We start from the raw sequence: 72,089 nt of genomic DNA, 5'->3' as shown, positions 1-72,089 counted from the left end.
TTCATTAAAGCAGGGCCGTCCAAGCCCATTCCCGCTGGAGAAAAGTAAGTAAAAGTATATTTCTCTTTTTTATTTACATACATACACACAGGTGGCGCGCATGACTTTTTGTTTTTTCAAGAGTGGCCTTCAGACTAAACAACTTGGACGGCCCTGCGTTAAAGTATTAGACGTACAGTATGATAAAAATAAGTTGAGTACCGACGTGTAATGATGTAATGCATTATTTTCAAGAGACAGAATGAAAGTGTTGATGGTTTCCTTCGTTAACTCAAAGCATTCGACGATGTCGAAGGACAGAAATACCAGTCTCTCTCTCTCTCTCTCTCTCTCTCTCTCTCTCTCTCTCTCTCTCTCTCTGAGTAACAAGTAACTTCTATAACAAAGTTGGGGGAGGAAGGCAGTCTCTTCACCCCATTTGGGAGGTGCTGGTGGCTGTTTTCTGGACTTTTATTTCATTTAGTTAGTTGACTGTTTCATTTCTGCTTTTATGTGACGTAATCATGCCCCTTTCTGTTCATGGTCTATACATGTACTGATGTTTAGTCCATGGGTGTTCTAGTTTTGCTTTTCATAAGTGTTATATGTACTTTTTTCCGTTCACACACACATGTACATTATGTATATTTATATATGTATATATATATTGTTTATATATATATATATATATATATATATATATATATATATATATATATATATATATATATATGTAGAATCTATACTTTTCTAATAGCCACAATATATAGTTAGATTTGCCGGTCGCGGGGAGACAGATGCTGATATACATAATGCATTTAGTTAAATTCTCTTTGTTTTGTCGATATGTATCCTTTCCTTTCCTACCTTTGCTTCATGTTTTTTTGTTTTTATGTTTTCCGTTTGCCTTTTGATAAATGTTGCCTTTATATTTTCTCTATAATATTATATGTATTTTATATACTTTTCATATGTTAATGCTTTTATATTCCTGACAAAGGACTCCCTTGTTAAACTAATGTTATTTGCCAACCGCTTGATCGAACGGGACCAAAGGAAGATAACTATAAAGTTTAGTTTTCTTCACAAAAGGCCGAACTTTTATTATTGACAGACAAAAGAATGCTCAGTATTTCATGCCCGTTTTGTCAGTCCTCAACAAGAGATTACAAAGTCCCATAACATGTTTGTTTCTCTAGAACTTTAGGCTATTGTTTGCTTGGAATCAATCGAACCTAATTATGCAAGTTGAATAGTTTCTACTCGATGAGAAGCGTTTGTTCATAAAATTGAACGCTATTTATTAAATATTCTTCGTTTATCGGATCCAAAGTTATCAGTTATAAAGTTTGGGCTAAGATTATGTCTGCAGAAGGTGCCACAAATATATCATAATTATTATGCATAATATATATACATATATATTTAATTATATATACTGTATATGTATGTATATATATATTTATATATATATATATATGATTTATATTATTAATACACAATATTATCTATCTACCTATCTGTATATATATATATATATATATATATATATATATATATATATATATATATATATATATATATATATATATATATATATATATATATATATAAGTTTAACCAGATCACTGAGCTGATTAACAGCTCTCCTAGGGCTGGCCCGAAGGATTAGACTTATTTTGCGTGGCTAAGAACCAGTTGGTTACCTAGCAACAGGACCTACAGCTTATAGTGGAATCCGAACCACATTATACCGAGAAATGAATTTCTATCACCAGAAGTAAATTCCTCTAATTGTTCATTGGCCGGCCGGAGACTCAAACGCGGGCCCAGCAGAGTGCTAGCCGAGAACTATACCGACTCTTCCAATGAGGAACTATGTATATATATTGTTACGAAGTGATCAAGCTCCTGGTTATTACACAAATAGGCCAACAAATCTTTTGTGCAAATGATAATACCAAAAGTTACCTCACATTGACCAGATACTTGACACCTCATAACAAAGAGTGACTGAATCACTAAAGGTATAATGATCCCATAAACTTACTTATCACTTGAGAAAATCAATGTAACTTTATCAAGTTATGGATGAAGTAACAATTATTAAGTTATATCCAGATTAGTGGAATATGGGTTATCTTCAACCAGCACTGTAACTATCTCTCTGGTTCTATTTTACCTAGATAAGTCTCAGGTGAACAAACAGATACATCACTTACCTTGTACACACTCATTAATGTCTCTAATTAATGGTGATCAAAATGAAATGCTATGTTTTAAAAACTTTAAACAAATAGATTTATTTCTAAGTTCAAAAGTTATATGTAAAGTTCAAAAGATTTACCATTAATTGACAACAGTAAGATTTAAGTATTTCTTAATTGAGCTTAATTCACAAAACTTTAATTTATCAAGAAAACAATTTGGTTAGGTAAGAATCAAACTATTAACTATCACTTAAGTGCCAAGTATTTACCTGATTTAACCATTACAAACAGTCACCAAAATATTACTGACTGGAATCCACATAACATTCTCCAAAATCTCAATAACAGGTAGGCACTAACAAAATGTTAAGAAATCACCAGCAAAACACAGTAATAATAACATTATAATAATGTGATAGCACAGACGCATAAGAATGCAATAGGCAAAAATGGAAATAAACCAATCACCAAAAAATGTGCCTAAAAATTATATTAATCTTTCACAACAACTTTTCCCTATAAAAAGAAAAGTTAAACTCACGTCTTTCTAAGACTTATTCAAAAACAACAATTCTCTTTTACCAAGAATATCACTTTACAAAACTCAGTAGTCACCACATTACCTTTTGTATACAACCAGATATCCTTTCAATTATTTCCTGTATATGTAATGGGACTATCGAGGAGAGAGAGAGAGAGAGAGGGATGTTTCTCTGAGGACTCTTTCTAGCAGACTACTGGTGTCTTTAGAAAACACTGCACTTTTAACTCTCGTAGGCCCTCTCAGAATACTCGAGAATACACATAGGTATTCACACATGAATATGAATACACATATATACACGTATACAAATACACAGGGGTGAGCTTTGAGGGCCATACCACCCTTATCTTACAAGATGGACATTTCCTGTTCAGGGCTTACCAAACCTTTTGTCAGCCTAACGCAGCTGGGTAAACAATGAATGACGCTTTTAAACCCAAAGCGACTCCACTTATCTGCTGTTCCTCTTTCTGTCTTTCTCAGATTACGAACAGAATAAGCATAGACAGAGTTAATAACGACATGTTAAGCACAGAAGACAAATATATAACAGGAAACTCGCCGATTGGGTGACAGCTCGTCACGATAAGATAAGAGAATTCTTTTTTCCTTAAGTGTGAGTTACAGACACCTGGGTAAACATGGAAGCTACCCTTTATTCTCTCTCTCGGCAAACAGGATGTGGTGACCTGATAAGAATTTCACAAGACACTTCAAACACTGAACAAAGGGAAAAAATATTCTATAGAATTATAAGTCTACATAATGTATAACTTATCTGTAAGAAAAAGACATTTTAAAATCATGTCTTCACAATAAATGATGAATCTTGTAAACAAAAAATCAAAATTTTCAGACTTAAAAAATGGTTATACATATTACAACACCTTATGATAATATATATATAAATATACATACATACATACAGTACATATACATATGTATATATATTTATATATATTTGTGTGTGTGAGTGTGTACAGTAGTAGCATTCTGAGCTCGCAACAGTAAGATCCGGGGTTCGAACGAGTCCACTGCTGTCAGTCGACCAAGCTTTGAACGGCTCCTATAGGCAGCTGGAAGTCAAAGGAGAGGCAAAAGAGCTGGAAACTTCATCTCTCAGGAAAGTGCAATTTTTCTTAGCTCACCTTCTGGTGCTCTGTCTCACTTCAAAGGGGAAAAAAGCTCTTGGCAAACATGATAGGTAGATATTTTCATATTTCTTTTTACAATTTGGAGGATTATTTTTATATTTGTATTTAGGATGAAATAGACCCCTGGCCCAGGTTCATGAATGCTGAGCTGTTAATCAGCTCAGTGGTCTGGTAAAACTAAGGTATATTTAACTTTAAGGTTCTAGATTTTCTTGGTGTTCATTTGTCCAAGTATTAACAAGGCCCAACATACAGATGCATATATATATATCTATATATATATATATATATATATATATATATATATATATATATATATATATATATATATATATATATATATATATATATATATATATATATATATATATATATATATATATATCTACATACACACACATATATATATAAATATATATATATATATATATATATATAATATATATATATATATATATATATTTATAAACATATTGACTGTTGATGCATACGAGTATAACGCATCTATTTCAGCTATTAGCTTAAGGGTATCAGCATGGCTACCATAGATCTACAATGGAACTACACTCCAATATCTAGTAGAGTACAGTAAAAAAATTACATATCAGGATAGGAATTTGAATGAAAATGAAAAATAACAGAGAAATTTCAAAGATCGGGATGAGTCTCCTTGGATCTTCACAAGACTGGCTCCCAGCATCTGTGGGAGTCCTAGTGGTTTACAGTGGAATTTTCTTCTGCTGGAGAGCAAACGGAGTCTGCTCACGCCAGAGTATTCAATGTAGGCGGCAGCAGTGTTGTGTCTCACTGCTTCTGTGAAACACGTGCTCCTGTGATTATAAGTTCCATCATATTCATGCTGAAGAGGTCATTGGAATTAAACGCTACCCATTGCCTCCCTGGTGGGTTGGGAAGTGGATAAAATTCGTTGGTATGTTAGGCAGCATCCTGCCCAGGAAAAGTCTCAGGTATACAGAAGTATTTGGGTTACAACATCTTTTATGACTTGTGTTGGTCAATTGGTAGCACCCTGGCTATTCATTTGAAAGACCGGTTTCGATCTCGGTACGAGTCAGAAATTTATTATTTCTGTGACGCACGTGGTCATGTGTTGACTGGTTCCTGTGTATATATATGTATATATATACACACACGCACACACGAAGCAGGTGACTTATCCACGTGAGATGTGAAAGGCTCCACAGATGGCCGGAGAAACAGAAGGGGGATCTGGCGATCGGTCGAGTGTGAGCATTAGGCCTCTGAGTTCTCCCGAGCATCTTAAAGGCCGCTGAAGATTTACCTCATTCGAACTCTCCAACTTTGGGAATGTGGAGAGAGAGAGAGAGAGAGAGAGAGAGAGAGAGCGAAAGGGTTGGAGGGTGAGACGCCTTCTTGATCCTTTGGAAGAGGAGATTGTTTATGTTTAGCGGCGTGAAATGGAAGGGATAATGAAAGGCCTGGAAAGGAGGGATTTTTCCTCCCTTTCCCCTCCGTTTCCCTCCTTTTCCCACTTTTCCCCTCTCTTTTCCCATCACTTTCCCTCCATTTGCTCTCCCTTTTCCTTCATTTCCCCTCATTTCTCCCTCCTTTTCTCTCCATTTCCCATCTTTTTCCCTCCTTTTTCTCTCCTTTTTCCTTCCCTTTTCCCGCCTTTTCCCCTCCTTTTTCCCATCCTTTTCCATCCTTTTTCTCCCCTTTTCCCTCCCTTTTTCCCCTCCTTTTTCCCCTTTTCCATCCTTTTCTCCCCTTTTCCCCCTCCTTTCCCAACCTTTTTCCCATCCTTTTCCCTCCTTTTCCCTTTTTCTCTTTTTCCCATCCTTTTCCATCCTTTTTCTCCCCTTTTCCTACCTTTCCTTTTTCCCTACTTTTCCCATCCTTTTTAGCTCTTTTCCCTTTTTTTCCTTCCCCTCCTTTTTCCTCTTTTCTCCTCCTGGAAAAGGAGACGGCTTACATATGGCCTTAATATATTGCCGTAGCTGCTGCGTCTGTCAGATCATTTTTATGGAAGGCATGAAAAAACTGGAAGGCGTTTGTTGATAGAGTTATGGTGCTAGGAGGAGCTTATTCCAGTTATTAAAGTTATGAAAGTGAGTGACAACTTTCCTTCGTTTTCAACGGGAAAACGAAGACATGGGCAATTTGTGTTACAACGACTTTTTTAATGTTTTATTTGTTGCTCTTTTTATGGGTAATTTCGGCGTTATTACCATACAATTTAACAGTCAACTTTCTCTTCCACCACGCACGTGAGAGCACACAAACTCATATGCACATACACGCACAGATATATATATGTATATATATACATATATATGTATATATATATATGCATATATATGCATACTTATATATATATATTATATATATATATTACATATTATATATATGCATATATATATATATATATATATATATATATATATATATATATATATATATATATATATATATATATATATATATATATACATATATACGCATTAATGAAGAACAAGTAAACTAGAAAACCTGCGGATTGTACATAAAGGCCGAACATGTCAATTCCGCTCTCAAGATAACATTTAGTTGACATGCTAAGTTTCACCGAGAAAAATCGTGAAGAAAGTGACAAAAAAATGTCTCCTTTCGTAATGTCCACAAAATCATCTGTCAGGCAGTTGGCATTGAATAAAACTATTAGATTTGTATATTTCCGTTTTAGTCGCGTTTCTCTTGGTTGGACAGAACCCATATGTCCACACTAGGCCTCTTGTGCCCTCCAACCTTTTACCACATTCACAGGCCGCCTTGAAGTGTCGGCTGATGCTGACATAATTCAGCCTAATCTAAACCAACCAACCTTTTTGATGAGATATTCGCTTATTTATGTTGTTAGATATCGATTAATAAACAGCATTGAGTAACTGCATTTTTAGTTTTCTGTAAATGAAATCTATTGAAAAGGCTTTGTCTGTCCGTCCGCACTTTTTCTGTCCGCCCTCAAGTCGTAAAAAATACTGAGGCACTTAAAAACTACTGAGAGCAGAGGGCTGCAAATTGGTACGTTAATCATCCACCCTCCAATCATCAAACATACCAAATTGCAGCCCTCTAGCCTCAGTAGTTTTTATTTTATTCAAGGTTAAATTTAGCCGTGATCGTGTGTATGGCAACGCAACAACACAGGCCGCATCGGCCGGCTGAGAGTTTCATACAGCATTATACGCTGTACAGAAAACTCGATTGCGCCGAAGTTTCTTCGGTGCATGTTTCACGTCTTCCTAGCGTAAGGTACACCTCTGCATCTTATATTTCTTAGTATCAGCCTCGATTGAAGAAATGGATGGAAAAATCTGAGCTCTGCATCACTCCGACCCTTAGCGCTCTCTCATTTGAATAACGAGGGACATTCCACATGTTAATCTTGATTCCGGAGAATTCATTAAAAGCCTTGAAAATGTAGAGAAAAGGGGACGCATCTCTCTCTCTCTCTCTCTCTCTCTCTCTCTCTCTCTCTCTCTCTCTCTCTCTCTCTTTATCTGTTCGTTTATCAAGGGAAAAAGTAAATTTAATTTTTTCTTATCTTTTTCACTTAAAAACGTTTTGTTTTTTGTAAAGGAGTATTTTTTTTATTTTCTTTTCTATATGAACGTTTTCGTGTTATATAATAATAATAATAATAATAATAATAATAATAATAATAATAATAATAATAATAACAACACTTGGATATTCCTCCCATCAGCCATCTGTCGTTAAAACAGTGTCAAGTATTTGCTACCATAGATTTTATGTTATTTTCCTAATGTTTTGTCGCGTATTCGAGTTCCTTTTCGTAATACGAGTATAAGCACTGGCAAGTCTTCATTTCGTTTTGTCGCGTATTCGAGTTCCTTTTGGTAATATAAGCACTGGCAAGTCTTCATTTCACCTTCGTTTTCAGCACAAGCTCTAGAATTCTATTAAGGCTTTCGTTCTCCCTGACTCCTACAATTTTCTATCCATAAGAGGTTGACTATTCTCTTCCTTTGGAATTAGCCATGATTTTCCAATTGAAGTAAACCAATAATAAGTTAACCCTTTCTCTTATGACACTCATGACACTTACGTCTGTGGGCAATGGCAGTGACTCGAGCGGTAAGGCTAAGAATGTTTATACCTTTGTTTGTTCAGAGACGCATAGCTCCGACAGATTTCAAGGTAGACAGCTCAATTTTGCTTCATTTTGCAGCTGATTACATATTCTATAATTAATCTTTTTTCTGACTTTGGATACGTCATCAATAAGCGAAAGTCTTACATTTGGATGATGTTCATATAATTCATCAGTAAGCGAAAGGGTTAAGGTGTTCAGAGTTGATAGGTTGCTCAGAATTGATATCAGTGGGTTCATGGTGAATTTTTTTCCCCTTTTTCTGTTAAATAACGTGACTCCTACCGAGCTGAAATCAGAAACTTTAGTAAAACGATGCTTTGGGTAGGGGTGGCTAGAGCTCTCGGCTAGCACGCTGTTGGCCCCGCGTTCGAGTCTCCGGCTGGCCAATGAAGAATTGGAGGAATTTATTTTTGGTGATTGAAATTCATTTCTCGTCATAAAGTGGTTCGGATTCCACAATAAGCTGTAGGTCCCGTTGTTAGGTAACCAATTGGTTCTTAGCCACGTAAAATAAGTCTAATCCTCCGGGCCAGCCTTAGGAGAGCTGTTAATCAGCTCAATGGTCTGGTTAAACTAAGATACACTTTTTTTTTTTTTGAGTGTTAACGCAAATGATCATATTATGTGACTGTGATTATAGTCAAGGAAATTCCATTTTCTATAAAAAAAAGTAACATCCTACATAGCTTAAATCGGTAAAATGTAATTGAAGATGTTTTGTAGTATTAATGCAAGTGGTCATATAATTCATGAGATGTGGAGGACTTGGGTAGCTCTCTTTAAGGTGTTTTGATATGAAAAAGATTATAGTGAAATACGTTCATTTTTCTAAAGATAACATAACATCCGGCATAGCTGAAATCGGTCAAAGGTAACTGATGATATTTTGTAGTATTAATGCAGGTGGTCATATAATTTGTAAGATGTGGAGGTCTTGGGTAACTCTGTTGAATAAAGTTGAGAAGAAATGGACAATGGAGATTTATAGTTTGCAGAAGAACATGATAATACTACATAGCTCTTACCAAACAAAACTTACGACCATTAGATGTAACACGAACTTGAGAATTATAGCTTGTTAAAGGTCAGAATTACGGTGCACAGGTCTTACTAAAGAAAATATATGACTATTAGAGAAGCAAGAAACATGCCATCTTGTGTAATTCCTTCAGTAGATTTTTTCTTCGGTTAATGGTTTTCCAAGATACAGCACATATTGTTTTTTATAAATCAGTTTCCCTTGTTAGGATATACTTTGTAAGGCTGACTTTATAACGCACATTTTATTGTCTCCTGAAGAGGCATAAGAAAATTAGGTGCAATTTTTCTCAGATAGTAGTGAAAATACATGTATTTGCTTTGGTGTCTTTCCAGCAAATCCATTAATTAAAAAGAAGTATATTTTGTAATTATAACTGAAAGCAGAGGGAGTTTCTTTCCAAGATTAAAGACTTGAACAATGGAAGACCCTCCCTTTTGAGATCGCTGACCCCCCTCCCCAAAATAAATAAAATAATTGAATAAAATCCCATCTACACGTCCGAGAGCCCAAGGAAATTTTCCACTTGGGATAAACAGCCAAAAATTCCTCGCTCTTTTGTATTTTAGCATTGGAGATGAAAAACTCGTATTTCTCTTAACTTCGCAAGGAAGACAAAGGATATTTTTTTTTTATTCTTCCGTAACCTATCCAGAGAACAAAGGAGATTCCCCTTCTTTTTTATTTCTCTCCATTCTTCACCACCATTGCGTCTTGGTAACGAGAGAGAAATGGGTTTGCCTTACGCAACTTCCTCAGAGCCGACGATTTTTAAAGATTATTTATTTATTTATTTATTTATTTACTTATTTATCTGTGAACACCTGATCAAAATCCTTTCCTTTGGGTTAGCTTAGGTTGTTGGGACGAGGTTGTTGGGAGGGTCCTGAGTTTATATATATATATATATATATATATATATATATATATATATATATATATATATATATATATATATATATATATATATATATATATATATATATATATATATATATTTCAACAAGATATAAACTGACAATGATTTTAGGTGTGCCTTCAGTGAATGCTTTTTCATTATTTTTAGATTTTACATTGTGAGGCTTTTTATTTTATTTTACTGTGTATTTTATTTATTGTGATGTAACTGAAACTCATTTGTTCCATTTTGTTAAGAAATCGCTTAGTTCCCCTCATAGTTTCTACTTGTGTGCTTCATTTTCCTCCGATTTTATACCACATGCAAAGTTTTTTTTTTATTGAAAATTTAGATATGATTTCACCTGAGCCTTTTAACATTCCGGAGTTTGACGATCAACAATTTTTCAGATTTCTGTTTCTAAGCTTTTTCTTTTGGTATAGATAAATCTATATTCTCTGCTTTCGTCTCCTTCACAAGAAATTAGCCTTTCGGGCTTGTTTTATATGCATCTGGTCAGTTTGATTATTATAACATGGGTATATTTATATGCATTTGGTCATTTTGTTATTATAACATGAGTGTATTTATATGCATTTGGTCATTTTGATTATTATAACATGAGTATATTTGTATGCATTTGGTCATTTTGATTATTATAACATGAGTATATTTATATGCATTTGGTCATTTTGATTATTATAACATGAGTCATTTTCATTTGATTATTATAACATGAGTATATTTATATGCATTTGGTCATTTTGATTAATATAACATTAGTATATTTGTATGCATTTGGTCATTTTGATTATTATAACATTAGTATATTTATATGCATTTGGTCGTTTTGATTATCATAGCATGTATTGATATATTTTAGTCATAATAACATGAGTATATTTATATGCATTTGGTCATTTTGATTAATATAACATTAGTATATTTATATGCATTCATGATTATTATAACATTAGTATCGTTTTGATTATCATATGCATTTGGTCATTTTGTATTATTGATATATTTATATGCATTTGGTCGTTTTGATTATTATAATTATAACATAATTATATTTGGTCTTTTGATTAATATAACATTAGTATATTTACATTTTATCATAGCATGAGTATATTGATATGCCAGATTTTGGAAAATTATATTCTTTTAGTTCCTTGCAGATTTTGGAAAGACATCTGTCCTGCCTAGGAGGGCATCTGCCCCTGACTGACAGGCTGCTAAGCATTTCTTTGAAAAATACCGATCGTCTCCTCACAGAGACAGACTCCGGTCTGAAATATACCGCTTATCATGACCGCTGGTGAACCAAGATAGGACGAGAACCGCTGTCTCAATTAGTGAATAGCTGATAAATAGACAGACTGCCTGTTTTCTCTCCTGCTCCGTTTCATTCTTCTGTCCCCCCTTGATCTATATAGCATTATCGGAAGACGCGAAACGTCGTCCCCATTGCCTATTCATTTATTCCGGAGTCAAAGACAACAGCATCTGAATTCATGAATAACTTCCATTTTACCTTTCGCCTTGTGTGTTCTTTGCCTCTCTCTCTCTCTCTCTCTCTCTCTCTCTCTCTCTCTCTCTCTCTCTCTTCTCTCTCTCATCTTCCTTTCCTCGTCTTCCCTTGTCTGCCGTTTCCTCCAGTTTTCCTGTCGTTCCCTTCCTTTTTTGTTTAATGTTCTTATTTATTTATTCCGTCTTCCTACTTCGGTTGTTATTTTGGTGGGTTCGTTGTAGAGTTTTGGAAGAAATTAGGTCTGTTTACTTAGATTAGCCAATTATATTTTCTTGGATATTGTTAATGCTAAGGTTGTAGCGGCAGTCTTATAAATAGCAGATTATGAGAACCAGCAGAGTTGTGGTTAGTAGTAGTAGTTTAGTAGTAGTAGTAGTAGTAGTAGTAGTAGTAGTAGCAAAGTTAGAGGTAATTGAAATAAAATAAAACCTAAAATGAGTCCAAAGGAACCCGGTGATGCCTTGGAGAAAGTCGTAAGCAGTCTGCCTGCTAAGAAGGTGACACTCGGCCTCTTTAAAAAAGAAAATAAAAAAAGAATAAAAATTAATAAATCCAAACGTTCTGGGACGACAAAATAATAAAAAAAGTTTAATGAAATTCTCAGATCAGAATTATTTTTTCATACTCCTTTTATGACTAATTTGCATTCCTTGCTCATTTTCTTCTATCAAGTTGCGTTTTCTGTCCACTTAATGCCTCATTATTATGCGTAACGCATGCTTCAATATGATGCGTAAAAACACACGCAAACACACACACCATCTATCTGATCATGTCTGTCTGGAGAACTGTATGTCTGTCTGTCTGTCTGGTATCTTGGTGATACCCACTTACTTTTTTTTCGTTTTTGTGATTATTTTTTTTTTTTTTTTTTTAGATAAACAGATTCCCTTATCCATACCAGTACGTCTCTTTCGTCTTCCCTTTCCATAAGGGAAAAGACCCATGCTACTGGCTCTCTGATGTTACTATGGCAACGAAGGAAGGCGTGTTATTTCAAGGATTCTCGAAGCTGGAAAGACGGATTTCCTAAATCGGCATTTTATATATATATATATATATATATATATATATATATATTTCCTCTATCTCTCTCTCTCTATCTCTCTCTCTCTCTCTCTCTCTCTCTCTCTCTCTCTCTCTATATATATATATATATATATATATATATATATATATATATATATACATATATATATATGTGTATGTATGTATGTGTGTGCGTGTATAAACTCTTGCACGTATTCTTTTTTATCGCCAAATATTCAATAAAACAAAATAGTTACAGTAAATAATACCCAAAGACCTATTTATCAACTAACAACCAAACCAAACCTTAAGAGGCTTTCTTTTCACTCCTGGATGCCTTATCATCAGTATTTTGTTTGATCTTTGTATTCTCCGTCAAACATACCGCGCCTTTCACAATATTCTCGGCACCCTCACACCTGCATGAGCCCAAATTCTCTTAGCAGTCTGTTTGTTCTGTTCGTCCGTCATATGCTCACAAAGACGCCAGTCTCATACACCAACATTTTCCTCCCGTCAAGCAAGAAACGTGAAATTGAAATCTCTCTTCTCCCGAGAGCAGTTTTACCTCCCTCCCCTAACTCAATTCCCGTACGGCATCCTTATAGCTCTGCAGTCTCTCTCAGCGCTCAAAGTTTGTATTACCTTTTTATTTCTTTGTGCTGCGTCTCCTGCAATTTCACTTTTGCTTTCCTTGGTTCTTCTCTTTTCGTGATCATCATTATATTCAGCATTTTTCGCGTGGTGTTTACTGGACTGGCAAGGTGGTGTCTTTGTCTAGCCCAGGACAAGAGAGAGTATACCTTAGTTTAACCAGACCACTGAGCTGATTAACAGCTCTCCTAGAGAGGGCTGGCCCGAAGGATCAGATTTATTTTACGTGGCTAAGAACCAGTTGGTTACCTAGCAACGGGACCTACAGCTTATTGTGGAATCCGAACCCCATTATAGCGAGAAATGAATTTCTATCACCAGAAATAAATTCCTCTAATTCTTCATTGGCCGGTCGTAGAATCGAACGCGGGGCCAGCAGATTGCTGAAATGTTTATTTGATTTAGCATCTACCTCTTGTTTCCCCATCATGCTAATTTTCCTACTCCAGTGTAAGCTTAATTTAACATTCTGTCTCCGTTAGCTCATTTCCCTTCCAAAGGCATTCTTTTTCAGATACTGACAAACATCTAGCTGTTTAAATCCGTTAATATTCTCTTCAACTAACATATCTCTTTGCACGTGTATCTTTTGCCTTTTCGTTAACGCTCTTTCTTTGAACAGTTGTGATATAATGCATTACTTAATAAAACTGAATTCACCAGGCAGTGAGATTTTTGTTTTGTTCATGTTGCAATTTTAACGTTTTTAGAATAATGCGCACACACACATATATATATATATATATATATATATATATATATATATATATATATATATATATATATATATATATATATACATAGAAACTGTCCTCTTTACTTTCAGATTCCTTTCACGGGATTGCCATTGTATATATATATATATATATATATATATATATATATATATATATATATATATATATATATATATATATATATATATATATATATATATATATATATATATATATATATATATATATATATATATATATATATATATATATATATATATATATATATATATATATATATATGATTTTTTTCCATACTACCTGAATCCTTACCTGTCCCCTATCATCCTCCGTTCATCACTCACTCTTTCCAATCAGCAATTTTTCTTTAGGTATGGTCTCGTACATCACCTGCCAGCATTTATGGAATGGAATGGAATATAGAGTTTAGGCCAAAGGCCAAGCACTGGGACCTATGAGGTAATTCAGCGCTGGAAAGGAAACTGAGAGTAGGTAGGCTTGAAAGGTTTAACAAAACTACAAAACAGTTGTTAGGAGAGTGTTGATAGCAAGATAGAAGAAAGACAATATGGATGGGGGTACAGTAAAACCAATGAAAGGGGTAGCAGCTAGGGGCCGAAGGGACGCTGCAAAGAACCTTTAGTAATGCCTACAGTGCACCCCGTGAGGTGCACTGACGGCACTAACCCTCCTACGGGGGCCAGCAAGGATGGTTAATCTCTTCAGTCATATATGAATGACAGTTCAGCGCCAGCCACTTAAATATACTTATATTTATTTCTCTACACATACTTTACTGGTATTTCTTTGTCTGTTTTTAATGATATTTCTACCGAAACAGACCTACCATTTGGTCCTACTTTTGACTCATGCATAATATTCATACACACACACACATACACACACACACACACACACACACACACACACACACACACACACACACACACACACACACACACATATATATATATATATATATATATATATATATATATATATATATATATATATATATATATATTGATATGTATTGTATGTATATATATACATGTGTGTGTATAAGCATAATGCGAGAGTGTGGTTGGCAGGCTGATGAGATTTATATATATTTATAATTATATATGTGTGCACACGCACACACGCACACATACATATTACCGTGTTAGCTACTACTTTATAATAGGAATGTACAGGATTTAATTACACCCAACTTTACGTTGTAGAGAAATGTTTCATGACTATAGAACCACTTTGTACTGACACGTTAATAATTCCAGTCGCTGATTGAGTTTTTATTAACTAATGCGTTATTATGAGGTCACGAAGGTCCCAGTGCCTAATTATAACAGCGATTGATATCATGTCACAAGAAGCAAGTCCATAATGCAAACTGACGTCCTTAAATGGACGTCCAGAAACAATGATCCGTTTACCATGATACTTCTTATAATTGGTGCGAACCTTTACGAAAGATTTATTTTTACGAAGAATTAATCACTTTGGCATCAGGTATTTTGGACGATACACGTAATAAAGCCCTGTTCGTCTTAACCGCGAAAGCTTATTTGAGTGTCCAGGAATAGCTGCCCTTTCTCTCTCTCTCTCTCTCTCTCTCTCTCTCTCTCTCTCTCTCTCTCTCTCTCTCTCTCTCTCTCTCTCATTTCACTGGGATACTGGTTTTTCGTATTATAAAATCACGAGTCTTTCCTTATAGTGTATATATATATATATATATATATATATATATATATATATATATATATATATATATATATATATATATATATATGTATATATATATATATATATATATATATATATATATATATATATATATATGTATATATGCGTGTGTATATATATATATATATATATATATATATATATATATATATATATATATATATATATATATATATAAATATGCGTATATATATATATATATATATATATATATATTCATATTCTCTCTCTCTCTCTCTCTCTCTCTCTCTCTCTCTCTCTCTCTCTCTCTCTTCTCTTTAATGGGGTTCTGACTATTACGTTCTGCATGGAAGTTGTTCAGTCTAGTGTGGTCTCATATTTGTTGTAGATCACCATCGTACATTTATTGCTTACACTTCATACATTTTCTGCCGTTTATTTCTATTTTTACGTCACTCTTAATCGGCTTTTCATGGCCCAGATTCGAGGAAATTCACGCTCTAATAACTAAAAGTGGCGCAATTAATATTCATATGTCTTTTGTGTCATTATTTTTAATTACCCACAACACATTTATTTTGAACATTTGCTCGTTTTTCCAACTGTTTCTTATAAACATTAAATTCATCTCTCTCGTTTACTTCTGTCCTTATTTTTTTATTATTTTGCAAACGTACAACTCTCTCGTGGAATCTGGTTATATCCCTCACTTTCAATAGACTCTAATATCTATATGAAGCCTTATGCATCTGAGAGATTATTACGGTACGATTGCCAAGTTTGCCGCTCTGAAGGAGGTTCTCATAAACATGAAATCGTATATATATATATATATTATATATATATATATATAAAATATATAGTATATATATAAATATATTATATTTTATATTTTATATATATATATAAATAAAAATACAGTATATATATAAAGTAATTATATTTTATATTTTATATATATATAAAATATACAATATATATACAAGTAATTATATTTTATATTTTATATATAAATACAGATGTATATATAATTTATATATATATATATATATATATATATATATATATATAATATAAAAATATATACACACATACATACATATATAAGTACACATGCACACAAGAGTAAATTAAAAACTGAGTACGGAGTACACTCAATAAATTACGCAAGAAAATTTATTTAACGGAAATCATGTAAACATAAAACAGCTGTTAAAACAAAATAAAAAAAAAAACGACAGCCGTACAAGCCTATTCTTACCCCAAACAAGGGAAAATTGTAAAGAGAAAAAATACATTCCAGTGAGGTATTGCGTCATAAAACAGCATTATAATTCTTAATTGCCTCTCTGCAGCCACCAGACTGTGCCACAGATTTGCAGTAAATGGGTTTTGCGAGATTAGTGAATTAATTAGATAATTGGCGCTCCTCAACAGAATGCTGATGTGTATGTGTGTATGTATATATATATATATATATATATATATATATATATATATATATATATACATATATATATACAGTATATATATATATATATATATATATATATATATATATATATATATATATATATATATATATATATATATATATATATACATATATATATATATATATATATATGTGAATTTATATATACATATATATATACACATATATATGTGTGTGTGTGTGCGCGTGCGTGCGTATGTGTCTGCATGTGTAGGTGTGTATGTATACGTGTATACATATAGCTGATGCCTTGTAAGAGAAGTAGCATGCGCTATAATTGCACAGATGACAAAGGAATATTCCTGCTGAATTCATTTCTGGAAAAATACCAGAACAGAATATCTTCAAACGGTCGTGTAAATTATGGATAACTTTGGTGAGAAAAATTAATTACAGATTCAGAAGGGAGAATGATATTCTAAAAATGACAAAACACAAGATTCGAAGCGTGTGAAATTAAGACCTATATCACTGACGAACAATAATTCTTAGCTTTCTATCAGTATGAGATTTATTTTTAAACGCCCCAAGTGTTGATGGCACGGTATCGTCAAGTACTACGTTACCTTGCAAAGTAAATCGTGGAATTCGGGAATTTTATTTTGCTGGAATTCATTCTCGTATGATGTTTACTGATCAGTTTCAAATCTATGCTAAGGCTAGCGGTTTTAAAGGGACTTAGCTGCCATTATACCAAACTTTTCCATAATGAAAATGACCCAGACATTTAAGAGGACATTAATGTTGCTACCGTAGCCATTTCAGCACTGACGGTCTTTTGTTTGAATGTAAATACGAACGTTTGCAGGTTCTTCACTTCACTTAGGAAGAGAGATCAGTGGACTCCGACTGCTTTAATAAGTTAACCCGTTAGGGCTTCTTGTAGTGGATTGAAGAAATGTCCCACTACTTTCATCATGAACTGGTAGATGTCTGATTAGGATTAACTTGTAATATTATTATTATTATTATTCAGAAAATGAGCCCTCTTAATATGGAACTAGCCCACAGGGACAATTACCTTGAAATACAAACTTCCACAGAATATGGTATTCATTTGGAAGAAGTTACAGACGGTAACAGGAAATACAGAAATAGGAGATCATTGTTATAGAAAAAGATAAATTAACACATGAATAAATAAATAAATAGATAAATAAAAATGTAGGTAAATTTTTTTAAATACAAGGAAGGAGAATTGTATTAGGATAGTAATGCATTGCATTGTCGCTTGATCTCCTGAAGTAGCAGTAGCTCGTAATAATTAATGTATTAATAAGAATTAACATACTCAATAATGTTATTCTCCAGTAACTCCTTCAGTCACTTCTATCACGTTTCCCTGTGTACAGAACAAGTATTCCTTTCACCGATTGCTTTGGGATCTTTCCTTTGTCCAGAGAAACTTACACACCCTGGCCATCAGCACAATTACACTATCTCCACATAATATTAGGATCTTAATTGAAATGCCATCAGTTTTAGGTACCTTTGCATTCTTTAACCTTCTAATGGCCAGCTTTTCACACTCAACATACTTGTTACCTTTCTTGCTTCACTTATTCTTCAATTAACCTCTTCTTTTACCCCATCATCATCCGTTTTGATTGCTCACTAATACCTATACGAATCAGATACTTCAATTCTTCCATCATCCATTTGTTACTAATATATATATATTACTTTAACTCTCTTGTTTCCACCCAAAGTGTGATATACAGAGAGAGAGAGAGAGAGAGAGAGAGAGAGAGAGAGAGAGAGAGAGAGAGAGAGCGCACTCCCATCCTTTTAAAATAATAAAATGAAAAAAGAAATCACCTCTTGCTATACTTAAACACGAACTACAACAAAGTAGCGTCCAGCATTTCTCGTGCCTCAGAGTCTTTGCGAGATGTGGAGGAAGAAGAAGAAGAAGAAGAAGATGATGATGATGAAGTCTTCTCTGCCGTGAACAGTTCTGGAATGAAACGGCGTGCGTTGCGTGCAATTACTGAGCACTGCCGGCCGCGTTTTGCAATATCCCCGAAATTTATATCACTCTTTCTGTCTTGGAGTTCTCTCGGAGTCTTCTTGAAACTGCTGGGGTGAACCGAGAGGACTTGCTTTATTGCAGCAACAATATTAAGAAAATTTCTGAATGTTCTGGATTTGTGTTATATATATATATATATATATATATATATATATATATATATATATATATATATATATATATATATATATGTATATATATACACACACAATTTTTGCACAAGTCTCTCTGTGTATTAATTTCTTGAAATCAATCTCTGATGTAATTTTTCAAGTCACTTTGTGGTTTTCGACTATAAACTTTGTCCTTGAGTACTCCTCAAAAGAAAAAATCCATTGGGGTAAAGTCAGTTGAAAGTGCTGGCCAATCATTTCCACCTATTGTCCACCTACTTCTGGTTCACCCTATGTATATATATATATATATATATATATATATATATATATATATATATATATATATATATGTATATATATATATATATATATATATATATATATATATATATATATATATATATATATATATATATATATATATATATATATATATATATATATATATATATATATATATATATATATATATATATAATTTTTACGATTCAACCTGGGGAAATGCTTACCATGAGCCAGTTATATACTCTAAATGATTGAGTTCGTTACTTACGTCTGTTTTTTGTATGAAATCTGACTGCTGTTGATTCAGGAAATCGTAAAAACAAGGAAAAAAGGGGGAATTTATATGAACTGAGGGCTCTACTCACAAGGTGTTTGTAAGTAAACACGTTAGGGTAAGTTTGAAATTACGTGTATTTACATGAAATGAAATATCAGAAGATGAATTGGACTAATCAGGCATGCAAGGCCTGAGAGGTTAATTATAACTGGGAAACTTGAAAGTATATCCGTTGGTGTGACGATGCTGTCACAAGGCACAGTCAAGAGAGATTTCCACGGCTGACAACCCTCTGTAAAGAGAGAGGTTCACGAATTAAAAGCCAATAAGGACGCAGGGAAACATACACAGGACAAGGCGAGCACAGAGGGTGCCAAGCCTTGGACACACGATTTTATGTAATTATTTAAACAGGCATTTACGTAACACTGCCCTAACAAGACAAGATTGATGTGGAAATACTGGCACTTAGAAATGGAAATAGGAAGTTTAGTTAAAACAATGTGACTGATGGGAAGAACCTTTACAACAGATCACTTTACCTTGTAGAAGAGGTGCCTTCAGCGAGAAATGGCTGCGGAGGAAGGGCTGGGCTTCACTGGTAAGAAGACTAAAGGTCCTGCAAGATAGGACCACGTGGAGGGGCCTGGCTCTCTGAAGATGTGTCTTGCTCATGTCCAGCAGTGTCTCTCTCGATGTTCCTTCGGTAAGACCCTTATATGACGTTGGTTAAGGGGCAGGAGGATACCTACAGGTAGACTGGGGTTGGTTGTCATCTGTGACTCAGTCCCAGTTGTGCCTGCGAGCTGTCCTCTCTTAATCCAGGCTTAGGATTCTGAAAACAAAGTCTCCCACAATCATATGTTCAAGAAGAGAAAGTTGAAAGGGATATAAAGCAATTAAAAGATTAAAGAAGGGGCCTATATTCCTTTCGCCCTTCCTTGTCAGGCAGTGCCCAAAATGCACTGTTGTATTTTCAAGCTTTAAATGAAGCATTTGATAGCTGGGATTCTTGGGAAATTATAATAACTCCCCACCCAAGTTGACATCTCGCATCTTCAGTCGGGTGCGAATGTCTGCCAAACCAAGGATTCAGCAGACAAATTACTCTAATTTTCTCGTTAACAGCACTCATGTATATTTAGTAACCTAAATCTCTCTGCATCATATGAGATATATGAAAATTTACTGAATAAAGAATTCAATATTTTACGTTAATCGCAGAGTAAGAAAAAGGAATAAAGGTTTTAACCTTAAATTACTGTTGCTTGTAAAACATGTACATTTACAACTATAAGAAAGTTACTGTAAGTATTGAAATACACTAATTTTAATTGACCTCCTAAAGGTAAGTCTCAAAAGAAATATGAGTAGATGATCATAAGTATTTAAGCACGATAAATCATAAGTTACTGTTATTTTGAAACAGAAACAATTACAAATACAAGAAAGTTACTGGAAATATTAAACACAATAACTGTAAGTGATTTCCTCAATGCAAGTCTTAAAATAATCATGCACTTAACTTTTAATAGTTGTTATAGTCAAAGACATGCAGTTAGTTTGCCTTGAGGAGGCATTACAATGAAATATACATGGTCTTCGTTAGGTGTCGCCATGTTACTTAAGTTGACGGCACAGTGCCAGACGTGGCACTGCAGTCAATGGTGCTTATAACCATGAAGCTAAGTACAAGGAAGGACAGACGGTCTTTTCAGTTCATAGACTCAGGGTTTAAGTTACGAGGGAATAACAAAGAAGGCAAATGATAACTTTAAAGAAAAATGATGAGTAATATCTCGAAATTATATTCCTTAGCCAATGAAAATGGCTTAGGTTTATTCTTTTGCTCAAGGGGCTTCGAAAGGAAGTCATAAGACAATACAAAATTGGGATGTCTGTCAGTTGCAATCTGCACTGGCAGAGTGGGAACAAGGTAAACTATAAGCCTTTGTAAGGCGTAAAATAATATGATTAATTGGATCAAATAATGAAAGGAAAAATGTTAAAGGAAAAGAATAAATCACAGTTATAAGAAAAATAAATAGGCGAGGAAACCTGATACCCTCTTCTGGATAGAGTGCCATGGTCCTCGTAGGATAAAAGGATGGCACTGTGCCAAATTTGCACTGGTGCCAGGAGAGTTCATCAGCTCTCTTTAAGCTACCTGACATTGCCTACGCCCGTGATTTCTGCCACAGATCTCTTTAGGTTGATGGGTTCTCATTGGTAGGGGAATCGGTCGAACCAAGTCTGAGGACATTGGAGTGCCACCTGTGTTGGCTTCTTTGGCTGCCGAAGCAGGGGCATTCATTGCAGGCTCTGTCCCAAGTCACCGCAGTTCCGTGAGTTCATTTGAGACGCAGCAGAATCCTTACCCATGGTCATGTTTGCGGGGGACCGGGAAAGAGAGGAGGAAGTCGCTGTGGGTGTGATAGGCTCGCAGGTTACCATGACCAACTCAAGCAAGGCTTGCGAGGCCACACCTTCGAGTGAGCTTCCACTGTGGTCAGAAGGATCTGTCTCTCTTACCGACACTGGTAGCGGAGCCAGGCCGGGAGAAGAGAGGGGATCCTGATTGGGATCTCTTGAATGGAGATCAGGGGCGTGCTCTGGCGCTGGTACTAAGGCAGGTCAGGCACTATTATTTGATTTGCTTGTGGTTCGGGACGGACGAAGCTTGGCACTGCTCAGTACATGCAAGTGGCACTGGCAGTGATTGGGAATTGAGTTCTGAATCTCTTGGCAGGAGATCTATTTGGGGCCCTGGCACTGGCACTGGGGCAGGGCCCAGCACCGGAATGGTATCTGGGATCAATCGTGATGGAGGGGGCCACTGCACATCGTACTCAGGTGGCACTGGCAGTGTAATGAGTGTAGGTGGTTGAGGCTCACTCGTGCCTAATGAATGATTTTGGGGATTTGGACCCCGGGATTGCTGTAACGTAATTGGGGACTGGAAGTCTTGCCCCAGGCGGATGTTATAACCTCCAGGAATATAGCTTGCTACTGCGAGATTGCAAATTTTGGATCTATGAGGTCTTGTGACTCTCAATTGAACAGTAAGGAGTATCATTTTAAATTGATTGATACCCTCAATTGTGACGAGTTTACGTCAGTTAATGATAGCTCCAAAGGGAACTTTGTCTTTCCTTTTAAGGGAAATTTGCGCGCCAGAGTCATCAAATGCCTTGACCTGGCATGCGGGGTAGCTACCTCGAGGAGGTGCCACATATATGGGACCCTTGGCTGGAGGGCCTAAGGACTTGAGATTCGTAACTGCCAAGGCAATGGTGGGAGTACTTAATTTATTATTAGGGCATTTTGCCCATGTGGGAGAGTGGCCATAAATTTTGCAAGCTGTGCAATAGCTCTGGCTATAATCCCTTCATGGCACTGCCCCTGTAGAGGGCGCAGGCTTGTTGGGGGATTCCCGGGTGAGGGTTTGTGTTGGCACTGCTCGGTGGAATGCCCGGCTTTCTTGCAGAACCCACACACAACGGGCTTCTGCAAGTGCCCATTCTTGGGCGTAGGGTTGCCGGAGGTGAAAGAAGGAGGGCATATTTTACATCCCAAGGAGCTTGCATGGGCGTGATGGGTGTCCCATGTGTTGGCGACGCGACAGCACTCCACTAGAGTCTTGGGCGCTTTTTCATATACATGGGTACTGGCTAGGGCAGAAGGGGCGTAATATAAAAAACTTTCAATCTTGAACCGCTCGAGGATGTCCTCGGCGGTGGAGACTCCTAGGGACTCTAGCCATTTAGAGAGGGCCCTATCTGACTGATACGGCCAGTCAGACCAGGTCTGTCCTGCTTCTTTTATCTGGCCTCTCCAGCGTTGTCTCCAGCGTTCAGGGGTGATTTCATACGCCTTTGAGATCGCCTGGCACACTTCCACCCATTTCCCTTGATCCGCCTCAGGGAGGGCGTTGGAAGCAATTAGAACCTTTCCTCCGAGGAATTTTCCCAAGAGTAGGGAGACTTTGGCGGGAGTGAGTGGGTAGGTGCTAAGGACCCTTTCCGCCCAATCAAGCCACACCTTGGGCTCGGCCTCGGTCCACTTGGGCATAAAACTATGAGCCTGAGTGAGGTGGATGCCCCAGGGGCTGGAGAGGAACTGGCAGTGCCAATTTGGGCCATCTGTAGCTCATGGGCCCCTAACTTTCCTCCCTTACGAGCCTATCCTTTCGTTCTTGTTCTTTCTCCTGTCTTGCATGTTCTTGTGTTGCAAGTCTATCTAGCCTATCTTGTTCTTCCTTCTTCTCCTTTCTCTCTTGCTCTTCCTTCTCCTCCTCTCTCTCTTGTTCTTCCTTTGCTAGCTTATCTAGCCCAGGGGTTCTCAACCTTTTTAATCTTTCAGTATCGGTCATGTACCCCTTTCCCACAATGCAGCGTCAGGAAGGGTAAAAAGAAATGCATGGTTTTTTACTTAGTTTATCAAGTTTAAATAAATTGTGTAGTCCAAGAGAGCTTTCTCTCAAGTGACATAACTCCAAGAGTTTCCTTGTTAATGATGTCACTTAGTGTCCTGGTTCAAGTGGAGCACACATCTAGCCTAGCACATGTAGGCCACTTTCTACAAACAGGTTTGCTGTTATTCAAAACTGAAGTATTTTGAGAAACCTGTCATGTACCCCCAAAATTCCTCTCATGTACCCCTGGGGGTCCAGGTTGATAACCCCTGATCTAGCCTATCTTGTTCTTCCTTCTTCTCCTTTCTCTCTTGTTCTTCCTTTGCTAGTTTATCTAGCCTATCTTGCTCTTCCTTCTTCGCCTGTCTTTCGACCTCTCACTCCACCTTGGCATCATCTATTCTCTCTTGGACCCACTCCCTCAGGGCTTGTCCTGACAGTCCCATTTCCTTTCCAGCGGACATATAGAACTTAGAGTCCTCGTTTTGTTGGGTTCTGGATGTCGTAGACATCTTGAGATAACGTTTATATGGGTGTGACCCTTTAGAAAGTCAATATGTCTGAAAAGTCTAAAATTTCAGGGTTTCTGAAAAACCCAAGGTTGTTCGTGATGAACTGGTTTTAATATGTCTGAATAAGACTTAGTTTGTTCTTGATCAACGAATTTTAATATGTCTGAATAAGACTTGGGGTGTTCTTGATGAACGAATTTTAACATGTCTGAATAAGACTTGGTGTGTTCTTGATGTGATGTTTAATATGTCTGAATAAGACTTGATGCATTCTTGATGAACGAATTTTAATGTCTTGAAAGACGTAAATTGTAAGTTCTAGATCTCAGATCTCTTTTCAAGGTCCATAAAGGCCATGATTCGTTGGTCATGTTTAGTGCCAGATGTTTTGATGCTACGAGGGATTTTTGAAGAAATTGAGAAATTCTGGTTGGGTAAATGGAGGCTCTGTTACGATAGAGAACCTTGAGAAACTATTGCAATATGCTTGGATCCTGAATGACTTCCCTGATGCTATTGTAAATAGTTTTGACAAGGAAATAGAAAGGGGGGTCGGATGAGAATTTACTGTTCTCTCAAGTTCGTAAGCACTCGTCGAAGTGTCCTACAGTAGATAGCTCCTTTTTGGATGGGATGCTGAAATCTTCCAGGGCTATTCTGAAGCATCATACACAGAGTGATTCTGACTCCACAGTTGTGAGGTTATGTGCCAAGACAGAGGATGATAAGACTTCTGTGAGTGCAGAATCCCAAGGACATTGTTATAATTGTAATAGGAAGGGCCATACTAAGAAGTTTTGTAGGGTGAAATATTGTGGCGCTTGCAAATCTGTATATCACAGTTGGCAGGTTGCCCGCTTCTTAGACAGAATGAGTCTAGAAGCACACCTCAGAGCGCTGGTCTGGCAGGTAGGAGAACTCCTCGAGAGGGTTTTTCGGGAGCCTCTAGGGGCTGGCAAAATTTTTTGGCAGACCAAGCAGCAAAAAGGGATGAGATAAAAGGGGTTATTTCTTGTGATATGGGGAACCCTCAGAGGCGAAGCCAGTGGTGAAAGGGTCTGTGTATGGGGTTGATGTGGGTATTTTTATAGATACAGGCACTTCTATTAATTTGATGAATTATGAGTTGTTCCGATCGATGTTTTCCGATCGTTCTTTGTGACCTGCTAAAGAGACAGTATGTGATGTTCAAGCAAATGGGTTATGGGCTTTGGATTAGGTAGATGTGATTTTATCTCTTGGGGGTAGAACTTTTACAGAACCATTTTTAGTTATACGAGGGGCTGCTTTGGGGAATACTTTGTTACTGGGTCATCCAGCATGTCAGAGACACAAAATCTCGGTTCATACAGGGGTATGTGGTAAACTGTTGGAGTACCTGGTGTTTTTGTGCCTTACGAGGGAATGGATGTGAATAGAGTTGATGATGATGATAATGGATCGGGTATGCATGAGAATTTGCTGGTGGATTCTGAACAAATTTCGGTGGGTATGAGGTGTTATAAAAGGGTTTTGTTGGATGATGTGGTTCTTGGCCTTGGTATGGTTGCTATGGTGAAAGTTCAAGTGAAAGGTGTGCATAAATCCAGAGAGGTGTGTGTGGATGAGTGTAGCGAAAAGCTGAAGGGGGTAGTGTGTATGGGTTCTGTAAGCAGTGTATCGAGTTCAGGGAATACTTGTGTGGAATTGCTAAACTGTAATGATTCAGTTTGGAATTATCAGAAGGATACTTATGCAATCAATTTTGTTGACTGGGTCGATGATAATTCAGTTGCTATTGTCGGGGACGTGTAGATTTTCAGAATCAGATTTATAGGCTAGGAGGCAGTTTTTAAGGATCATTTAGCCAATGCTGATTTTAAAGAATATGTTGAGGGTATGGAAGATGTTTTGGCTGAGTTTGCAGACACATTCACACTCAAAGAGGATAAGTTAGGGTTAACAAATGTGTTAGAACACAAGGTTCATTTAGGGAATAAGACTAAGCCTATTTTTGTTCCTTCATATTGGATTCCTTTTAAGATTAGAGAACAGGTATAGCAAGAGGTTAATAAGTGGGAGGAGGAAGGCATTGTTAGGCCCAGTTCCTCGCCTTTTAATTTTCCGTTATTAGCAGTGCCTAAGAAGGATGGTTCAGCCCAAGTTTGTGTGGACTTTAGGAAGTTGAACGAGAAAACCATTCCTGATTGTTACCCTGTGGCGTTTTTGCCAGATATATTTGTTGAGGTTGGGGGCAAGAATATTTATTCTCCGATTGATCTGATGCAAGGGTACTTGCAAGTACCACTTAGCGAGAAGAGTCAAAAGTATGTGGCTTTCTCTTTGCCAAAGGGACATTACGAGTTCACGCGGATGTCATTTGGTTTATCAGGTGGTCCTGTGACATTTACTAGGCTAATGAATACAGTTTTGCATGGCTTGTTAGGGAAATCTATATTTCTCTACATGGACGACATATTAGTTGCCGTTGATTCAGTAGGGGAACATTCAGAGGTTTTTAGGAGGCTTAGGTTAGCAGGTTTGAAGTGGAACTTTCTGAAGAAGCAGATAGTATATTTAGGTCATGTCATTTCTAAGGAGGGTGTTAAAGTGAATGAGGATAAAGTTAGGGCAATTGTAGATTTTGCTAATCCCAAGAATAAGAAACAGATCCGGTCTTTCTTAGGCATGGCTGGATTTTTTCATAGGTTTGTGAAAGGTTTTTCTACTTTAGCGTCTCCTTTAACAGATGTCCTGAGGGATGATGTATAGTTTGTATGGGGAGATGGACAGCAATCAGCTTTTCAGAATATTAAGGATGCCTTAGTTAATCCCCCAGTGTTGAAATTTCCTGATTTTGAATGTCCTTTCACGTTGGTGTCAGATGCCAGTCACGATTGTACTGGGGCCTGCCTTATGCAGAAGTTCAATGGAAGACTCCATCCGATTGCATTTTACAGCAGAAAGTTTAAGACACAGGGTAGTAACGAACGGTTATGGTCGGTAGTGGACAAAGAGGCCTTTGCCGTTGTGTCTAGTTTGGTTCATTTTAAAATGTTATTGATGGGCAGTCAAGTAGAGGTTCTTACAGATCATAACCCATTGCTGGATCTTTTCAATAAGCAGATCTTTCCCCTAAATGAGCTAGGTGGTATCTAACGATCAGGGATTTTGATGCCAAGCTTAAGTATATAGAGGGTAGACATAATGTTGTAGCAGACACCCTTCTTAGAAGTTTTTTTGATGCAGATGGTACTCATGTATGTTATGTATCTGGAGATTGCATAGACTGAGATATTAGTTTAGTAGAATTTAAACAGGATGAGGATGAGATTTTGGCAGGCACAAAAGCATTTCTTAGAGGGGAATTAGTTAGGAAGGGTTATAAGTTACCTTTGCAGGGCTTGAGTTAGAGGGTAATTTGTTAATTAGGAAAATTAGATACAGACTGAGAAATAGTGAGGACAAGGGTGATACAAGGCAAATAGTTGTTCCTAGGATTTTAGTACCTATGGTTCTGGATATTGTTCTCTGTAGGTCTGGCATTCCATATTTGGCTATTGAAGGTGTATCAGAATATACGGAGACAATTCTTTTGGAAGAATAAGCCATTGAGGGTCGTTTCTTGTAAATTGGGATCATTTCCTATTCTCAGCAGACTGTTTTCTAGAGTCCATATGGACCTGTTATCCAATTTCTGTGAATCTAGTTATGGCCATAGGCACCTGTTGGTGGTTGTTGACGAATTAACTAGGTTTGTAGAGATTTTTACTTTGAGGCATAAAACAGCAGAGGAGGTGGCAGTTCTAATGTGAACAGGCAAGTAAGAAGGTAATTGAAGCTCGCAGAATGATTGTAGGGGGCAATGATGTAAATTGGGATCGATATATTCCGCAGGTGCAGCATAGCATCAATTCTGTGGTTAGTGATACCATTGGAATGTCTCCCAACGAAGCACTGTTTGGCTACCCAGTGCAGGGTTTGTTTGATTTATTACCTATTCCATCGGGTGATGATACATTGAAACCGCTAGTCTCTACAACTAAAGAGAGATATGTGTGTCTTGCTAAGAATCTTGAGGTGGAAACTCAGGATATGGTTGATAGGAGCAATGCAAAGCCGGATAAAATTAAAGTTGCTGTGGGAGATAGCGTTTTTTGTGAAAATAAATGTTAGGAATCAATTGAACTATAAGCTAGGTCCTAAATTTGAGGGTCCTTTTCGGGTTGTAGAAGTAAAGAAGGGGAATAGATTTGTGGTTTAGGATGAAAATACGGAGTGTCTCGGTTGACACATATATCTAAAATTAAAAAGACAGGTTAATGGGAATCTTATGGGTTAACTCCTGTGATGTACTGTTGTTTCTGATAATTTTTTTCCTCTGTTTTTTTTTAATGGATTTTATAGGGGTGTGACTTGTTTTTTTTTAACTGGGGAGGAATCGGTCCGTAGAGTTATACAAATCTTTAATTGTCCGAGTTCAGTTTTTTTGTGTTGCAATACTTAGTTAAATTAGGTGCAAAATACCGTAGGGTTTTATAGATATATGGGTTTCTTTTTTTTTATTCTTTTCTTTCTTGTTTCGAGATCTGGTAACTTACAGGTCTCTTCTAGAAGGAGTAAGAGGGCTGCGCTATTGGTAATTGGAGCTGTATGATCATAGGATTGATTGCTATCATATCAATTGCTAATTTGGTGAGAACTGAACAGGTATCGGCAGAATTAGCTATCCAGGGTAAAGCTTGGATGACTTTACGAGATAGTAATGAGAAATTACGGGAGGATTTTGAGACACTGAGGTCATCTTTAAATGGGTTATTGGTCACAGTCAATAGGGTGGGGGGAGACTTAGATGTTACGATAGCTTTGTCGTCCTGTCAAACTTCTTCTTCTTCTTCTTCGTTTTTAACGTGCTTTTATACCCATTTTTATATGGGGTAAGCACGGTGCCTTCTTTGAAGGACTTTGATTTGGCGGTGGGGTAGGCCGTAACCTCGACCGGCTGCCCTGCCTGACATCGCTTAGACCCCGGTAGCGAATGTGTACATGTATTACCAAATTCCCCGCTCCCTTTCTCCCAGCAGCACGAGGAGAACTGGGCGGGTAGGCCGACAGTTCGAGACATGTGAGGTGTCTGTTATGTTTTTTTTTTTTTTTTTTTTTTTTTAGAAGATGTTGGAGTGGCTTTGTTTATGTGTGTATTAGTCTGTAACACCCATTTGCTTTCAGCAAACCTATCCATTGATTACATACGTAATCCCGGGGTGTCTACACGGATAGCAAAGTTTCCGCCTCTGACTGGTCGGCTGTGGGGATTGAACCCTCGCCACAGGCTTCTATGAAGTCTGTGGTTGCCACTCTACCAACCAAGCCATCGAGGCTCCTCGTCCTGTCAAACTACCTTGTTGAATATTGAGAAAGAAGCGGAATCCGTGTTGTCGGAAATTCAAACACAGGTTAAGACAGTGGTTCCCGCTTCTAAGGGACGAATTTTTGAAGATAATCTTCCTCTCGACCCTTTAGAATCAACTTTAATGAATGCAGCATATCTGTATGGGTCTCAGGTAATTTTTACTGGGGAGAATTTGTATTGGTATTATACTATCTTAAAAGTTAGTTTATCTGATAGGGGGTTGCTTGTGGAAACTCCAGTTAGTAACTTGAAATCATTTCATAGTTTATCATACGACCTTTCCCCAGTGGTTTTAATGGTTCAGTAATAGTATGGGATAGTCAGGAGACTATGTACCTTTTGGGGGACCAGTTTCAATCCTCAGCTGTCAACTATAAGTCAGGATGTGTTTTAGTTCATGATAGATATATTTGCGACAGTAGTATCTTTATGCTCATAAACGCTGACTGGTTAGGATGTGAGAAGGTGTTAGTACATAACCAGACTCCTTCTGACTGTGACTTTTGAACGTTCCAACATGAGTACAAGGTGGACTCTACGAAGACTCTCAACGCAGTGTTCTGTAGGAACTGCGAGGTCCCCATTCGGTGCCACCTTTAAGGGAAGTGATCACCATAATTCCACCACATCCTCCAATGACGGAAGACGAACTTTTCCCTATCCCAAGTCAGTATCTCCTCATCGCTATTTTATCAGTGATCGGGGCCTTTGTCGTCATACTCTGCGTGAAGTGGAGTATGTGTTGTGCACAAAAAAGTGTGCGAGTAAACCCTCACGGGAAGATCTGCCTGCTGGAGGTGTGGCTGTCCATTTGGTGCACGAATCTGGAAATGATCAATTGCTGTTTCCCTAGTGCTGGGGGCAGCACTTCTTTGGGTGGCCAAGCATCTGAAAAGCCTATAGGTCACAAGCATGTTATGAATTACAATACACAGTGAATATTTAATTAACATGTGTGGAAGAAAACTCTACCAAAATCTTGGAGAGAATGTTTAGGCATTATCTGAAGCATTTCCTAATTAAGTAAAATTGCGCCGTCAGGTTTCTCGAGACGTGGGAACAGGTCACAAGACTTCGTAGCTGCGTTCGCCAGAAATGTCCAGGTTCCAGTGGAAACGTGTGTATGTGCTTTCCTTTTGGGCGGAGTCCCAGGGTGTGAAGGATTTAGATATTATGTAGATTGTGTTTCTCCATTTTTATAATTATTTTCTTTCAAACATTTATTGTATGACGTATACTTTATGAGTAACATGGGAGGAATTCCCATATCTTTATCTTTATGCTTTTTGGGTTAATAAGGAATTTATTTGACTTCTTCAGATGTTTCGCTGAGAAAGAGGCTGAAGATGTACTCATTGGGAATGTATTGGACTTTGACTTATTTTGACCTATTGCAAGTTACAGTGTAAGACTATAATGTGAATGATCTTTTGGGAACTTTAATATTCCATTTTATTCCATCTCTTATTTCTTGCAGTTTAGTTATATTAGATTTTGTCAAATGAATTATTTTGGGTAGAGCTTGTTTTGCTGTAGACCTGAGAGAGAGAGAGAGAGAGAGAGAGAGAGAGAGAGAGAGAGAGAGAGAGAGAGAGAGAGAGAGAGAGAGAGAGAGAGAGAGGACTGAGATGCACTACCAGCAGCCTTTGATGGGGTCACTACCAATACTACCAATAGATGGGACATCTTGACTTTCTAGTAACATATATATATATATATATAATATATATATACACATATACATATAAATATACATTGTACATACATACACACACACATATATATGTGTATATACATATATATAAATCACATATCACCACAGGTGAAAAAATAAGAAACTGGTTGCAGGTCCTGACTGGTTTCGACTTTATTTCCAAGTCATTAACGAAGGACTGATCTTATAAATTGTGGTGACATCAATATATATACAGTATATATAAAGCGACGGTACGGACAAATATACAAAACCATTAAAGACTGCAAATCCACACCTGACAAGTTTTAAAAGGAGGGGACAATATACATATATATATATATATATATATATATATATATATATATATATATATATATATATATTATATAATATATATTTAATATATTTATAATGTTTAGAAATGTTTTATTAAGAACTCATGAGATACATTAAACATTCGTATGCCATGTAGCAGAATTTGATAAATCGGTCGCTCGTTAGCTGGAGAGAATAGCGCACGTTTATCCAAACATTACTGAAAACAAATCTTTCCTTTATTCTTCCTTCACCCACACCACTTGGCCCAAGCATTCAATGGAAGCGCGGTAAGCAATAAGTAATTGCCTTTACAATCCCGCCAATTATTTGTTGAATCTGTTCATTTGTGCAAACTGGAGTAATAGTTTATTTTTTGACATCATTAAATCGAATGAAAGCTGTCAAGAGTTTATTTTTTGCGATCATTAAATCGATTGAAAGCAGTTAATTTGAGGTTATTAAATCTAATGAAAACTGTCAAGAGTTTATTTTTTGCGATCATTAAATCGATTGAAATCTGTTAATTTAAGGTTATGAAATCTAATGAAAGCTGTCAAGAGTTTATTTTTTGAGATCATTAAATCGATTGAAAGCTGTTAATTTAAGCTCAATAAATCTAATGAAAGGTGTTAAGAGTTTATATTTTGAGATTATTAAATCGAATGAAAGGTGTTAAGAGTTTATTTTTTGAGATTATTAAATCGAATGAAAGCTGTTAAGAGTTTATTTTTTGAGATCATTAAATCGAATGGAAGCTGTTAAGAATTTATTTTTTGAGATCACTAAATCGAATGAAAGCTGTTAAGAGTTAGTTTTTGAGATCATTAAATCGAATGAAAGCTGTTAGGAGTTTATTTTTGAGATCATTAAATCGAATGAAAGCTGTTAACAGTTTATTTTTTGAGATCATTAAATCGAATGAAAGCTGTTAAGAGTATTTTTTGAGATCATTAAATCGAATGAAAGCTGTTAAGAGTTTATTTTTTGAGATCATTAAATCGAATGAAAGCTGTTTTGCTTGTGTTTTAGGAATTGTTTTCTTATATTATATTTGCTCGATGTTGCCGTAACATTACATATGAGAAAGAACCAGGTGTCACTCAGTAGTGATATCAGATAAAATTTGGTTGTTAGCAGATTAAGATAAGATATCGTAAGCTGCCTTTGCTTGGAGGGCTGGCGTGAATTTCAGTTCACATGTTCTTTTTTTTATATTGAGTATTTCACTTTCCTATTTGCCACATTTCTTTTTCTTTGTTGTTCTCCTTTTAAGATTTATTCTTTACTTCTCAATTTCTTATGGCTCTTTTTCTCATAAAGGACTTTAGGCTAGTGACTTCCTGCTTTTATAAACAAGGTTGATAAAATTATTTGATATACAATAATGATAAACAAAAGCCCGGTTAGTAACAAGTACCAGTAATCCGTTGGTTTCTCAGAAAGAACAGAAACTGAGCATTGTAACACGTTGCTTGGTCCCCAGGGTCGTTTGGCTGTTTCCCGTCATTACTTAAAGCTGTCCAGATATAGAAAACGCATAGATGTGCGACCAAAGTTGTAGCTGAGTCAATTTCTAGTTGTCTGGCTTAAAAATTATTATGATTCATTATACCTCTAAGTCCATTCTTGCCTTCTTTCTAGAGATGAATTGTTAGTAGTGAGTAAAACTGGCATTGCTCCAGCTTCAGGTAAAGAATATTCTCTTGTTGATAAAATCCTCTTTTTGATAAATGGAACGGCATTTGAAACACATTTCGAAAGATATGTCATGTAAGAATATTGGTTGTTTGGAGAACATTTCAGTTAAAAAATAAAATTGATTTTAGGGACGTATTTAAGATTCCTTAACCACAACGCAGTGTAGATTTCTCTTATATATATATATATATATATATATATATATATATATATATTATATATATATATATATATATATATATATATATATATGTATATGTATATATATATGTATATATATATATATATATATATATATATATATATATATATGTATATATATATATATATATATATATATATATATATATATATATATATATATATATATATATATCTTAAGATGTATCGTATAACTTGGTAATTGTACTCGATACCTTACAAATATTTTATAGCATGAAATCTGAATAATGTAATGGAAGCAGTTATTTTTCTTTGATATTTTATGATTTAGTTAAAACACAGCAGTTTTTATTTTTATAAGTTTGATTCATTGCAGTTACTTCGTGAAGTGTTATGTCATAGACATACAGTAAGTTTGATTGTTAAAGGGTTATTCTGCTACAGTAAATGGGACGATTATTTTTGATATCGAGAAGGAGTATTCGAGATGCAAATTAAATTTGTTACGTGTTTCAAAGTTTATGCCAGCCACGAAAACTAGATAAGCAGTATAAGAAGGATTCTTGTAGAAAATAACGTGACCAAAAAAGGAAATAATAGTTGAGTGGAGTTAAGGCTCAAAGGAGAAAGCTAAAAGTGAAAGGAAAAGGACAGATAGTGTATAATGCTGTATGAGTCGTGACCCATGAAGCTTTCAGCCACGGCCCGGTGGTGGCCTGTCCTATAGCGTTGCCAAAGCACGATCATGGCTAACTTTAACCTTAAATAAATTCAAAACTATTGAAGCTAGAGGGCTGTAATTCGGTATGTTTGAAGATTAAAGGGTGTATGATCAACATACCAATTTGCAGCCCTCTAGCCTCAGTAGTTTTTAAGATCTGAGGGCGGACAGAAAAAGTGCGGACTGACAGACAAATAGCCATCTCAATAGTTTTCCTTTACAGAAAACTAAAACTAAAAGCGAACGTAACTACATCTTGAACGTAGATGCGTAAAAAGTTTAAAACAAGATATCTGCCTGTCCTTATACCAACATCTAAGACCCTTCCGTTCTTCGACCTCATCTTGCTTTCCACCTTCTCTAACAGTTGTTTCATAGCGGAACTGCGAGGTTATCCTCCTGTTACACCTTTCAAACCTCCCAATACTCTCGGTTTTCCTTTCGGCGCTGAATGACCTCACAGGTCCCAGTGCTTCGCATCAGGCCTAAATCTAATATTCCAATGCGATCTCGTCAGACGTACAATTCCCAAAATTGTACACAATTTGCCGTGAAGGTCAGAGGGAACTATTTTCCCTCAGCTGCTGAGCGATCTCGCAACTGCGCTCCAGCGTAGGATACAAGTGGAATACATCAGGAGAAAATTGCCTTTCGAGATCCTCCCCTTCCTACGTCGTTAACCGTTATTCTTTGACCCAGATATTACCCAGAGGATGGAGATGTTTCGTTTAATGCAAAAGTAGGGAGGTAGAGAGAAAGAGAGGTTTATGCTGCCATTTCATTTGCGTTGTCTTAAAGACGAGAGGCGGCGTCATTCTCTTGAAGAATGAGAGCCTAGGAAAATGTATATATATATATATATATATATATATATATATATATATATATATATATATATATATATATATATATATATATATATATATATAAAAAGATCACAAAAATATACACGTGATTTGTTTATCAATGGGCCCGAAGATTGTATGAATGTGCAACGCACTCTGTTGTTTCATTTCAAGCTTTTCCCGTGGCTTCGGCTGTTAAACACACGCACACATAGACACACGCACATATATATACATATATATATATATATATATATATATATATATATATATATATATATATATATATATTATATATATATAATTTTTTTTTTTGATAGGTGGTTGAGTAGTGATACGCTCAGTTCACTTGTATTAGGTCCGTAGCTCGCTCTCGCCTTGATGCCCACCTGTTCACCCAGCTGCAATTATTTCATGTTCCAAGACCTAATAATAGAAGGAAAATCAGCTGGAACAGTGTGATATATATTTACATAAGCAGCGTCCCAAAAGCACAGTTATAAATGCATTCGGTGAATATTACTTACCCAGCCCGTGGTGCACATCAGTCAAAAAAAAAAAAAAAGCCATCACAACCCCTGTAACGCTCTCTCTCTCTCTCTCTCTCTCTCTCTCTCTCTCTCTCTCTCTCTCTCTCTCTCTCTCTCTCTCAGATTGGAACGTGGGGTCGTCGGGGTTGTGTTTCAAGGGAAAGATAGAGAAACATATAACACCGTCTTGGCAGTCTGCCATCAGTGATGCACGCGGAAATGGCGCGCACGCACGCACGCACGCACGCACTCCGCTGCTCCTGCTGCCTGTGTGCGACTGCATTCTGTCATCATACCTGACCTACTTTTTAAAAAAGTGAACAGTTCCGTGGCAGTTGCTTACGACCCTGCGCCTATTTATGGTCGGGAGTACCGAAATAGAATTCTAGATTTTGATCTGAACTGAGAGCAGAATGTTACTTCGCCTACTTCATATAGCTGAAGAAATTTGCAGGTCTGTGCAAATGACACGTTCACATACACACACACGCATATATATAGTATATATGTATATATGTTTGAATATATCTTCTTCTTCTTCTTCTTCTTTTAACGTGCTTTTTTCCCCATTTTTGTATGGGGTAAGCACGATGCCTTCTTTTGAAGGACTTTTGATTTGGCTTTGGGGTAGACCGTAGTCTCGATCGGCTGCCCTGCCTGACATCGCTTAGACCCGGGTAGCGTATGTTACATGTATCATACCAGACCCAACGCCTCTTCTCCCAGCAGCGAGAAGTTGTTGCGCGGGTAGGTCGAGAGTTCGAGACGTGTAAGATGTTTATGTTTTTAGAAGATGTTTATATATATATATATATATATATATATATATATATATATATATATATATATATATATATATATATATATATATTTCCTGGATTTCTAGATTCGTAAGATGCTTTACAGGCCAGCAACGGATCTTTCTTTAATTTGGCCTTGGAAATCTGACTTTACGTTAAGGGAAATCATAAAAAGAAAAAGAAAAATGGGGATGATTCAATGTCCTTAGGGCTTTACTTCATGAGGGAATGTTACGTAAACACTTTGGTTAAATTAATTAATTATATTGACAGAAAAGAATCAAAAGGAAAATGGTTAAATGAATTATTAGGAGGCTTGCAATGCCTAAAGATCTTCCTACTGGAGTCTTGAATGATGGCAAGGCACAGTCCAAGATGAGTCCACAGCAAAGTCCCTCTGCAATAGGGAGTGAAACATTACACGCCAGTAAACTAAAATATAACACATACAATGACTCGAGGCTGTACTGATGGTGCCAAGGACCCAAGGAATGAATAGACACTTTACACTGGAACACAGAACATTGGCAGTGGCACTGGATAACATGGCACTAGGACAGAGCGGAATACTGGCACTCAATAAACACTTCTAATGGCAAACTGTCGTGACTGAAAGGTCTTCACTCGTACTTTACCTTAGGGGAAGCGGGTCTCAGACGAATACTGACAAGGGACAATCACACGAATGGCACGGCACACTAATCACTTGGACGGTCTGTTCCGAGGATGACTGTAGAATCGTAGCAGAGTCTGGAGTCGGGTGTGGACAGAGGGGTTGGGGGGGGGGAAGGGTCCTCTCAGCACCTCTCATGCGAGTACGACTGCTCTGGCTAACTGCAAAGATTTCTCCTGTCCTAGCCCCTTTTAAGATCTCTGCCGAGTATGTTGACCGTGTGCAGAGATCTCCCGGGTAAGGTGACCGTGTGCCAAGTTGTGTCATTTTCCAGGTGTTCCGGCCACCTGCTTGTATCTGCCCAGGTATCCTGTGGAAAGACAATTCAGCCAGCTCAATCTGCCTTTAGAATGGTTGCTTTAAGCAGCTTAGTTGGGCTAAGCTGCTTAAGGGAGTGACACTCAGCCTCTTATCTTTGCCCTTTTCGACCGTGCCATCTAAATATCTGTTTCAGGTAAAGGAAGGGGACAGATCGAAATGTTGATAACTTTTAGTGTGTTGATATCTAGGTCAACTGGGATTGGCTATGCAGCGACGATTCTACTTTCGATAAACTAAGGGCAAACTAAGGGTTGGCTGTGCAGTGACTTCTTGTAACTTGTAATATATATATATATATATATATATATATATATATATATATATATTATATTTATATATATATATATATATATATAAATCGATCAGTGAAATTTTGTCAGAAACTTCAACATGTGCAATTAATCCGATTTTAAAGCTTTTTGAAAAATTGTAATTTAATTGACAAAATATATAAAAAAAATATATATATAAGCAAAAACAAATCCTTCGGGGCAGCCCTGTGAGAGTTGATAATCAGCTCAGTGGTCAGGTAAAACTATTTTGATAATAATAATAATAATAATAATAATAATAATAATAATAATAATAATAATAATAATCCTTATAGGCTGTGGCTCCAGAAGGCACTACCCTTTCGTTTATGCAAGTATGTTGAGATGAAATTTCTAGCCAGCCTTCTGCGATTGAACGGGACTAAACGCAGTCGCCTAACTTCCATATGCTTTATTCTCTGCTTAAGTCTGCAGAGGGCTATAAACTTTATTCTATGCTTAAGTCAGCAGAGGCCCAGTGTACTTAAAGAGAATGTGGCTACATCACTCTGGAATCACCCCTGGCCTCCTCGCTGGAGAGTAGGGTATAATGTTCATTAAACCCGAATGTCAATATATGTATATATATATATATATATATATATATATATATATATATATATATATATATATATATATATATATATATATATATATATATATATATATATATATATATAATAAAAGTAATAACAAAATAAGCTAGGAAACTCTTCTCCTTCCCTGCTTTGGGTTGGTTTGAACCTTTGAAGGTCAGGGGAAATAAGGGCTCAGAGAAAATATAATTGCTGGGGACCAGTAATCTGCTTTGCACCGTTTTCTTTGGTACAGAAAGATGAAAATACCATTTTCTATGAGATAGCAGCGTGCCCTGGGTCAGGACATCGGCCCCCACCCCAGTCCAGAAGCAATAAAAGGTCAGGGCGAAGGCAGCCCTTCCGCAGTGCTCTCTCAGCTCCCACTGAGAGAACACCTCCCAGACCTTCCTGCTCTGCTGCTTCCTGAGGACCTGCCTGCTTGCCTGCTTCTGCTGCTGCTGCTGCCACTGCTGCTGACCTGCTGCTGCTGCTGCTGCTGCTGCTGCTGCTGCTGCTGCTGCTGCTGCTGCTGCTGCTGCTGCTGCTGCTGACACCCCAGGACCTGCCTGCTGTTGCTGCACTGCTTCTGCCCTGCTGACTGTTTGTAGGGGCTGCCCTGCTGCTGCTCCTGCCGTGCACGCCGCTGAAGGGGGCGTCTTCAGAGCCTTCTGCAGAAGGCTCAACCTATATATTTGGCTGGTTTACAGCTCTTTCTATAAGAAAGAATAAAATTACTGACACTAACTTTTCTACTAACTAGACTCTCCTGGGAACATCTGGTAGCCGTTGTGGTCTTAAAACTCCAGTTGAAGCAGGAATAAAGAGTCGAAATCTTCCACTCTCTCCGTCTGTGGCAAGTGGCACAGGACTGTTAGGCTTGGCGCCTATAAGCCAAGTGTAGATTAGGATAGGAATACGACGGAGAAAAGAGTAAGTTTTAAATAAACTGGTGTAAGAGTTTGATTACCCTCAAAGCCCCTGACTGTAGGACTTGACTGCTGGGTCGTCTTAGTGCTCCAAGAGCAGTAAGGGGAATCCCAGCTGCAACTGCTGCAGTCAGTACATAGCTACTGATAGGATAGATGGGGCCTCCCCATCCTCATAATTATAACATTTGAATTTCAGGTTCTTTTTTAACTCATATTTCTACTCCGAGTATAACTTTGTCTGTTTAGGGCTTAAAGGGTTGGACAACCCGACCAGTCACACTGTCTGTCTCTCCCTCCCCCTTCTTACGACTTGGAATGACTCTGGAAATGGATACCCAAACGAACCCCACCACCATGGAAACCGGAACCGGAACTGAAGAAGGACGTAGGAAAAGAACCAATGAACAGGATGAAGATGGAAACCAAGACTGGCAAATAGCACAGTCTAAAAGAACAAAAAAGCACGGAAAAGAATCACGATCAGCGAACACGAGGAAACCAACCCAACATCAACTAGAACCAACCAAACAAGGAATGAGAACCAGCCAAAACCAACTTACTTCAGGGTCCTTGCAAGTAACCCCACTGAGGCTTACAGAGCTGTAGCGGACTTTGAAAGAAAGAATAAAAACTTAAAAATGCTGGCAAGACCCAATAAGCAGGGACACTGGACAATCTCAACAAGAGATCAAAAGGCCTTATCCATCCTAAGGAACACCTCGGCCATCAACCTAAAAGAACTGAAAGAAGAAGACAGAATCAAAAAAGCAGTTGTTGTCGGCTACCCATTTGAACTACATGAAAGCCGAATAAAAGAACTGGAATATGTAACTGCTGCGGAAAGAATGAAAAATAAGCAAGGCAGCCTGACGAAAACAATCCTGGTAACTTTCGTTTACGTCGTTCATTCAGAGAAAATAGACCTGGGAATATTTGGAAAATATACCACAAAAACCTACTACCCTGAACCTCTCAGATGCTACAAATGTCAGAAATTTGGGCATCACAAGGCTCAATGCATATCTCAGGTAGAGATATGTGCAGTATGCAACAAGAGGCACCCGACTGAAGAGTGCATAAACAAACATAAAGCTGGAGAACCAACCACACCCAGGTGCTCAAATTGCCACCTCAAACATACAGGCTATGGCCTGGGGTTGCCCAGCAAGACTGGCTATAGTAAAGGCTGCTCTTCCAAAGGAACCAGAAGGGCAAAGAAAGTAGATCTAGGGAAGAAACCTCCCCAACCCCAGCCCCGTAAAAGGTTCTACACGAGGGAAGAACTGGAACAGTCCAGAAGAGATTTCAGCCGAAACAGGAAAAGAACACCGTCAGACCAGCTACAAATACACGGCAAGCCCCAAAACCTCTGCCGAGAACAATGTGGCTCAAAACGGCCGAGCTAAAGGAGAAACACAAACTTCTCCCACCAGCATCATCAGAATGGCATGGACATAGAAGCCATCAAAACAGGATAGAAGAACTATTAAAAAGCCTTCTCAAGGGTAATTCCAAGTCCCCTCCCCTCTACCGCTATGCAGGAGACAGCCCAACGGCTGCAACAAATCCCTCCCCAACACCCTCATCCCAACCTACCACCACCTCCCCCATGATCCTACACCTTCCTCATCCACTAAACCCCAAAACATCACCCCTCTCCCCTCATCTTCATCATCTTCATCAAATCGGTAGATGATAACTCCATCACTTTTGCACCAAGAGACCCCAGGCGCTTCTCCCTAACGTACAACAATGCTGAAAATAATTAACTGGAATGCTGATGGAGTGAGGCCTAAAACAGCTACACTTATTGCAGTCTGCAAAACAGAAAATGTAGACATCATCCTACTTCAGAAACCCGTCTAAAAACAGGAACCAAGTTTAGAATAGCTGGGTATAATGCTTATACAACTCAGACACAACTCCAGACATAGGCACCGACAGGGGACTGGCTATTCTCATCAAGAATACAATCCCAGCAGTAAGAATACACAATCCGATCCCCTGGGAGAGAATGTGGAGAGCATGGCAATTAGAATAACTCTGCAAAACCAGAGACTAGACATATACAATCTCTACAGGAAAATAAATAGAGAAAGCCCAGGAGAACTACAACTGACGCAGCTCTTCGCCCATGCAACTGACACACCTACAATAATATGTGGGGACTTCAACGCACATCATCCTCTACTATCTTCCCCGACAATCACTAACCAGGCAGGGGAACACGTAGCCTACTCTCTGGAGGAATTTGAGGGAGTCGCACTGCTCAACACAGGGCAATCCACACATATAAGAGGAGGCAGATTAGATCTAACATTTGCCACAACGACAATCAGGCACCTTACAAGATGGCAAGTGCATCCCACATTAGTCAGCGACCACTTTGCAACAATGACAGAATTGGAAATGCAACAACTACCTCCAATACCGCCACCTCCACCAAGATGGAATCAAGACTTGGCAAACTGGGTTATTTTCAGACTAGCACTTGAGGAATGGGCAGCACAGTACACGCCCCCAGAGGATATAGACCAACTAGAAAAAGACCTAGTTGACGCCATACATAATGCAGCAAATAAAGCAATGCCAATAAAGACAGCTCAGAGGAACTACAGCTACAAAGACTCCTGGTACTACTGCCAAGAGGTAAGACAGCTGAAAACCCTACTAAACAGAGTCACAAAGATCTACAGAAGAAGAGCAACAGCTGAAAACAGAGAGTTGCTACAAACAGTCAAAAATGACGTCCATCAGAGGCTCCAGGAAATAAGAATTGAAAAATGGCTGGAATGGTGTGCTAAACTATCAGAGCACACATCCCTTTCAGAACTATGGAAATGGCTGAACAGAGTAGCCGGAAAAAAGAAGTCAGCGATAGCAACTCACCCTCAACCTCTAGAAGAAGCAGAGAGACTAGCAACATCCTTTGCTAACAGGACAAAATCAAACAATCTCTCTCCTGAAACCAGAAGACGACAGGATCAGCTAGCACCGATCAGATGGGAAGAAGTTAACGAGGCTTGCTTCACACCAGATGACACGGACACCCCTTACACAGTAGAAGAACTAAGGGCAGTATACAAAACTGGCAAAGATACAGCACCAGGAGCAGACAGGATAACATACACAATGATAAGTAACATGGGTCCTGCAGGAGAAAACGCCTTCCTGAGGATCATGAACAAAACACATGCAGAGCACACAAGACCGCAGACTTGGAGGCAACAAGACACAAAGCCAATTCCAAAACCTAAAGATCCAGACAACCCGAGACCCATAGCACTAGTCTCCTGCATGGAAAAACTGGAGAGAAAATGGTGCTCAACAGGATAACATACAAAATTGGTCCTCTACACAAACAGCTATATGCATACCAACAAGGAGTTGGAACTACAGAGTGTCTGACAGATGTCCTCAGCTACATAAATCAAGGAAAGGCTGTAGTAGTCTTCATAGACTTTGAAAAAGCCTTCGAGCTAGCCAGTCCAGCAGCAGTACTCCACTCACTGATGAAGAAAGGAGTCAAAGGACACCTTCTAGCCTGGACAAAAACTATGTGCTAAGAAGACAGGCGAGGGTCAAATTCAAAGGGTGATATCCACCTTCCATGACTTGGAAAATGGCACACCACAGGGAGGAATACTAAGTCCTCTCCTATTCAATATTCTCATGGAGAACCTAGCCTCACTGCAGCTTCCCGAAGGCGTAGAAATTTTCATATACGCTGACGATGTGTGCATAGTCGCAAAGAGGACCTGTCAGAGTGCCTAGAATGCAAAGAGCCCTCAATGAAATCAGCAAAAAGTCGGAGGAACTAGGCCTCAAAATCAATATAAATAAGACAAAGGCCATGGCAGTAAAAGCACACAGACCACTCCAACCACTCACAATAGGAGCTGAACCGCTAGAGTGGGTGGACAAGTACATGTATCTGGGAATCATCCTAGACCAGCAACTAACCTTCAAGAACGAAATCAAATACCTGAAGGAAAGAGCAGAAGCAAGAACAGCAGCAATGAGATATATGTCATCTTTGAAGGATGGTGCAAATGAACATGTACAGAAAACATACTATATAGCCTGCACCAGATCATTGATTGACTATGCTGCCCCCGCCCTGGTAAAAGCTAACAGAGGCACAAAAGGAAACTCTGGAAGTAATACAGAATAAGGCAATGAGACTCATGCTTGGGGCACCCATGTGGACAAGACTGTGCAACCTCAGGCTTGAGACTAACATGCCAAAAGTAGAAGATAGGATTGCACAGAGAAATGCCAGTACAATGGCAAAAATCTTCCTCTCAGAGAGAGACTCAATCTCAAGACCAGAACAAAGGGAGAACTAAATAAACATCCAGAGATTCGGAGCCCGAACTCCTACGGAAAAGACCAAAGTGACAACATCAAGAGGTTAGATATGGCAGAGGCAATGCTGAACATGAGACCAGACACAGCGCAGGATGTGCAACATATCCCGCCCTGGAAAAAGGATTATGCAAAATTCCATTACACACACCTTCCCAGAGCAAAAGAAGACTGCTCAAGAGAGGAACTAAGAGCAGCAGCCTACGAGTCTATCAGGAACACTGAAATCCTGGGGGCCCAAACATACTACACCGACGGCACTGTGGATCCAGAAAATAAAACTACTGGAGCAGCAGTATATTCAAACAATTTCAAGCATGCTGGAGAACATCAAACTGTGCCTCAACAATGCAGACAGAATTAGTAGCGATAAGACAGGCACTACTGTACTCTCTGGAGAATGAGGAAGGACCCGTCATCATCCACACTGACTCCAAATCCTCCATGCAGGCCTTGCAACAAATCAGAATTAAAGAGAACAAGGCCTTGCTGGCTGGGATCAAGTCACTGCTCTACCAGCACAGCGAAAGAGGAAGACCAGTCACTATGAACTGGATACCGAGTCACATAGGAATTCCAGGCAATGATAAAGCGGATGAACTAGCCAAGAGCACAAGGTACATTGACAGAGTGCAGATCCACATACAACCTGCACTACAACAGATCAAAAATGCCATAAAACCGCTCATGAAAGCAAACATGCTGGAAGACCTACGGGCATGGACAGATCACTCCCCGACTGCCAGATGGTACAAATGGGCAACCGACCTGAGTGCCTCCCCATAGACAGGCACACACCGAGAAAACTAGCTGTATGTATTCACAGACTAAGGCTAGGATACAAAGCCTGCTGGGAAATTGTTAACCCCAGTGTCAGACCATGTGAGCACTGTGAGGAAGAAACACAGCAGCCTCTCCTACACTACCTGCTAGAATGCAGAGAGACAGCACTGCTCAGAGGCGAAGTACAAGCTGATGTAAACTCACCAGACGCAGCAAAATAGCAGCAACACTTGCAAAGGCAATAGTCGAGGACATCGACACACATGCCCAGCTGCTAGTAAATTTTACCGCCACCAAGATAGAACAATGCAATGAGAATACTCAAACTTCTCACCTTCTACTTTCCAGCTGAATTAAGTAATGTAATGTTAAGTGTGTTCAGAGTGGCACTGGCCACCAACTCACTTAACATGTACTTTCATACTACCACTACAAACAAACCAAGATGGCCCTCTTTAACTACCACCATCATCCTCCTCAACTCATCCCATCCCCTCACCGTAAGGCCCTATACACATCATCTCTGTCTTATTCCAACTAAACTACTCTACCACTAAGAATACTCTGCAGGGACTCTAGGGTTTAAAGGGTTGGACAACCCCACCTGCAATGTTTCTCTATTTTTCCTTCAAAAGGCCTTACATCTTCAAACTACTACTATCCGTGACATGATGGCCCCCTCCCACTACAACCATCATCCTTCCTCCATCCACAACTGTCTCTACTACTAAATCTCTTTCACATTTCCTATAACAAATGACCTTCTGAAATTTTCAGATCACCTACGGGCCAAACAAGGGAAAGGCCCGTGCCAACACAAGAGTTGGCTTAATACAATACAACAGCAGCCCTTCCCCACACGCGCTCGCTAGTTTGCCGAGAACAAGTCCAGTCTCGGGCCGTTGCCCTGCCCTCCTCTTCCCGCTCGCCGCCACGTGGATCCCATCGCTGCCCTGTGTGCCCCGTGTTCCATTCCACGTGGCCTTAGAAGACTGCAAGGGGATTGCAAGTCTTCCAAACGCGAGCTGACATTAAACGGCGGCCTTTTCATCATCCCAAGGGCGCCCTTTTCCGCCCCAATCTACGACTTGAAGAAATACCTTGGAGGGAGGCTACCATTTGTCCACGCTTCCACACGTGTTTCTCGGCAGAAGACGTCGTCATCCCTGCGCCCCTACAAATGTGGTAATGTACCCAAAACGAGTTGCTAGTCACGATTACTTAGCCCTTTTGCATTTATTAATCTCTGGGCCTATAACTTTGTGTTCCCTGATATTCCTTGGTTCAAGCCAGGCCCACGTGTTCACAGCTTCTTTCCTCTGAGTCACAAGTAACGCCTCAGGGAGTCCTTGGCGCCTTCAGTGCACCCCGAGTAATTCAATCCCCAAATTCCAGCATTAGATGTGTAACGTGGGTCCAAATATCGTTTCAGAAAGACGCCTGTAGCAGAATTATCCTTGGTCCGTGTTCCTGGCATTCCCAAGCTCCCCCTTAGGGAGGACTTCTACGGCAGTAATTTACCGTATTTTCAGTTAATTTTCCTTTGACCTTGTGTGCTATCAAATATAACTATTTTTATATCCACGTGTTTCACTCACTTCCCTAGTGAAGAGCCCTCCGCTCCGTGTACTTTTTTTTTGTTTGTGTTTTATATGTCCTGGGTATCTTACAAGGCCATTTTCGAGTAAAGTAATAATTGTGGAGTCATAAGATCCACCTGCACCAGGAAACATATAAAAATATATATATATATATATATATATATATATATATATATATATATATATATTATATAAATATACATACATACATACATACATACATACATACATACATACATACATACATAATTACTTTATAATTACTTTGTGTTTAGCACTCATCTTTTAAAGAGCCACTGCCATAGTGATTCGTGAGTTCCAGAGTTCCACACCCTGATACTTTTTAATGCCTCCCCAGAATGACTTCAGTGGATATGTCTGCATTTCGTCCGACCCCTTAAAATTCATCCTAAGAAATTGCGGATGAAGTGTCTCTGATGTGTCGGTGTTGTGTCTTTTGCCTCACCCTTTTCATAAATAATGCTGCATTCCTCACCCTTTTCATAAATAATGCTGCATTCCTTACTACACCTAAAGAGTAATTTACCTCTTCTCTCGGCCAAGAGTCATCTGTTGTAAGTACTCCCAAACACTGCTTAGTCTTCCACTTTTTGCTGACCTTCATTTTCCCATCCTGTTAAAATTTTACCAATTCCCTTTCCAGACTTGTGCTCATCTTCCATCGTATTACACTGTTCTGAAATCACCGGCCATTCCACTACACATCACACACACACACACACACACACACACACACACTTCACGACCTCAGTTATCAGAAACTTTGCTCTTATATCTTCTGGACTTTGTCTAAATTCTCTCCTACCTGCAACCAAAAGATGTTGAACAATCAGGGGAGACATAACGCATCCTAATCTGGTTTTATATTAAATCATTATAAAGAACGCAACATAGAACGTGTTCCGTTCTCGTCTTGTAATTGAGGCTAAAGCAAAGAAGGGATAGAAGGGAATAAAAAAAACACAGGCAGGTAATGATAATGGCAGAGCCATTTCTGGTGTTAGAATAGATCACAGAATTGTTAATGAAACATCCATTGGCTACAAAAATTTGGAAATTTGCCGAAAATCTGAACTCAATCAATTCCTCTCGGTTTCTTCCTCGGCGTTAAAGCATTTATGTCTGAATGAGGTCACTGCGCCGCCACCCCCCCCCCTCGCCCTCCCGTTCTTTGCAACTAAATATGAACGCTTGAAAGCAAGGTGATTGTCGCAGGCACAGGTAGACGAGTCGCAATAAGGAAGTGAGGATCCCAGCGCCGTACCTAACATCCTGCCTTGACCAAGGGCAGATAAAGCCCCCTACTCTCTCTCTCTCTCTCTCTCTCTCTCTCTCTTGCGACACGCTTCTATTCAAGAAATTTTTACATTTGCCCTCTCGAAACAAAACTATGTAGTTTTCGTTCTCCTAGTAACCCCCCGTCATTCTGTGAATATAAATACCTTGTCATTGTTATATTGGTTTCGTGTCGTTATCCTTGACTCTGTCTGTCGTTATTTTCCAGTAAGTACTTTCTTAGGAAAATTTTCGTCATTCGTACATTCTGCGGTTGTTTGGTTGTATGCGTGTATGTGTGTGTGTCCGCTGGCGATCCTATTCAAAGTATGGGTTGGTGGAAAGCATGTCAAATAGTTCGGGACTTTGCTTATTAATTATATTTACATCTTTGTGGGTTGCTTTGCGCTTTTAGCATTCATCGTTCTCTCATCAAGCAGGTTTTATAGGGCATGATATGAATAATAATTAAGGAAAGATGTTGAAAAGAACACAAATATATATATATATATATATATATATATATATATATATATATATATATGTATATATATATTGTCACGATGCGTATCAGGTACCTGGTTACTACACAACTAATCTCAAGATTCAAAATATACCTCTCTTCAGCCAGATACCTGAAATCTTTAACATTAATTATTACGACTGAGTACTCAAAGGTAACAGTGATCCCTTAAGAAAAACTTATTTATCAATCACTTGAAAAAATCAAACTAAGTCTATCAGAATATGGCTGTGAGGTATCAAAAATTAAACTAGAAATATTCTAGAGTAGAAGGGCATCACTTAGCAAAAACTCTAACTGTTTCCTGGTCTTAATTCACTTTAGCAAACTAAAAGAACAAAACATGTTTATCACTTTGCCTTATGCACACACAATCAATCCTATTCACTGGTGATCAATAAATGAAACAATGTTTTTCTAAAAATGTTAAATACAAAAATTTATTTTTAAATTCAAAGTTTATAACTAGAATTCACAATTAATTAGAATTGGTTCTGAAAATTTACCATTACTTGAAATTAACACAACACTAATTAATTTCGAATTAAATTATGAAACAAACTAATTCACAAAACTTTATCAGGTTTAAATTAATCAAAAAATTTAAACTATCAAGAATTACTGTTCAAGATTTAAAAAGAAAATCTTAACACATGAGATATCGAAATCAAATATGCAATGTTAAATTACTTATGCAATGTTAAATTACCAAGAAATATTTAAAATGCTATATAAATAAATGTTACATCACAAACATAAAAAATGTAAAATATAAAGAGATTGTAAATAGAAAATCACACAAAATTCATAAGATTTATCAATAATGATTTTTGTTCCAAATTTCAACTTATCATACCATGGTATCAATAAAACCTTACACAAAAATTGGAAACCTCTATAATATTGTTGCAGCTGTTATCACACACACACTTTTACCAGCCGCCGTTACGAACTAAATAACTTTGCTAAATGGTTGGATCTCAAAACCAATGTTAAAAGTGACCACAAAAATTATGTTAATAATCTCTTTCTAAGAACAGAGAGAGAGAAATATCAATTCAACTGGTCTCAGAAATCAGAATGAAAAAGATTTTAGGATTCCAGCAATACGTGAAACAATTACATGATTGTCATTAAAGCATTTTGTGTATACCTTTCTAGAAGCAGAGAAACGTCACTAAAGCATTTTCAAAACGAGAACAATGGAGAAGCTTCTAGAAGAAAGTTACGTCATCCCAGCAAAAACGTTTTGAACACAATCTACAAAACATGACGTCTCGGATCAAGACAATTTTTTCTTCCAAGTGGCATGCGTGACTCGACAACGCATGTAACAACATGAAATCACTTCGTTTGATCCCGTATGGGACGAATCGGCGTTTGTTTTCGCAAGCATCACAACCCCAAAACAAAGCGCCGCCTTATCTCAACTGATGACAATTGAAATGAAACAAGGCCTGGGAGGACACACACACATGGTTTCACATACTACGCTTACCAAGAAAGATATTCGTTCTAAATTATGTTACTATTAAAATTGTATTAACAATTTAAATTACATTATCAAGTTATTCAATCATTAGTTCTTTTGAGATCTGAGGCCAAACTAAATATGAATTTCAACAACCATTACCATCAAACATAAAGTTTGAAAAAGTAAATATGTCAAAATTATAGGAGGATAACGGATTACAAGAAAATGAAAATATATATATATATATATATAAATATATATATATTCATATAATATAGTGTAATATATATATAATGTTATATATATATAGATAAATTTCTGATTATTGTTAATATATCAATTGTAATGCTTTTATTTGTATAGAAATTAATTTCATGTAGTCACCGTAGAAAATCCATCTATCCGCAGAAGAAAACGGGATTGGAAAGAAAATGGTTGCTGTGCAACTAGGTATCATTAAAATAACACAATGCAAGAAAACAAGTGTTGATGAAAAGGTTGTCTGGTTTGGTGCAGTTCAGAGAGTTTATCCAATTAGTCTGGTAATGCACAGGAATATAAAGTTGAGAGTGCTTTGAAATGGAAAATAAATGGCGAAGAAAAAGTTACAGTAGCAAAAGTCGAGTTGTGATACCGACGCCAATAAATAGCATTGGCTAGCTTCTAATTTCTGGAATCTAGGTATCACATGTGGCTCGATGTTTGTAGCACATGATCTTTATCAGTGACCTTGGCTGTGGTGAGAGTGTAATCAGTAATTTTTGAAGTACACAAACTCAGACTGGCTCTAAATCCGCCTCAAGCCAGTGGACGAACCCTGTTTTCTTCCCGCATGAGTTGATAGCAATTGGAAATCTGGACATAGCCGGAGTTATCCTTGCACAACATCTGTGACGTCACATGTATACAAATACCAGAGTTCCGTTTAGTGTGTGGAAAGTTCCTAGACGGGATAATGCATTTTTAGCTATTATCCAAAGAGTACTGTGTCTAAAGGACGACATTTTCCTGTCGTAAGATGTAGACTAAAAGGACAATTACAAAAGGCTAAATATAGCAGTGAAGGATATGCCAAAGTCTGGAGCACCGTTCCATAGGAAAGGGTTTGCTCATGCAGATGAACTGATTTGAACTTTATTTGTTAACACTGCAATTGTGAAATATTGGTCAAACTTAACTTTAAACCGTTATCACATTTTGAACTTATAAAACATTATTTACTTTTGTTTAATATGTGGTTGGAACGTTTTTGACGTTCGGAAATAACCTAATCAACCACCCCTAACGTAACCTTACGTAGGGTCCTTACCCTAGTGCATAATACTGGGTGGTTGTTTAGGTCATCTGCGAATGAAACGAGCGTCAGAAAATTAAATTTTCAAGTCCAAAATGTAATAACGGTGAAATTTTACCGAAATAATTACTATTCTTCATTCTTGTTATAGTCATTGTAATTTTCATAGGATACTTTTATTGCAGGCTACGAACTACGAAGATTATTAATATTGCTATGATGATGCAGACATACCTTTATTTTTCTTCACTCTTGCAATTACACATTTATAGACGACTTACCTAAAAGAACATTGACTTAGAAAAGCTGACACAAAATACAATGCCTATGAATGAAGAAAAATTGACAAGAAAAAAATTTCAATTAACGAATAGTAAATATACTCATTTATGTGTAAATATAATCTTTTAGAAAAGAACAAGGCTTTAATGCGTGTTAAGAGCTCTCTGAAGTTTACAAGCATCAGCATTACTTACATTAACTGCGATGCCTTTGTCAGTTTCACATCAAGAGACTGTGCATTTTCAGGTCCTTCAAAGAGAATAGCAAATACCAGTCCCCTAATAGCGTGCATTTAGGGATGATAGCAGAAGTTCCAGGTGTAAATAGAGCTTATGGAAGATGATCAGACAGGATATCTTCTACTGACTACAATTTTTAGGTCATCTTCCCTTCCTTGTTCCTAACACTTCCAAATCACGTGCTCTTCCCCAACCTATCTTCTCCCATTCTTTCCACATGACTGAATCATCTTAAAATCCTCTGATACATCCTTTCACTTATGGTAACCTTTTTACCCCTTCTGGTATTTTATCTTCACATTTCTCACCCTCATAGTTATCTTTGTGCCACATGCACTACACAAACAGTTCTTCTCAACTTATCTTCATCTTTTTTTTTTTTATTATTATTTGTCCACAATATCCACACTCTTCTTCTGTCAAGTACAGTTACCTCCAGAGTTCTCTGCTACATTCTAACCTCTACTTACATTAACTTCAAACCGACTTCATCATTATCATTTGCACGTGTCATATTCCCATCCTTGCTTCGCCTATATTGGGACTGACCTCTTCTGTAATTTTGCCATTATTTGGAAGTTTAATTATAAAAACCTGTAAGAATCAACTCCTTCCCATCCCCAGGCAGTCATTCTCATAGTTATTACTGCTCTGTCCTCCTGGTTTACATTACCATCATAACATTACTCTTGCTAGTCAAGAATAACTATGGCAGAAGAAGTGTCTTTCATTTATCCAGTACTTGTTTATACTTGTTTGAAAATACCTATAATTGTTCAAATAGTGTCAGTAAATTTGGAACTTCATTACGCTCAATTCTGGATATCTTTAACGATATTATAAATGGATATTATTATATTATGTGCCTGGTTACAGTAGCATTAACTGATATAGGTATGAGATAATCGAATGTTAGATTGTGAGATAGTTTAGTAGATAAGGTTACTTTGAAACAGCAACGTGGTTTTTTCGCTCTGTTGTGATAAGGTTGTAACAAAAGATAGAGCTGGACACGTACATTCTTCTAAGTATTGGACTTGTTCGATTGTTATCAGTGGATTGATAAACTATGCGCTATATGAATTGAAAATTCATGGAGACCAACATTTATCAGTTGTGTCTGTCATCTCCTTTTGTGCAGAAGTTCGGAGTCAGGTGACAGAAATTCCCTGTTTTAACATTTAGTGCAAGAATCTGCAATGGATACCGATAAATCTGACGACATAATTAGAAGCATTTTAGGTAAATTGAACAGGGAAGTTGTTCCGAAGGTGAAAGAAAATGCGCGGAAAGTGGAAGATTTCATGGAAAAGGTCCGGGGTGCTTTGCCAAGATGTACTGGTCCTGATGTGTATCACATACAGTTCGTTCACTGTGGCAGCGCCTTTGAGGGACTAGCTGTGAAAGAAGAGACTGACTTTGATATAACAATGATTCTGGGAAATCCTTTCGAATCAGATAATTTCACAGTACGTCGGCCGAATCCCAGTGGATTCTTCACCCTTGAATGGAAGTCTCACTTACCCAAAAAATTCTTCTGTGACAGCGATAACTTTTTGGATGCAGCAGAACTACGGCGAAATTTATTTACTCACATTTCCCGTGCAATAGACGATGTGGACATACCTGATGCAAAAGTTGATTATGAGGAACAACTGGTTGCCCTTACTGCAAAGATTAAATATACTACAGGAAAAGAGATTTCCGTAGATTTTGTGCCCCAAATAGTGTGTCGCACTTGGGGGCAATGCCCCGACTTGCGGCCCCTCAGTGAACTCCCCAAATGTTTGAGGGCTTACATAGATACACTGAACAAGAATAAATCTCCCGTTATGTCCTTTTCTATGGCGGCACCTAATTCTGAGAATTATCCCAATCCTCGTCGACTTTTCAGTGTCTCCTTTGGCTTGCTAGAGAAGAATTTTCTTCATTCCGAGGTTAATCTACGAGACATGGTCAGAATGGTGAAACTCAAGGCTTTTCAGCAGGACTGGAAGCGTCGGTACAAGTTCCAGTCTTTCTTCGCGAAGAGAATTGCAGTTAAGCACTGTGATGAACTACAGAAAAAGGGTTTATGCGAAGGATACAAAGCCATTTTGAGTTACCTCTCCAAAAACGTAGAGAATGGATTCATAGAAGATTACTTCATAACAAATCTTGTGGCGTACAGGTGGAAACCAGAGAGGGCCTTTGAGTTTCAAGAAGCAATCGCCCGTGCCATGAGTGAGGATCCAAGTGAGATTTTGAGGCTAATGTGAAACAGCCTGAATCTTGGTGTTATGGATCTTGATTCTTAGGAAATGCGCATCAAATTAAACTTTCCAGAATGACTGTATGCTTCTGCAATTTTTAGGGCTTCTGGGGAAAATTACAGCTCTGTTTTCTTTAAGATATATTATTCGTATTAAGAGGGCTTCGTAGGAGCAGCTCTTTGTCACACCTAATTATATTTATAACGGGTACTGAGTTTGACGACTTCATCTCATCATGTTGCCTCAGTGAGTGTGTGTGCGTGTGTGTAACACATTAACAAAAGGGTATTAGATTTGTAAGAACATAAACTATATATTTCTCACAATATATTGTATCTTACATTGCTTTACCTTTGAAATTGCAGCAGAAGGTAAAATGGTTTGAGGATTCAGTCGTGTGCTATCATCTATGTTATATTTTTTTTAGCCTTTCCAGTTTGAAGTTTGGTTTATAATAAGTATTTTTGTCAACCTATAATAGTTTCCATTGTTCTCTTCATTAGGAACAATCATAATAATGCCTCCTATGCTTGTGTTTTTTGTGATTCGGCTGATTAGGTAGTGTGGATCTTCCTGTATCCCTTCCATAGAATGAGACTGTGATGATATATATTGTTCAGGAACGTATGGATTCTTAAATTGACAAAAAAAAAAAATATTCAATAAACATATTTTCTGCTCAGTAAAAATTTCATGTTGTACGATCACTGGTTCAACTATGATACACTACTTTTCATTTTTGTGTATAAATGTATTATATATATATATATATATATATATATATATATATATTTATATATATATATATATATGATATATATATTTGTATATATATACATACATACATACATATATATAATATATATTCATACATATACATATATGTATACACACATATATACATAAATATGTTATGATTCTCGGCTACCAGTCGAGAGCACTGGAGTTCAAATCCCGCCGCTCACTGATGGCTCAGATGGCGCCACTGCATAAATCCAGTAGCCCATCAACCTAAGGGTCCGAAAAAACCAGAGGTTCAGCCCTCTGGCTGGGGAGTTAAACAGTGGGCCTAGCAACACACTGGCCATGTGTCATAGGCATTGGGACCTGTCCCCCACTGGCTGTTGGCCTAAGAAACAGGAGAGCAGCACCTGCCATATGAGCCTACAGAGGCCTAGGAGGACTTTATATATACACACACATATATATAATATATATATATATATGTATATATATATATTGTATATAATATATATATATATATATATATATATATATATATATATATATATATATATATATCTATATCTATACCAGTATGTATGTATATATGTATGGCATTATAAAATTTGGTTGTAAAACATGAAATTTTCGATGGGGAGAGGGCGGTGTGTGTTTACTGAAATATTTTGAGTCAGTTTAAGAATTCATATACTACAGAACAATATGTGGAATCATATCCTATTGAACGGTTACAGAAAGAGTAGCACTTAGGTGTAGTATTGAATGTCATTGTCTTCTTCAGTTTTATGATTATATTATAGTGCTGCAATATTATCAGTTAACATGTCATTAAGCCTTGGCATTCTATTTTATATCTCTAAGTTTTCAATTCGTCATTAAGCCTTTAACATTTTACTTTATGTCCCCAAGGAATTAACGTGTTATTAATACTTACCATTTTATTTTATAACTCCAAGGTTCTGCCTATTTGTAATGGCAAAGAGCTAATTGCAGTAGGTCATATTGCTCATGTAACGCATCAATCTTACAGCCAGCGAAACGAGACTAGTTTCACCATTTTAGTGATCATGAATTGCTGATTTTTGTGATGGTTCTAAGTACTTAGAGCTCACTGTGTGGGCTCTCTCTCTCTCTCTCTCTCTCTCTCTCTCTCTCTCTCTCTCTCTCTCTCTCTCTCTCTCTCTCTGTTATGTGGAAAAATCAGTCATATTGAAAATCAGTGGCTCTTAAAACAAGTAGGCCTATAATTTTTCAAGTCGTTGCATGTTCAATAGATACTATTGTTTGTTTTGTTATTTAGTTAATAGATACTCATAAATTACAGAACGTTCCTATAAAAGTAATACTGCAAAACATGCAGTAGGTTGTAGCTATTTGCATATTTTGGCTTAGTCTTGATATTGTCATCAGTTGATAGAAGCCATGTTGATACATTATGTTACTGTTAGCAAAATGAGTTTATTCGTATTATAGTGTGTATCAACCTCTTGCTTCTATGATTATTAATTGTAATTTGCAAACGTGTTATTTCACATTCACGAATAAATCTTTATTGCACGAAATTTGTTCTCATTATCATATAATCAGACCAAACGCAATAAAAACTCAAAATATCTCTTTTAACTTGATGTATGTTTTACACTAACATAAAATGAAACCAGAAATCGTTAACATTGAACATAGTTAATTTCCTTTACAATGAGTCATCTGGAAATGTGTTAGTGAATAAACGGCTCCATCGAGCATTATTGCTCATTGTATGAGCTAATCTTAACCCTCCACTCCTTCATCTCCCTCCATTGGTTAAAACGGACTTTTCAAACTACTACTGTTATTATTATTGTTGTTGTTGTTGTTGTGTCTTAGTTCCTCAAGAGCCGAAGAAGATCAGAAGCCGGTCTTCAACCTACTGCTTTCGTATTTCTCTCTGCGATATTTCTTTTGCATTTCGTCCTTAATGTAGATGGAAATTAAGTCAGAAGTTGCACCTTTGAAGACCTCCATATATGTATATATATGTATATATATATATATATATATATATATATATATATATATATATATATATATATACATATATTATATATATATTCATACATATTATATTTATATATATGCGATTACCACCTTTATTCCCTCCTCCCTGCTAGGTGCGACTCATCACAGTCACCTGCTCGTCAGGTGCATAATTCAATGCTTAGTTGAATAGAGGACCAATAGAGTTTAACTAAATGCACCCAAGAGTATCGGGAACGTTCTGTTATCGAACCCAGTGTCATTACCAATGCCGAGTTCGATTCCTGAGTGAGATAGCTTGCTGTAGGCATGATTTGTCAAATCCTGTTATGGTTCTGTTGATAATGGCACTGACCTCAGTACTTGACAGTTGGTCGAGTGTGGTTGGCTGCAAATAGGGAGGAGGAGATTGAATTGTTTTTGGTACATTATGATATATGTGTGTGTGTATACATTCATAAACAATGTCAGAAATATTACACAAACAGTTAGGAAGAAAAAGATGTAACACCTAATACTTTCTGATACCTCCCCAGATCGAGACCTCAGTGCATATGTCTTCTTTTCAACTGACCCCTCAGGATTCCTCCTAAAAAACTGCAGATGAAATTGTCTCTGATGTGTCATTGTTGTGTCTCTTGCCTCACCCTTTCCATAAACAATGCTGCATTCCTTATTACACCCTTAGAGTGATTTACCTCTTCTCTCAGCCAACAGTCACCTGTTGCATGTACTCCCAAACACCATTTACGTTCTTCCACCATTTTGCTAACATTCACTTTCCCATCTCAAAATTTTACCAATTCTCTTTCCAGACTTATGCTCATCTCCAGTATCGTCAGATACACTTTTCTTCCGAAATCACCGGTCATTCCACACACAGTTATCAGAAACTTTGTTCTTATATCTTCTGGACTTCTGTCTAAATTCTCTCCTACCTGCAACCATAAAGATGTTGAACAACCAGGGAGACATAACGTATCCTTATCTGAGTTCATACTCAATCATTATAAAGAAAACAACGTAGAATGAGTTCTGTTCTCGTCTTTTTATTGAGGCTAAAGCACAGAAGGGAATATCTAAAAAAAAACAAACACAGGCAGATCATGATAATGACAGAGCCATTTCTGGTGTTAGAATAGATCACAGAATTTTTAATGCAACATCCATCGGTTACAAAAATTTGGAAAATTTACAAAGAAAATCTGAACTCAATCAATTCCTCTCGGTTTCTTCCTCGGCGTTAAAGCATTTATGTCTGAATGAGTTCAGCTTCCCCCCGACCCCCACCGCGTTCTTTGCAACTAAATATGAACGCTTGAAAGCAAGATGATTGTCGCAGGCACAGGTAGACGATTCCCAATAAGGAAGTAAGGATCGTAGTTCCGTACCTAACGTCCTGCAGATAACCATCTCTCTCTCTCTCTCTCTCTCTCTCTCTCTCTCTCTGCGACGGGCTGCTATTCAAGAATTTTTTACATTTGCCCTCTCGAAACAAAACTATATAGTTTTCGTACTCCTAGTAACCCCTCGTCATTCTTTGAATATAAATACCTTATCTTGTTATATTGGTTTCTTGTCGTTAGCCCTGACTCTTTATCTGTCGTTATTTTCCGGTAAATACTTTCTTAGGAAAATTTTCGTCATTCGTGCATTCTGTCCTTGGAACTGTTTTTGCAGTTGTTTGGTTGTACGTGTGTATGTGTGTGTGTCGGCTGGCGATCCTATTCAAAGTATGGGTTGGTGGAGAGCATGTAAAAGTGTTTGGGACTTTGCTTATTAATTATGTTTACATCTTTGTGGGTTGCTTTGCGCTTTTAGCATTCATCGTTCTCTCATCAAGCAGGTTTTATAGGGCATGAAATAAATAGTAATTAAGGAAAGATGTTGAAAAGAACACACACACATATATATACATATATATATATATATATATATATATATATATATATATATATATATATATATATATATATATATATATATTTCGATTTTTGTTATATATATATATATATCATATGTCATTGTAATGGACTATTTGTACAGAATTTTTTTTTTTTACAGAAATTAATTTCATGTAGCCACCATAGAAAATGCATCTGTCCGCAGAAAAAATCGGGATTGGAAAGAAAATGGTTGATGTGTAACTCTGTATTAAAATAATATATCCCAGAAAACAAGTGTTTATGAAAAGGTTGTCTGGTTTGGTGCAGTTCAGAGAATTTATCCAGTTAGTTTGGTAATGCAGAGAAATAGAACGTTGAGAGTGCTTTGAAATGGAAAATAAATGGCGAAGAAAAAGTTAAAGTAGCAAAAGTCGAGTTGTGATACCGACGCCAATAAATTGCATTGGCTAGCTTCCAATTGGAATCTAGGTATCACACGTGGCTTGATGTTTGTAGCACATGTTCTTTATCAGTGACCTTGTTTGTGGTGAGAGACAATGCAATAATTTTTGAAGTGCACAAACTCAGACTGGCTCAAAATCCACCCCAAGCCAGTAAATAGACAAACACTGTTTTCTGGCCGCATGAGTTGAGCGAGGTGAAGACTTTCGGCCTTGATGGCAATTGGAAATCTGGACATAGCCGGAGTTATCCTTGCATGACAACTGCCACTTCACGTGTATACAAATACCCGTGTTCTGTTTAGTGTGTGGAAAGTTGCTAGACTGGATAATGCATTTTAAGCTACTATCCAAAGAGTACTGTGTCGAAAGGAAGACATTTTCCTGTTGTAAGATGTAGACTAAAGCGAAAATTACAAGAGGCTAAATATAGCAGTGAAGGATATGCCAGTCTGGAGCTCCATTGCACAGGAAAGGGTTTGCTCATGCAGATGAACTGAATTGAACTTCATTTGTGAACGTTACAGAAGTATTGGTCAAACTTAACTTTAAACCGTTATCACATTGTGAACTTATAAAATATAATTTACTTTTGTTAAATATGTGGTTGGAACGTTTTTGGCGTTCGAAAATAACCTAACCAACCACGCCTAACCTAACCTTACGTAGGGTACCAGGTCCTTACCCTAGTGCAAAATATTGGGTGGTTGTTTAGGTCATCTGCGAATGAAACGAGCGTCAGAAAATTGAATTTTCAAGTCCAAAATGTGATAATGGTGAAATTTTACCTAAATATTTATCATTCTTCATTTGCTCTTGTTATAGGCACTGCAATTTTCATAGGATACTTTTTTTGCAGGCTACGAACTACAGAGATTATTAATATTGGTCTTATGGTGCAGACAGATACCTTTATTTTTCCTTACTTTTACAATTACATATTCATAGACAACGTGCCTAAAAGAACATTGAATTAGGAAGCTGACACAAGATAGAATTCCATGTGTGAAAAAATTATTGAAGGTAAGACAAAAATTTAAAATTATTGAATAGAAAATATACTCATTTATATATTAAATTTAATCGTTTAGAAAAAAGCAAGGTGTAAATGCATGGGTTTTTATAGTAATATTAAGAGCTCTCTTACGTTTATAAACATTAACTTGGATACCTTTGTCAGGTTCACATCAAGGGTATAAATACCTTTGTTACTTGGCTGCGTGACATCGTCTCAACTCAAAAGAATGGGCATTTTCATGCCCTGCAAAGAGAATACCAGTCCCCTAATAGCTTGCATTTAGAGATGATGGCAGAAGTTCCATGTGTAATTAGAGCTTATCAAGGATGGCCAGGAAGGATATCATCATCTGACTGCAATTTTGATGTCGTCTTCCCCTGCTTGCTCCTAATAATTCCAAATCATATGCTATTCCCCAACCTATCATCTCCCATTCTTTCCACTTGACTGAATCATCTTAAAATCCTCTGATACATCCTTTCACTTATGCTAACCTTTCTACCTCTTCTGGAATTTATCTTCACATTTCTCACCCTCATAGTTATCTTTATGCCGCATGCACTACACAAACAGTTCTCAATTTCTTCATTTTTTTTTATTATTTGACCACAACATCCACACTCATCTTCTTTTAAGTACAGTTACTTCCACAATTCCCTCTTACATTCTAACCTTTGCTTATATCAACTTCAAACCAAATTTCAACATCATCTTGTGCATATGTCATATTCCTATCCTTGCTTCGCCTATTCTGGGACTGACCTCTTCTGTAATTTTACCATTATTTGGCAGTTTACTCATAAATACCTGTAAGATAAGAATCAGCTCCTCTTAATCTCCCACCAGTCATTCTAACAGTTACTGCTCTGTCCTCCTGGTTTACATTACCATCATAACATTACTCTTGCTATTCAAGAATAACTATACATGACAGAAGTGTCTCTCATTTATACTTGTTCATTATACATGTTTGAAAATACCTCCTGCTGTTCAAATAATGCCAATGAATTTGGAACTCCATTACACTCAGTTCTGGATATCTTTAATGATATATAATGGGCGCTAGGACAATTCGGTACCGGACGATTCGGTACCACTAATAGTACTAAAAAGACAAACACAAACACACAACGTATATATATACCATATATATATATATATATATATATATATATATTTATATATATATATATGTGTGTATATGTATATATATTTTTTTTTTTTAATTATCTGTGGTAAAAAAGAAGACAATTTATAATGCTTAGAAAATTTAAACTGCTAATAAAATTCATGTTTAATAAAATATAATAAACGTGGGAAAATGAATTTTTGTATATATTATTGAACACAATACTAACAACAACAAAATCTTAAAACTTGCAGCATTTCAAAATTTTCATCTGTATGAAGTCGAGCTTTGAACGAGCGATGTTCACAACGCCAGTAGATTTTCTATGTTTATGGTAAACGGAGTTTTCTTTATCGACCGGTTTCTTCACTTTCCCAAATTTACAAACTTGCAAATGGCCATTCCATACCTCATGGGCTGATGACTGATATTAAAATTCAGTTTTAAAAAATAATTGACCACAGTACCAATGCTATACTTTAAAATAAGCCGAAAATATACAAATGAATGAGTCACTACCACTTGACTTAGAATAATCGTTTCATATCTCATTACTTATGGGTCTTTGCAGCGTTCCTTCGGCACCTAGTTGCAACCTCTCTCGTTTCTTTTACTGTACCTCCGTTCATATTCTTTTCCTTCCATCTGACTTTCCACCCTCTAAGAATTATTTTCTAGTGCAACCGCGAGGCTTTCCCTGCCTGTATTGCGCCTTTAAAACCTTCTTACTATCAATTTCTCTTTCAGCGATGAATGGCATGACAGGTCTGAGCGCTTTCCTTTGGCCTAATTTCTATATTCTCTATTCAAATGAGTAGTTTAGTTAAAAATCTTAAGTTACTGAATTGTCTGGTACAGAATTGTCCGGTACCAAATTGTCCTGGTGCCGAATTGTCCGGACGCCATTATAATGGATATTATTGTATTATGTGCTTGGTTACAGTAGCATTAACTGATATGAGTATGAGACAATCGATTTTAGATTGTGATATAGATCAGTAAATAAGATTACATTGAAATAGCAACGGGGTGTTTTTGCTCTGTTGTGATAAGATTGTAAGAAATAATGAATCTGTACACGTACGGGCTTCTAAGTATTGGACCTGTTCGATTGTTATCAATGTATTAATGAACCTTGCACTATATAAATTGAAGATTCATGGGGTCGAATAGTATCATTTGCTTCTGTCATTTCTTTTGTGCAGAAGTTCGGAGTCAGGTGACAGAAATTCCCTGTTTTAACACTCAGTGCAAGAATCTGCAATGGATACCGATAAATCTGAAGGCCTAATTAGAAGCATTTTAGGCAAATTGAACAGGGAAGTTGTTCCGAAGGTGAAAGAAAATGCGCGGAAAGCAGAAGATTTCAAGGACAAGGTCTGGGATGCCATACCAAAAGGGCCTGGTGGCTTTAACATACATTTCTTCATTGTGGCAGCGCCTTTGAGGGACTAGCTGTGAAAGAAGAGACTGACTTTGATATAACAATGATTCTGGGTGATCCTTTCGAATCTTATAATTTCACAACACGTCGCGATCCCAGTGGATTCTTCACCCTTGAATGGAAGTCTCACTTAGCCAAAAAATTCTTCAATGACTGCGATAACTTTTTGGATGCAGCAAAACTTCGGCGAGAGTTATTCACTATCGTTTCCCGTGCAATAGATAAACTCAACATACCTAATGCAGAAATTAGTTATAGGGAACAATTGGTTGCCCTTACTGTAGAGATTAAGTATTCTACAGGAAAAAAGGTTTCCATAGATTTCGTGCCCCAAATAGTGTTTCGCACTTGGGGACAATGTCCAGACTTGAGGCCCCTCAGTGAACTCCCCAGATGTTTGAGGGCTTACATAGATACACTGAACAAGAATAAATCTCCCATTATGTCCTTTTCTATGGCGGTACCCAGTTCTGAGAATTATCCCAATCCTGATCAACTTTTCAGTGTCTCCTTTGGCTTGCTAGAGAAGAATTTTCTTAATTCCGAGGTTAAACTACGAGACATGGTCAGAATGGTGAAACTCAAGGCTCTTCAGCAGAACTGGAAGCGTCTGTACAAGTTCCAGTCTTTCTTCGCGAAGAGAATTGCAGTTAAGTACTGTGATGAACTGAAGAAAAAGGGTTTGTGCGAAGGATACAGAGCCATTTTGAGTTACCTCTTGCAAGACGTAAAGAATGGATTCATGGAAGATTACTTCATAACAAATCTTGTGGCGTACAGGTGGGAACCAGGGAGGGCTTTTGAGTTTCAAGAGGCAATCGCCCGTGCCATGAGTGAGGATCCAAGTGAGATTTTGAGGCTAATGTGAAACAGCCTGAACTCTGAGTTATAGATAGAGCTTGATTCTTAACAAATGTGCATCATATTAAACTTTTCAAAATGATTGTATGCTTTTGTGATTTTTAGGGATTTCAGTGAAAATACAGCTCATAATACTCCTAATACTCGTATTATGAGGGGACACCTAATTATATTTATCAAGAGAACTGGATTTGACTTCAGCTCGTCATGTTAGGTCACTGAGCGTGTATGTGCAACACTTTTTCCAAAGGATGTTAGAGTTGTAAGAATGTGACTATATATATCTCTCACAATACATTGTTTTACCTTTGAAATTGCTATAGAAGGTACAATGGTTTAAGGATTTATTCACGTGCTATCAACTCTGTTATATTGTCTTAGCCTTACCAGTATTTTTGTCTTATCTTAGATTTCACTGTCTTCTGTTGTAGATTAGGAATTTTTAGCTGCCAGAGGTTTGATACTTGAAGTAGAAAAAAATCGATTGGTTATCATTGTAATTTTCCTGATAATGTTTTGACATACTTGTTCTCTTCATTAGGAATAATCATAGTAATGCCACCTATACTTGTGTTTTTTTTTTTTTTTTTTTGTGATTCGGCTGATTGTGTAGTGTGGATCTTCTGTATCCCTTCCATAGAGAATAAGACTATGATGACATATTGTTCTGTAGCGTACAGATTCTTAAACTGATAAAAAAATATTTCAATAAACACATTTTCTCCTTAGCAAAAAAATTTCATGTTGTACGGTCATTTGTTCAACAGTGATACACTACTTTTCATTTTCGTGTGTAAATGTATTTTATATATATATATATATATATATATATATATATATATATATATATGTATGTATGTATGTATGTATGTATGTATGTATATGTATGTATGTATGTATGTATGTATGTATGGAATTATAAAAAGTGGTTGCAAAACATGAAAATTTTGATGGGGAAAGGGTGATATATGTTTACTGAAATATTTTTTCCAGTTTAAGAGTTCACACGATACAGAACAGTATGTGGAATCATATTCTATTGAAAGGTTACAGAAAAAGTTCCACGTAGGTATACAGTTGAATGGGATTGTTTTCTTCAGTGTTATATGATTATTATACTATGGTTTTGTAATATTATTAACCTTTCATTAAGCCTTAGCATTCTATTTTATATCTCTAAGGTTTCAATATGTCATCAAGTCTTTAACATTTTACTTTTTGTCTCCAAGGAATTAACGTGTTATTAATCATTAGCATTTTATTTTATAACTCCAAGGTTCTACCTATTTGTAATGGCAAAGAGCTAATTACAGTGGGTCATATTGCTCATGTAACGCATCAATCTTACAGCCAGCGAAACGAGACAAGTTTCAGAATTTTAGTGATCATGAACTTTTGATTTTTGTGATGGCTCTAAGTGAGCTCACTGTGTGGGATCTCTCTCTCTCTCTCTCTCTCTCTCTCTCTCTCTCTCTCTCTCTCTCTCTCTCTCTCTCTCTCTCTCTCTCTCTCTCTCTCTCTGGCATATAGAAAACCAATTATATTGAGAACCAGTGGCTGTTAAAACTCATACAATTTTTCAAGTCGTTGCATGTTCAATAAATGCTATTGTTTATTTTGTTATGTATTTAATAGATATTCATAAATTACAGAATGTTCCTATGAAAGTAATACTGCAAAACATGCTATAAAATACAGCTATTTGCGTATTTAAGCTTAGTCTTTATATTGTCATCAGTTGATAACAGACCTGCTGTTGATACATATGTTACTGTTAGCAAAATAAGCTTATTCGTATTATAGTGTGTATCAAGCTCTTGCTTCTATGATTGTTTATTGCAATTTGCAAACGTGTGATTTCACATTCACGAATAAATTTTTATTGCACGAAATTTGTTCTCATTAACATATAATCTGATCAGACGCAATAAAAACTCAAAATATCTCTTTTAACTTGATACATGTTTTACAGTAACTTATAAAATGAACTGACCTCAGTACTTGGCAGTTGGTCGAGTGTGGTAGACTGCAACTAGGGAGGAGGAGGGAATTGTTTATGGTAACTTCGTACCCAAGACTTGTTGAGAGCTGACAGGCTAATGCCCTCTAAAGTACACACACACACACACACACACACACACACACACACACACACACACATATATATATATATATATATATATATATATATATATATATATATATATATATATATATATATATATATATATATATATATATATATATATATATATATATATATATATATATATATATATATATATGTACATACATGCATAAACAATGTCAGAAATATTACACAAACGGTATAGTAGAAAAAGATGTACTATTTTCCAGGCCCTTTCACGATGGAAATTGAAAGCCAGTTATGGGAGATTCCTATAATTTTGTAAGGGCATGCGCTCAATTCTGAGACTACAAGACTTTCATTTTAGTAAAGGTGAAATGAGGACGAAAACAGTTTTGAATTTTTGAGATAGAGGAAGTAAATAAAAACTTTACTGCAGGTCACATGATTCTTGCAAAAGCAACAAAGGTGTCGGTACATTTGCCTGACATTCTCATGAAGTATTGATTTCTTTCATGGTACGTCAGGATCAGTTAGTAATGCACAGCTGTCGCATGTAACAGTAAGTGTATACGAATGACTGCATGTTCCTACGGTAACATTGTTTTTATGTCATATGTGTATGAGCGGTGTAGTATACTAATTTCTAAGTTATACTGATATGTACCATTTTTTCCAAATTTGTTTTCAGTTCCCTTTTGTAAAGACACTTAACTACCCTCTCAAACCTACTTTTAGGGTATACAGCTTTTGAAAAGTATTGCGAAAAGGTCAAGACAATTAATTTTAAGGAGAATTACCTCTCCTAGCTCATGAACAGGCAGAAAATCCATATAACAAACAGACTTGGAGCGATGGCGATTATCATCGAATGGTTTCTGCCCACTACTTACACTTGATATGTAATTGTTGTTGACACAAGGCCTAATATGATGGACGGTTTCCGGCCGTAAAGCGTTACCATTTTAATCACAACGGTTGTCTTATCGATCAGAATCTAAGGTTATTCAGTGTCACTCTAGTTGCTTCCAAGACACCCGTAAAGATGGACGGAGATGTTCTGTATAAGTTGCGCAGGAAGTTTTGCGTTATCTTTTGCCTTGGGGTGAAGTCCAGAATATTTAGATTTCTTGCTATTGGTTCAGTTCTCCTGATGTTCCTCTACCATGTTTACTTCACTGTACAGGAGTACCAACGTAACCGGAAAGTGGTTGAAGCCTCCACCTCAGACCATCCTCCTGCTCCGTTCCCTCCTTTTACTCTGTGTGTGTACCCACTGTTCAATCCACTCCATCTAGTTTCGTTAGGCCTTAACATATCTGTTAACAACACGGAGGATCTGGAGGACAGCATCGACGACCTGAATGGTATCGAAAGGGAAGTGCCCGGAAGCAAATTGGTGGAGAAAGCAGCCTGGAAAGTAGAAGACTTCGTAGAGGAAGTGCGATTGGGTGACACTGTTCTGGAATCTTACTTTACTGGGAACGCCTCGTCTAAAATGTGGCGTCGTTCTTTCACGCCTCTTGGCCCATGTTTGACGTTCATCGCTCCAGTTGATGCTACCCTACGCCACCAAGAACTGACAATCAACTTACGTGATAAGCCCTTAGGCTTGCAGCAATGTTCATGGGTTCAAGAAAAGGGTAACAAAAATTATAGTGAAAGTGAAATGTGCCTTTCAGTATCGAAAAGCTGCAATACCTCATGTGTTTTAGAACTGTATATACAGCGAATGTATCATATTCTTTATGCATTCGTTTCCTCTACGTACTACACGTATGATACTGATAAAAGGGCATTGGATTTGAGGGTCTTTTCTGGACAAACTTACGAATTCTTTCCTTACCATATATTTGATTCAACGTTTAACAGTGATGAATATTCGGAGGAATGCTTCCTTAAGATATTTTCTGAGGCGGTTCGCGTGCAATCCGATTGTTTACTCATGAGCAGCAGAGACATTCTGAAGCAGCCTATGAAAAAGCTTTGCATTACTGGACAACAAAATTACTTAGTAAATTCTGGGTATATAGGTCTCACTGAAAGGGAGAGAACTCGTATTGAATATCTGTGTAAACCGAAGAAAGCAGAATACAGGTGGAAACTAAAAGGTCAGCAAATGAAAAAAGAAAAACAATCTATCACCTTGAGATTAGCATCTCCCTCAACGGCTAAATTCCACAAGAAATCTGCATATCCCTTAAGCAAGCTTCTGGAAGACGTAGGAGGTAGTCTCGGTCTTTTCTTGGGTATATCTCTACTAGACCTTTGGCTTTTATTCCCTCAATATCTTTTACTTATCCGAGGAGGAAATAAGAAAGGTGCATTCCGAGGACCATGCATATGTGGTACCACCAAACATTTCAGCACAAAACATTTTAATGAACTGTACAAATTTTCAGGGGCTGTATCTTTAGCAGTTCCGTTTTGCATCCAATGTTGGATCACTGGTGAGGCATACGTTCATGACTCGCAAATAACTTCAGTTTCAGTCGAACATTGGTATGTTGACAATGAATTGCATAAAGTTAATCTGACGCTGAAGGAGGCATTGTTGGTGTATGTGGCAAGCAGGCCTTTTGGATGCCAGTTGCTCGACCTTCCTGATTCAGAGAAGTGCTTTTTCCACTGTCTACTTGAACTTATGCCCAACTTGCCACTAAGCTCTAACTATTTTGAGGACTTGCCTGTTTGCCACCTTCTCAATATGAAATTTCCCAGAATAAGATACAACATCCAGAGAGATGTGATTGATTTAGTTTCATCAGTATCGCGTACTGCTTTCTGTGGAACTAAATGTGAATCATCCTCTTCTAATTTGTACCCTGTGAGACATGTGATACCAACTGTCAGTTGTGAGTCGTCTTCTTCATTTATGGATGTTGCTTGTAGTTTTGGTGGAATTGTGGGACTCTACTTTGGCTTTTCCATGCAATTTCTTCTACAGTTCTTAAGTAAAGGAAGACTTCAAGGTATCATGCATTCTTGGAATTCCTTAGTTACTGCTGCTTGGTTCATGGTAACGTTTTTCATTTGCTTGATTCTGTGTTACAGCCCTGTTAAGAAATTTTTCTACAACCATTCTGTGTACAGCGAAACTTCATCATTGCTTCTTCACTCAAAACATCTTCCCACTATAACCATATGTATTTGGCCACCATTTAGTTTGAAGAAATTATTTACACTCCTTAATTCTGAAGTCATTTATGAAGATTTAATGCGTTCGGGTCCTCACTCAAGAAATTTTTCAATTGCTGAGATTTTGTCTGTGAATATATCTAGGATACCAAGTATCAGTAGTCCAAAACACCTGTGGATGAACATTACCTGGTCCATGGAAGATTTGGAAATCGAAAGTGTTGAACCGGTAGCATCTTTCAACAGCTCTGTTTTCGGCAGGTGTCGTTTCATTGATTGGAAGGATGGCTCTGAACGCGACTTTGACAGTAATCATTATAACTTATACTGGAGTTTAGATCCTTCCCTGAAAGATACTGTTCATGCTTTCTATGCCTTTATACACGATCAAAATGATTTCTTACCGGTTGTTCAAGATGTGCTTGGCCAAACTAAAGGTTTATCAATGACACTAAAACGGGTTTCAAGGTGGACAGGACGCTATGGGGTGCATTTCAATTCAGGGGAGTGTTCATTACAGTGCCTCGATAACCTACTTGTTGATAAATTAGACTGTCTCCTTCCTTGGGTGGACTGGCGTTCAGACCTAAATCAGTGTAATTTCACTCAGTTTATGGAGTTCTTGACTTCCCTATGGCTCCTAGAACCAGGCTCTGATTCAGTTTATAAGAGTTTTTTAGGCTCAGATAGGATTTCCTTCTGCAAAGAGATTTGTCAGCCCATGAGCGAGTCCTTTTACAGTATCAACTTTGACGAATTTATTGGTTCAAAGACAGGAAACGCATTTGTGTTGCGTCTTTTACCGATCAGTCCTGAGAATGCACGATCCTATGATATTAACCTTAAAATTGAAACGAGTTCTTACGAGACTGTAAGAGAAGTAGACGGGTACCCTGTGTCGCAGTTTGTGGGTGATTTGGGAGGTATTATTGGGCTAACGATGGGTATCTCTCTTCTTTCGATTGTCTTGGTGGTTGTTAAGTGAAGAACATTTTTAAGCATCATTGAAAATGTCGGCTTATACGAACAGAAAATCCTCTTGCAAAATCAAGAAAATGTGGGCGCTTGTTGAAGGATACTCAGCTTAAACATCATAGAAAATATTGCCTGATATGAAAGGGAAAGCACCTGGAAACAAGGAAAATTTTGGTTGGGAAAGAAAACGCCTCTTGAAATATCATTGAAAATAGTATCTGTCATAAAGGAAAATTTTTATTAAGAGTAAAACACAGGCAACAATGAAAATATTTGCCTGTTACAAAAGGAAAAACATTGAAATCATCAAGAAAAAAGTTGGTTAAATGAAGAGAACTGCAGTACATCAAGGAAATTTCTGGCTGTTATAGAAGGGAAAGAACCAAACAACTTAGACAAAACTGTTGTTTTTCATTGAAGGAAATTCACCTTAGAAAGATGTTGGTGTATCAAAAGAAAAAAAAGAAAATGTCTTTCAACATAAAGCCACCAAAGAAAATATAACTTGGTATCAAAAGAAAAATATCGTAAAAGACTAAAAAATATTTTTTTTAATGTTTGAGAAGAAAATGCCTCTTTGGAACACTAAAAGATTTTGGCTTCTGAAAAAAATATCTTAGAACATCGAGGCTAACGTGAAAGGTTTGACTGTTGTAAAAGCAGTTCCTTAGATTTCAATGAAAATGTTTACTTTTGTAAAAGTGTCCCAGAATATGAAGGAGCATGAAACAAGAGGTGAATGTAACAACACAGCAATATATATTATTTTGTACACTACATGCAACGACAGCCTTTTGGTGAAAAACGCCTATTAAGAATGCAAGTCGGAGAGGTTGGAAGACTAATGCTCTAATGAAGAATCTTTTATAGCTGGCTTTCGAAAGAGTGTTTGTGCTGCTTCGGGATATTCTTTAAATGTAAATGAATAAGCTTCGATGAAATACCAAGAGTTCTCTGATGAATAAATATCTGTATCGGGAAGACAAGCTGACTTTTGCACGAGTTCATTTTTATCGCCATGTATCGATTCAGTTACAAGAGGAATATTTAAACGGAGAACTGACTTCCGAATACGAAGCTTCGGTCCAGATAGCTTTGGCACTCTGAGCTAAAACAGAAATATTATGGATTATAATGTTAAATTATAATGTTAAATTATAATGTTAAATTATTATAATGTTAAATTAAGCCACAGTTAAATTGCCTCGTAAACTACTGTTTATTTTGTGACAAATTAAATGGCAGAATTTTAAAGATGCCTGGGATGATTTTAGTTTTAAGAACGTGTGTCATCTCACACTCTTCTGAGATCACAGTGCCATAATCTGTTTTTATCACGGTCGCTGGCTATTCCGAAGTGTAATTGCAGCATTTTATAATTAATTTCATTTCGAATAAAGCATTTGTTTCTTTTTCTTGTATCTTATCGACTTCCTATACATATATATATATATATATATATATATATATATATATATATATATATATATATATATATATATATATATGTGTGTGTGTGTGTGTGTGTGTGTGTATGTATGTATGTATGTACTAAGAAATCACAAAGCAAGCACGTGATTTTGTTTATTAGCTGAAGCCACTGGGAAAGTTCAAAATGAAACGACAGATTGCCAAATACTTTCGTGTATTTATAACACACGAAAGTACTTGGCACTCTGTCGTTTCATTCTGAACTTCCCAGTGGTTTCCCATATATATATATATATATATATATATATATATATATATATATATATATATATATATATAATAATATATATATATATATATATATATATATATAAAGTTAATTTAATATTCTGTCAACTCAATACTAATGCAGTTCACGTGTGGGTGGTACTTGGTGTTGAGTCTGTGTTGCTAGCTCCTGAGAGAGAGAGAGAGAGAGAGAGAGAGAGAGGATGGGGTGGGTGGGTAACATGAGCAGATTAGAATAAGAGATGAACGCAGCATCACGACAGAACAACTTGTTTACTCCTTTGCTCCTTTGGTCGTCAGTCAGCCATTTTCAGCAGAGGGGAGTCGACTCATGGCGCCTGTCCTTGCTTACTGGGCAACTCGATGCGTGAGTCATTTACTTGTCTTTGTTATCTTTTGGTACGCTACCGAGTGATTAGGTTGTAAGTGCGACTTTCGCCATTATTTCGCCAGATATGATTCCGCTGACATTTTATTTGAATGTTCTTGGCATGCAATTTTCACTGAAACTGTCGAATGCTTCTTGGAGCCGGCTGTTTTGGTATGTGAATATTCTATAATTGAATATTCTATAATTAGATTACTTATTTTTTAATATTTTCTTTTCTTCATTCTCTTTTTCACCAAGGAGGTTACTGTTCTGTGTAAGCTTGCTTTGTAATATTGATCTTTTAGGCCTGTTCCACGTGAATGCATGTTTTTTTCGATAATAATAATAATAATAATAATAATAATAATAATAATAATAATAATAATAACAATAATAATA

General features: G+C 37.1%; 2 protein-coding genes and 1 long non-coding RNA gene across 3 annotated transcripts in view; all 3 read left to right on the top strand.

The window, feature by feature from the left end:
- Positions 1-41,627: 41,627 nt before the first annotated feature.
- Positions 41,628-43,064, top strand: LOC136844775 (uncharacterized). Its single transcript, XM_067114012.1, has one exon. The coding sequence runs from the start codon at positions 41,628-41,630 to the stop codon at positions 43,062-43,064; it is 1,437 nt and encodes a 478-aa protein (XP_066970113.1).
- A 2,766-nt stretch (positions 43,065-45,830) lies between these two features.
- LOC136845259 (uncharacterized) lies at positions 45,831-61,087 on the top strand. Its single transcript, XR_010855130.1, has 3 exons — positions 45,831-46,064; positions 46,312-46,391; positions 59,807-61,087. It is a non-coding gene; the product is annotated as an uncharacterized lncRNA (long non-coding RNA).
- A 10,404-nt stretch (positions 61,088-71,491) lies between these two features.
- Positions 71,492-72,089, top strand: part of LOC136845257 (glutathione S-transferase Mu 2-like) — an 8,626-nt gene continuing 8,028 nt past the window's right edge. Inside the window, exon 1 of the mRNA XM_067115374.1 lies at positions 71,492-71,687. Coding sequence (XP_066971475.1) covers positions 71,652-71,687 — 36 coding nt within the window. The 5' untranslated portion in view covers positions 71,492-71,651. The remainder of the gene's footprint in view (positions 71,688-72,089) is intronic.

This window comes from Macrobrachium rosenbergii, chromosome 13, assembly GCF_040412425.1.
Source record: "Macrobrachium rosenbergii isolate ZJJX-2024 chromosome 13, ASM4041242v1, whole genome shotgun sequence".
NCBI lineage: Eukaryota > Metazoa > Arthropoda > Malacostraca > Decapoda > Palaemonidae > Macrobrachium > Macrobrachium rosenbergii.
The sequence above is the reverse complement of the archived record's forward strand: the minus strand, read 5'-3'. Positions and strand labels throughout refer to the sequence as shown.

Coding starts and splice junctions, on each gene's coding strand:
- LOC136844775 (XM_067114012.1), top strand. CDS start 41,628: ATGCTTATACAACTCAGACACAACTCCAGACATAGGCACCGACAGGGG.